Source organism: Diadema setosum, chromosome 3 (genome assembly GCF_964275005.1).
Source record: "Diadema setosum chromosome 3, eeDiaSeto1, whole genome shotgun sequence".
NCBI classification, from domain to species: Eukaryota; Metazoa; Echinodermata; class Echinoidea; order Diadematoida; family Diadematidae; genus Diadema; species Diadema setosum.
The window spans coordinates 43,176,966-43,249,054 of NC_092687.1; the positions used below are offsets into that span (position 1 = coordinate 43,176,966).

The 72,089-nt window shown below is 36.9% G+C and overlaps 2 protein-coding genes across 2 annotated transcripts in view; both read right to left on the reverse strand.

Annotated features, from left to right (window-relative positions):
• The window catches only part of LOC140246891 (store-operated calcium entry-associated regulatory factor-like), a 19,496-nt gene extending 302 nt beyond the window's left edge, over window positions 1–19,194 (reverse strand). The window contains exons 1-9 of the mRNA XM_072326215.1: window positions 19,068–19,194; window positions 17,705–17,799; window positions 16,179–16,271; window positions 15,619–15,729; window positions 14,634–14,740; window positions 13,545–13,634; window positions 12,504–12,770; window positions 11,408–11,565; window positions 314–389 (exon numbers count right to left, since the gene is read on the reverse strand). Coding sequence (XP_072182316.1) covers window positions 314–389; window positions 11,408–11,565; window positions 12,504–12,770; window positions 13,545–13,634; window positions 14,634–14,740; window positions 15,619–15,729; window positions 16,179–16,271; window positions 17,705–17,799; window positions 19,068–19,176 — 1,106 coding nt within the window. The 5' untranslated portion in view covers window positions 19,177–19,194. The remainder of the gene's footprint in view (window positions 1–313; window positions 390–11,407; window positions 11,566–12,503; window positions 12,771–13,544; window positions 13,635–14,633; window positions 14,741–15,618; window positions 15,730–16,178; window positions 16,272–17,704; window positions 17,800–19,067) is intronic.
• Window positions 19,195–32,984: 13,790 nt separating this feature from the next.
• LOC140246892 (organic cation transporter protein-like) lies at window positions 32,985–55,519 on the reverse strand. The gene is made up of 11 exons (XM_072326216.1): window positions 55,370–55,519; window positions 51,121–51,375; window positions 48,758–48,861; window positions 47,260–47,414; window positions 43,692–43,860; window positions 42,534–42,672; window positions 40,679–40,770; window positions 39,442–39,650; window positions 36,284–36,392; window positions 35,377–35,586; window positions 32,985–33,102 (listed from the first exon to the last, which is right to left on the reverse strand). Exons 1-11 carry the CDS (start codon window positions 55,517–55,519, stop codon window positions 32,985–32,987), a joined length of 1,710 nt encoding a protein of 569 aa, XP_072182317.1.
• Between the last annotated feature and the right edge of the window lie 16,570 nt (window positions 55,520–72,089).

Sequence of the window (72,089 nt, forward strand, 5' to 3'; positions counted from 1 at the left end):
TTTCCTGGCGAGCTAGCATTTTAGACATACTTGTGATAAAAATTTTTTTATTTCAAAGAAGTTCCAAACATGGCAGATTCATGCGAAAGTGTCCTCTTGAATCCTGGGTCAGTTTCCCTCTAACCTCCTCTTCCATGTGGCGAAAAAAGTGAGCCAATTTCTTCACAAGGGGTGATTAGAGTGCAGGAGTGTGCAGTGTATACTCAATGCTGCACACATGCACTGGTCCTATGGTCCCGAGAGTAAAAAATCACTGTGGGACAGTAAATTTTTTTTCAGAAATAGCGCAGTAAAAAATGGAAAAACTGGGTACCTGTACTGGTCGGGCCCGTCTGTCGGACCAGTCGGACCTGTACTGGTACTGTCGGACCTGTACTGGTCGGGCCCGTCTGTCGGACCAGTAGAAAAAATGGGTTGGTGTGTGCTATGCTATGAAGGTTTGCTGTCTCGGGCCATCAAGGACAAAATGCCTACATCCTGTGCATTTTTTTATTCTAGTTACAGTGCACTCCCGTTATAACGAACACGGTTATAACGAAATTCTGACTACAACGAAGTAAAAATTCAGGCCGCATCATTATCTGTTCTATGTATTTTTATTGTTTATTTGTTCGGTTATAACAAAATTTCGATATAACAAAAGAAAACTGCCGGTCCCAAGGACTTCATTATAATGGGAGTACACTGTACTACTGTAGTAGGTATGATTACAATGATAAAAAAAGACAGAAAATTTCGTGTGATTGATTTCTCTTGATTTGAATGCTTTGTCTTTACTTATCCATATTACATTTTTGCAATTAATTTTATTGCTGCAACATACTATAAAATCAGCAACATTCACAGCGTAAAACTTGCACGAATGCACCCGATAGCCTTTTTTTTTTTTTTTTTTTTAGCATGAAACTTTGCAAATTGCCACTGATATCAGGTGCATTGTGTAAACTTGAACTTTTATGTGCATTTTACGGTACTCCCTGAATCTTGGCTCCTTGCTAAATTTGTGACAATTTCGTGCAAGTAAGAAATTCTGGTTGTTTATACCAGTAATACACTGTAACTCATTATATTTACAAGTTCTGAAACTGTTAATTACTACTGTGCAGCAGACTTTTGAGCATTTTCATCAGTTTTGTTTTGTTTTTGTTTTTTTGTCACCCACAATACAGCTTACTTGGAATCTTTTGGAAATGTGCACGAATTGGCGAGAGGAAGAGTCCCTATGTTGCTGTTTGTTGTGTTGCCATGGCAATCAGCATTCTCTTTTGGACATGACCTGGAGATTCTATAGCTGAGATTCCCCATGGAAGCTCCTGATGTTACCTGCAGAAAATGTACAGCATGACTGCAACCATGGATGCAGTCATAAATGCAAGCAAGACTTTATGCGAAATCACCTGGTTGGTGACCAATGGAGCAGACTCCGAGTGATAAAAGTAATTGCCTGCGTGAACAGCGCCCCCTCTGGCCTGAGAGGTGTTCAATAGAGCAAGGACCTCGCACATCGTGTATGATATGAAATCTCCTGTACAGCGTAGCAGTTAAGAAAAAAAGTTTATTTAAAACATAGCATTTTATTTAGTGTTTTTTCCCCATTTCCTTGAATTTACCAACATTACATGTACTTTGTATGTCTCCGTACCAAAGGTTGACAGAGACATAATAGTCTTCAAATGAGTACATCTCTCTTTAATTGGAGTAAGCGAGAAAAACTTTCACCTGACTTACAAGTACAGCTGTGATTCATAGGTTACAGTACTTGGGAAACACTAGTGGGCTTAATAAGATTGCTATGTGTGTGAATTCCTGATAAAACTATTCCTAAGGTGGGCAGAGTTAAGTATACAATGAATGTATGCCCAAATCCCTATAGCCACAAAATTTTTTCCCCGAGATACTGTGCATGCTAGATACTTGGCATGTTAGTGTTACTCGCGCAGATTTTATGAGGCAACTGATAATTTGTGAAATTAACAATGAATTAAAGTATTGCCTTCTGTAGCACAAATTCATTCGTATTTTTCTTCAGGGTAGAGCATTGCTCAGTGCACTGGAACCACTCAAATGTTCTTGTTATATTGGGGATCTATTTGGGGGTACAAAAACACAAAAAGAAATATAAAGAATTGGGTCCTGGAAAATTACCTTGTGAAAAGAGTTTTTTGTTATACCTGACCTCTTTGAGGTTACACTGTACTTGTTTCTCATTCTGTTGTGTTTCTCAATCATGAATATAATTACTCACAAAGTTATCCTCAGTCCCAATTCATGAATTTACTATGTTCCTGAAATGTGGTAAACCAGGGTCCCATTTCATAAAAGATGTTTGTAGGATGGCGACTTGTGCTGGAATGGCAACTTCCAATAGCAACAGCCAATCAGGAAGCTGGATTCTTGTCGTTAGTTTGACAATTGCCATTCCAGCAAGAGTTGCTATCATATCAACTTTCTTATGAAATGGGGCCCAGAAGTCTCTTTAGTTCACGGAGATAATCGTATATTATGTATGTCACCAATTTGTGTTTGCCAGCAAATGAATGTGTGTCACAGTATGCTTGGTTGATACTGGCAAGGCTTTGTCGTACAGTAAAGAAAATGTGAATATTCTGTGGGCTTGTTGTTATTGTGGAGCTTTGACTATAGAGAATGACGATCTGGTGAATTCCATGTAATAATGTATTTCAAAAGATATTCCTTGGAGGTGAGAATGTTCATACAGGGGATTCTCCTGCTGTTGCTATCACACGACTATGCCTTCTATGGTATGTACTGACCGTAGTTCAACCTGTTTCAGCAGCCACTCTGAACACTTTCAGAGAGGATGGAAATGTTAGAGAGCCTGTGTGTAGTGGCCACCTGTCACACGTAGCCAGTGGTCAATTAATATCTATCCCATGGTCAACCTTTCACTGGTAAGAATGATCCAGAGACTCTTTCAAATGAAGTCCTGTTTGGTAAAAATATTGGTCTTATGGTTACTTTCCTTTCCTGCCAGTGTTTCTGAATCTCACGCTATGGCCTCGAAGTGAATCAAAACGTAAATGGCAGAATGAACGAAATTTAATCCCTTTATAATGGAGTCATTTATTGAAATGAAATGATTAGTGAGGGTTACACTGTTCGTAAGATAATGGGATGGCAGTTACCTATTAAATATTATGATAAGATCAAGTTGGATTCCAAATCATTTTTCTTTCCCTCGAGTGACTGATCGGTTGACATGTGCAGGTTTGACAGATTTCTGTTAGAGTGTTGGAGTGACCTCAATGTAATGACATTTCAAAATGGGATGTACATGTGCTGCAATCTGTATGTTTATTTAGACCAGGCGTCCACTAGGGCGCGGACAAGACCCGGACAAGACGCGGAATGCAAATTTGGTATTCCGCACTCCTTCGGCAACCTGTCCGCACGTTCCTGAACGTGTCCGCTCACTGTCCTAAACATGTCCGGGCGTTTCCGCACCTTCGGGAGAGAGAAAAATTTCTGCGTCCAAATTTTGATCGAGACCAAAATTTGGACGCGGAAATGAACTTCCTGACACCTTCGGCGACTTGTCCTGACGATGTCCTGAGGATGTCCCGCTTGTCCGGAACCCTTCCCCTCCTTCCGCACACGCTCCGGAAAGAATCCCGCGGTGTGGGGAAGCCTCGCGAATGAAAGCGGAAGACACCAGGAATGTTTTAGGACAGCGCGGAGCCGATGCAGATCTATATATGCAAGTGTCCGGAACCGATGCGGAAATTTTGTGATCCAGACACGAAAGTGTCAACACTTTCCGCGAGCGTCATGCCAATGAAACGCAAAAAGAGCAAGAAGGGAGGCGAGGCCCCCATGCAAATATCCCCATCACAGGCACTCCTTTCGTCTATTGATGAAGAACAGGTATATCTAAGGAGTTCCCGGTCCCAGAAGGCAGAGAAGAAGGTAGTAGAGACTGTGCCAATAGCAACCAGAAAGAAGTGAAATCAGCCCTCCTAACCTCCTAGTAATTTTATGTTGATTTGATCTTTTCAGATATTATTTTTCATCTGAGTGACTTTCATGGTTCCCATTACTTACCATGGTACATTTTCCTCTATGTTGTTTTCTTATTTTATTTGCAAACAAACTAGGCTGTCCCATGTGACAGCTAGCCCAGCTGAAAAATCACAAAAGTAGGTGGAAATACACTCAGAAAAAAAGCATAGAATTTTTGGCCAAATGTTAATGTATTATAAAAACATGAACAAGTTGTTATTCATACGTAAATGCTCTCTAATGATGCAATATATTAGAACAAAAGACAAATTCATCACAATAAAAAGCATGAATTCAATTGAAAAAATATACCAGTGGTCTCATTACAATGTAATATTTTTGAAGCTCAAAAATAACAATGAAAGCTTAAGCTAAGGGAGGAAAATGAAGAATTTTCTGTCAAATCAAAATTCAAGTGAAATGAGAGAAAAAGCAATAAATTATGAACTCGATTTTTTTTTTTTGCTGAGTGTATATATTTAAGTACACCCTAAGCATCACAAATCATTTCAGAAATATTCTTTACCTGAATGATTTTTGTAGTTATTACCTAATGATTTTATGTTCTCTTTTTGTTTTAGTTGCAAATAAACTCTATTGTCCAATTTGACAGCCCAGCTGAACCCCCCCCCCCAAAAAAAAGAGTAAATTAAAGTAAGTTAAAAATATTTCCCCATTTTTACACTTTATTGACAATAGGCTAGTAAGCTCTCAGCATGAAAAAAAAAAAAAAAAAAACCTTCTCGGACTTGAATCATTGCAAAATGTTCAAAAGTGATCAAAATAAGAGAGAGTTAGAGATGCACAAGAGTAAAAATGAGAGAAAGAAAAACAAATTTTATGATTAGGGTCAGTTTGGCACGCTCTGCAGAAGTATCAGACAAAACATGTATCTACTTCACGATGGATGAAGCACAGGTCTAAAAAGAGAGAATAAAGAATATATATATGTATATATATATATATATATATATATATATGGTTCAAAAAGTTTGCGAATATCATTCATGTGACTGTAGGCAGAGAAAAGATTGTTCTCCCATACGAGATAAATATAAAAAAAAAAATGAGTCGTCAGCCGACATGCAGACAATCCTATTATTCTTCGACTTTTGGTGGTCACATTTGTAAAATAACATTGACCAATCATATCAATAATATCAGCAGCTACTGCGGAAGCACAACAAAGAGCATCAATGACGGCTTGCAGTCAAATGAGGAAAAGTCAAAGTCAGCGCCAAATTTATACCTTTCCATTTTCCTGGTATTGTCCGCAGTTTGTCCGCATGCCTAACTTATGTTGTCCGGAAGGTATCCTGATTGTCCGCGTTCATTCCTGGTGTAATCCTAGATGTTTCCGCGCTGCCCAGCTACGATTAGCATATTCCGAGGTATTTCGCGCTCTTCCGGAGTGATTCCTAGGAATGTCCGCAGTCAATCCGCGGACAGTCCGCGGACAGTCCTAGGAATGTCCCAGGACAAGCCGATTCACAAAGTTATTCCGCGTCTGACGCGGACAGGATGCCGAAATGACAAAATTTGCTTCCGCAACCCTTCCTGGGCTTGTCCGCGGCCAAGTGGACGTCCGCCCTTATGAAGCAATCTGATAAGTATTTCATAAGTTTTGCACATTATTATTTTCAACATAGACGACAGTATAGAATGATGAAAATTCTTTTCATTTGTCCAGTCGAAGTACAAGATCAATAATTTTTTTTTTTTAGTTGAATAAAAAAAATGGAAACAGACTCCCCACCCAAAGAAGCCGATTGATATCTGGCAAAATGTAACAACAGAAAGTTGGTTTCCAATTTTTTTATTCAACTAATTATTGATCTAAAAGATCTAAAAGATGGTATATTTCAATACGTTTTTTCATGGAAAATTGGGGAAATGTGTTGAAACAGGCATGCACACAAACAGACACACAGACACACTGCCAGGCCCCCCCCCCCCAGATCTCGGCCGCTGACCGCGCAATCGCGACGAAAATTGGCACACACATTGCCTATGATGTAATCTAAAGTACCATGATGTTAATTTTGTAAAAAATCATCATGCCAAATTATGCTAATTTATCTACGTATAATGCTTGAAATCAGACAATTTGGTATAAATCACTAAATAAAGCTCAAAACAGGCACATTTTTTGTGTAAATATTCTTTTAAATGTCCTTAGTAAATGTACGAGAAAAAAATATTGTGCAATCAGAAAAAATTTCTTAAGTATTTTACTGTTTTTTTAATTTCTTATATATTTCTTTGTATTTTCGACTTTATGCTTTTAATTGTTTTTTTGATGAAATTTGTCCGTGACATCGTTCTGAACAAGAAAATATGTTATGAATTGATTTTTTTCCATAAAACCCCAAAATGATCATGCTTTTATGAAATTTCCCTGTAAACACAGTTTGCATTGAAATTGTACACGAATTCACATTTTTAAGCAATTTTTGGTCCGACATTCACATACATTGTACATATTTATGCGCAACTTCGGAACCGCACGCCCGGGCATTAGTGTCAAAAGATGCGCGAAACTCGAAAGAAAAAAGTCATGAAACGTCGTGGCGATAGCTTTTTGCGATAGCGATACATGGCGCAAAAGGTCGAGGGGGGGGGGGCCTTGGAGGCCCAATGTAGACCTTTAGTGATTCATTTGTCACAGAATGGAGACTTTATTTACGCAAAAATGCCAAATGGCACCAAAAAATTGCAACTGCTTTACATATGTTTATAACATATTTTTCTCAGTGATAAATACATGACATACGTGTAGAAATATTATGAGAGACAGTAGAGAAAACTTCAGAAGAGAAACAGAGCAATGTTTACAGCTAATTATTATCAACTACTGTCCAAGGCACTTCAGTGTTTACAGGATCACATACAATACACTAGACTTTTGTAATGAAGAACACTGATGTAACAAAATTTTGATTTAAAAAAAAAGGAAATTTCACTGGTAGCAAGATGTTACTATTTTTTTTTAATAACAATTCCTCTTGTAAATTCACACCGTGTTGAATGTACATGTATCTGTTAATAATAATTCAAAACAAAAATCTGCCTAATGTTTAACATATACACTAATCCCATCTCCCACCCCCCTTTTCAATTAAATTGTACATACGACCAATTTATAGAGGTGTTATATTCTGCTTGAGTTGATGCACGTTTTCTTAGTCCCACTGCATTTGACTTGTGTAGGGTTGGCAGTCGTTGCAGCAGAACCAACACCTGTCCAAAAATCTGCCAAAATACCTGCCAAGCTTTTCCTTTTGTTAAATTTGAGTAAAAGCCATGATCAAAATTATGGGTATGCATACGTGTACCAGTATTTGACTGGGACTAAAACCCATGACCTCCTAGATATGGGCATCAGATTAAAATTTGGGGCATTAATATTCATATTTGAAACGTGCATGAAAAATACCTCTAAAAAGATTATCTCACCTCTTTTCTTACTGTCCAGGCAAAAGTATTTTACAAGATATAGTACAATTGTATACACAAGTTTAGTGATTTATCTACAATAGAAAAGTCCATCATTTGGGGGAAACAAGAAAAAAATAGACATATACATGTATCTAATATTCTGCATTGCACCATACATATCTTAAGCAGCATGATTTGTCTTGAGAAAAAAGATTAGAGTCAACAGAATTAACGCAGCCGGCAATACTTTTAAGAGTCGAGTATAATACATACAGTGGACAAAGTCTTCGGGACCGGTAGTTTTCTTTTCTAATATCAAAATTTTGTTTTAACCATATTTATAAACACTAAAAATACAACGAGTGGATAATGCTGCGGCCTGAAATTTTTACTTCGTTGCAACCGGAATTTTGTTATAACCGTGTCCGTTATAACGGGAGTGCACTGTATATGACAGAGAGAAATGACAATACTGTATTTGGGGGATAATACATGTAGGTAATACTCCAGGTATTAAAGACTGTAGCGAAGTACACTACTCTTGTATTAAAGCATCAGAGTGTTTAAACATGTGCCTCTTAAAGCCACATGCCTCTGGGAAATATTGTGACCTTGAACCACAAAGACAGGAAATGCATTTTTCTATCTTTGAATCTGAAGCTGATAAAATGATTTCTAAACACAGCAAATGAAACGAAGGAATAGACACTCTGTTGGAGGCTATCAAATTCTGTGCCCCGTTGCATAAAAGTTACTAATGTGGTAACTTTGCCATCCAATGGTAACTTCCATGGAATTCTTGATTTTGATTGGCTGTTGAGAATTGTTACCATTGTAGTTACCATTGGATGGCAAAGTTACCATAATAGTACACCGTAACTTCTATGCAACGTGGCCCTGATCTATGTTATTTGCCGATCTACAAAACCAGAATTGTAACAGGTTTAGTACTTGCTATGGCAGCATTTGTCTTGTACATCTGTACCATACATGTGTACACATGAACATTTTTGCTCATTCTGCAAATACATGTACATGCCAAAACAAAGGTGTACAGAGTTTGTGCATTAGTTGTACAGTGCCAATTGCGGGAATGCAGAAAATAAAGACATTAATTTGTGCATTACCAGATTCATTGCAAATTACTAACTGCATGACACTTGCCACTCTGTGTTATGGGATCCATATTACATGTGAACATTATAGTGCTTTCTCATTCACACCCTTTGCTTGCTACAAAGTGTACAGACCACTAGCAATGCATGCCCACTTGATGTCCGAAATACTTCACATGGACAGCATACTTACCTCATTGTGTATGGCCTACACACAGGGTAAACCTTACAAATTCACAAACGGGTTTCACCAAATACGTGTATTTTTCAATGTGGCATGCATTTGTAGATTACTTACAATGAGAGCATATACACACTACATGCAAGTACAATTAGAGAAACTGTATAAATGGAATCACAAGAAAACAATGAATGCAAATTGTTCTGAAGGTCTGAGTATCAAATGGCATTCTCTGCCTCCTACAGAGACACACTCTTGCTCTGAGTAACTACAGCACACCAAAAGGTCTGATAATTCAAGTATGACATGTAGAAATTTACATCAATGATTCAAATACAACACACATAAACTGAAATAAATCAATAAATACGATTATTCTGGAAACAAGCAAAATGACAAACACATATTATCGTTGGGGTGACAAGACCTTGTATCTTAAATTTTGGTGAAAATGACTTTTTTGGATTTATGGTCAAATAAAGGGTTAAGTGATGTCCTGTCCACATCCCAACTGTCTTACTCCAAAAATGAAGCCACCACGGCATGTCAAAGGAAAGGCTTTCCCATTCACTCTAGTGCTTTGGACGCCATGTTTTTTGGCTCTCCCGAACATTTGACATTTTGTAGATACGAGGTCTTGTTGCCCCAGCGACTATACGTTTCTGTCTTTGCTAATGTTTTCACAGCTGTAAAAATTCAGAGAATCTAATAAAGATCTCTGGATGATGATTTTTGGCCCTGTGTTCATTATAATGGGAGTGCTCTGTATAGTGCCTGAAAAAACAAACAAACAAACAAACAAAACAACAGTTTGGGAGTCTGGATGATACTTCCCAATCAGTAGGTTTCTCTAGTAAAGACAACGCTGCAGCAAAGGTCTACCAAGGCTTTCATCGACGTCGGGTTCCACCAAATCCTGTGTAACAAAAAGAAACAGACTAAAGTTATTAGAATGTAATGTCATCTGAATAGTTTAGAATTGTATTATTCCAGTGACTGGTTACTGATCCTGTATATTGTGCAGAACTTTCAGCAAAAACATCCAATTTCTCTGTGAAGAAGGCAGTTGCAGGATTGTGTAGAATCCACTTGGAACAACTCAAAATGCTCATTCCACGGGATGAATGAATCGGATCAAAACCAACAACATTCTTTTCAATACAGCTATATCTGAAAGACTCTGTAAAGGGATCTGTGGTAAATTAAAGAGTTGAAGGTAACAGCAAAAGCACTGGAGTTTTCCATTACAAAGTCATAACTATTTATTGCATTGATGATAAGGGTAAAGAAGGTTTGAGCAAGGAGGTTCGAGAGATGGAGTTACAACTGACTATAATTATTCAATCAGCTGTCAGTTTTCTATGGATGGACAAAAGAATTCAACAGGTGCATTTGTGCCTTTGATGTTAGATGCTCGAAGCCGCCATCTTTCTGAGCAATCTGAAGATTCATTTTTAACGCTAACATAATATCGGGTACATGCTGCTCGTTTATATATCAAATGCAATGAAATTTCACCTAATGATAAAGCATATAAAACAAAAGTCAATTCCGTTCGAAAATATGTGTAAAAGTGTAAATCTGACCTGTATTTTATGAAAGTGTTTGAAATTTTACCCTCATGGAAAGCCGTTTTTATCACTTTTCTCCTTACTTCCGCCAAATGAAACTAATACGGTATCATCTTCAAGTACAGTTCTTTATAAATTAATATGTCAGATTAGTGTACAGACACGTACAGTCGAGTAATTTTGATATCTATTTTAGTAATATTTGAGTAATTTCTATTCGGGCACCCCTGTGCCTTTACCATTGTCTACCGCCCATCATTTGTAAGTAGGGATAGCGAAAAGTAATTACCATCACAAAGACATATCTTCCTTGGAAAGTGGCTGGTGATTATGCAATGAGACACGAGTCAATTGTCTTCGCATCTGAGCGGCAGATCCAGTTTGACACATACTTCAAATATTTTTGAGTGGCGGCTTCGAGCATGGGATCAAAGCGAATAAGACTGTTGTGACTCCATTTCTCGAACCTTCTTGGTTTGAGGGAGTATCATGTGTGAAATGTCCTAACTATCAGAGTAATGGCAGCCAACGTTTTTGTAAAGAAAGTCTTGCAGGGACAACATACGTGTAACCTCTGATCTCCAATGACCTTTGACCCGAGCATAAGACCCTAGACAGCACCTAAACATGAAAATCAACGGAGCACATCTCTGACCAAGTTTTGGTATAACGGGTGCAAATTTATTTTGCCTCGAGAGAGTCCTGCAGATGAACTTTAACCTACACGTATGACCTGAAATGACCTTTGACCTCGGCATGATGCACAGCATCAAATTATAGAAAATGCCCTGAGTGCAACTTGTACCCAAATCAGGTAAAAGAGGATAAAGCAGATGACCTTTAGTATTTGTGATGGCTCAACTAACGGACATCAGTTGTACACCCATTTTGATCCCTTAGTCACTCTTGCACTTTTAGTGCACTGAAGCAAATTAAAGATCTTATATTATTCCCATCGAGTTTCTCTGTTTATTTAAGCAAAAAATTACCTGTAATCATACAGAGACCTAAACCATCAGAAGACTGAATCTTGTATCTTGAAACAACAAGTCCAAGTCAACCTACAAATGATGTTTACTCACCTGAGGCAGTACGAGTGCCAGTGCTTCCACCACCACCGCTGAAACCCCCTCCAGACCCACCCCAGGAGGAGAATCCCGAGGAATGGCGAGGGGCGGAGAAGAAGCCGCGATGGGGTCTGGTGTACCCCCCGTACCCTCCATAGCCTCCATAGCCACGACTGAAAGAATGTAAAGACATCACCAAGATGAATGAGAAGATATGTGACACACATACTGGGGGCATTGCTATTAGCTGCATACAGGTAGCTATTGCCATTAACCTGTTGAAGACTAGTCCCGAGTATTCTCGGGCTAGGAAAATGGGAAATCAGCTTGTCTTCAAAAGGTTTATAAGCGCACTATTCTATAGATAACTGGCCTGGGAAGGGAACACAATGAGTGATCTATCAAAGTGATTTGAAATAAAAAGATTGTAGCTTGAAAGAATAAGAAATATAAGTGTGAGATTTTATAAAGTCCCAAGATGAAGTGAAGGGACATCATCCAACCTTTCAAAAATAATAATATTTGAAATCCTGAGGTAAGAACCCTCAATGTCCCAACAATGGCAGTTATCACCTGCTTTGGTGTGAATGTGTTTGAGAACAACACCTACCTGTACTTACACAACTTTAAATCTAAATGTTAGCCATAGATATTCACTCAAAGGCCAAAAAGTCCATTGCTAGCTGGCTAGCTATGGGCAAAGACAAAGCAGGTGTCCTATTAAACACCCCACACATGCAGTGTGCACCCAAAGTGCACAACACAAGTACACTACGCACCATTTCCCCCTGTTTCCCATCAAAAAAGTCTAACCCGGCTTTATGGTGTATACAAGAATTGTAAGGATAAAAAAAATACACAGAACATATTCTCCTAATCTGTATACGTACATTTCTCAACTTTTGGCTAAACTGGCTCTCCAGATAAACTGTAGGTTTGATTTTGTCTTAGGTGATACTACAACGACTGGCTGACCATCTATGTAAGAAGAGAGCGAGGTAGAAAGAGAAAGAGGGCAACAAAAAGAGAGGGAGTGACAAAAAGGGGGAGGGGGAGATAAAAATAAAGACAGGTTGTGCGACTCTCAAAAAAACAAGCAAATAGTTCTTACTTCCTGTTTCCAAAGAGGTAACCAAGGAGACCGCCAGCAGCCGCGCCCGTCCAAAATCCACCTCCACCTACTCCCCCTCCACCAGTGCCTGGTGCTCGGTTAGTACCCTGGCTATACCCCGGGCTACCACTGCAGCTGTCCCCTGGGTAGTATTCACTCCTGAAGCCGGGTGGAGGGGGTCCACCACCTCCCCCAGGACCAAACCCAGACCCCCTCGGACCAGGGTAGCCATCGTCGGAACCAGAACCAGTTTGGCTGGCAGTGGGGAAAGGTGGAAGTCAAGGATAAAAAAGTCTGATACTATCACATCACAAACTCTATCATGTTCCCAAGGGACTGCACCTTAACTTGTTGGAGACTAGAGCCAAGTATACTTGGGCAGGCGGCCGTTCCACGGTAAAAGGGTCTATCTTGAGAAATGTTACTTCGGAGAAAAACAGGTTTAAAGTTTTCATTTTTCATAGTGTCTATGCGAAAAGCTGTTATAGCAAAATCAGCCCATCCTCAATGGGTTCATCTTTATTTCATCAGATCCTAATATCCACACACACTTTGCACAAGACCCACCAGATTTTCACATCCATATTAAACAATGGATTACATATGATCTTTATCTTGCATGTGTGGGGGTGGAAGTGGGAGGGATAAGTTTGTCAACCTTTGTGAATGTGAAGAATGTTTACTTGCTTTGAAAGTACAGATGTAAACATTTCTGGTATGATATCCAAACAAAGACAAAATTGAAATTGAGACTTTTACATTCTTCTGTCAAATCTGTCAACACAATACCATAATAACCTCGCAGGCATCAGCACAGGAAAGATATTTTATTGTGACTGGATGATAACTTCAAAACTTGGAATATGTGTTTGAAAAATCATGTTTGAAATTTTACCTCCAAAGCAGTCTCTTTTTATTTATCATAAACAGTCTTACTTATGGGGGGGGGGGGGGGCTTGGAATAAAAACTGTCATTAGTTTTGTGGTTGCTTTCGTTTTAATTTTCTGCTTGATTGGTATTGAAAAGGATATCTGTTGTGTGAGTCTGCGATGCAGGTTCTGTACATGACGTAGATGATCACTCCAACAATGGCAAGAAAGAGCCAGTCAGTTCCCCCAGACTTTTTCTTACTGTCAGGTGGAGAGTAAATGGGAATAACAAAAAAACAAACAAAGATTAATTTAATTTCGGGTTTGCACATACACACACCACACACACATACATTTGTATACACACAGGCACTATCAACGAACCCCACAATGCAATCAGAAGTAATGAAATTAAAAAAACAACACATTTACTTGATTTGAAGTTTGCACACACATGCACACACGTAAACATACACACAACACACACACAAATTGATTTGGAGTTTGCACCCACACACATGTACACCTACATTAATGTATAAACACAATAGCACCAAACCAACAAGCACACAATGTGATCACAGCAACATACACTACTATAAACTTAAGATACACTATAAACTTATGTATAAGCTTAAGATACACTGCAATGCATACTTCTTGCATATAACAGCAAGCTTGACTTCAAGTTGAACCTGTTCATTTTTTTTTTCTGTAACAATTCTCATAAAGTAGAGAGAGAACAGACTTTGCCTTTGGTCTAGATGTGATGTAAAAAACTGAACAATCACTATTTAAAGTAACCTACAACACTGCATGAGTAAAAAAGAAATGAATTAAAGCAAAATATGGACAAATCATCACATTTCTTGCACACTGATTAGATTGAGAATAGAGGCGGGTGAGAGAGAAGAAAAAACAAAGAAAAGGAGGAAAGGAGAAACAATGCACACATTACATGTATATGGCTGCTTTTTGGCCACAACACAAAAACCCTGCCCAGCGAGCAAAAATTATAATGCACTGCCAGGGGTCGCACTTAACTTTTTTTTAACTAGCCAGGCGGACTACTTAGAATCAATTTTGACACTGAAGCAATATTTTGGCTAGCCAGACGGACTAGTAACTTCAGAATTTTTTGATTTTTAGCTAGTCCGACGTGATTTTGGGTGGCCAATGGCCAGCGGACCATCGCCAATTTCGAACCCTGACTGCATTTCAATCATATATGCCTTCAGCATCTTCCAAACATCTTAATACCTCTTGTAGTAATTGTATGAATTGTCTTCACTCCCATAGTAGCTGTGTTGATGACCGTACTTGGTTTGCTGCATACCTTCTTTTGTGTAGTCCAGTGTGTATTCCAGCTGCAAAGCACAAAATGGTAAACCAGTTTAAATAGATATTCATTTCCGATACTCTAAGCTAGAAGAAGTAATAACAGAAAAGTTAAATTAACCGTATACAATGTAACAAAGGCAAGCATAGACAATTTTAACCCGTTGAGGACGGTTTGATTTTGCTACAACACGCATTTCCCATAGACACTTGCCCGAGTATACTCGGGACTCGTCCTCAATGGGTTAAACAACATTTAAACAAAAATGTCATTTAACTCATACTTCCTTTTGCCATGTTGGACAGAATTATTGATGGATACATGAGAGGTACTCCGGGTGAGATGTGAGCAATCTTCGTTTGATCCATTTTATCTTTTCATCTTGATGATACAGTCCGACCTCTCGCATCTGGGCACGTCGGGACCGGCACTCATCTGGATTAGGGATTTGGCATGATATGGGAGGCTCAGTGTTTAATACACACAGCTGCCTACCCAATGGTAATTTTGAGTTAACATGTCACGTCCTTGTCAGCTGGTCTGTATTCAGAATTTTCTGATAGTTTGCTCAATGAACGATTGCCTGCATAGTGCCCTGATTTAATAAAGAGTTTTATTTTATTTTATTTTATTAATGTTCTTGCTGTGATCTGTGGTAGTCAATGTCTAAATGCATCTCATTTGGTTGAAATTTTGATGTGAATGTACATCAATTCTGTTGGGAATAATTCATGTGAGTTTGTGCAGGAAATTTGTCTGAGTTTGAATTCCACCTTTTCCCTCTAATTACAGATGGGGGGTGGGGGGGGGGGGTGGGGGGATCAAGATCATATCCGGATAAGAGAGAGATCCAGATAAAGGGAGGCTGGATGGAAGAGGTCGGACAGTACAAGGTTTGTGACTCACCCCGCATGACCCCCTGAGGACGTAGTCATCGTCCGGTGATGAGTATCCCTCACAGGTCACCTCAATCTGACCAAAGCGGTAAGCATTGTCCATGTCTGTCTTGCATTCCCACTGGACAATGTGGAAAACAAAATGATGCTTAGATCAGTGAAATCACAGAGTATCTGTCAATATGCAGCTCAATGCTCACAATATATCAAATATAAATTACATATATATATATATATATATATATATATATATGTATATATATATATATATGTGTGTATAGTCAAATCAAAACACTGCAGGGGTGAAAAAAAAAATGGATTGATGTTTCGGTCAAAGACCTTTATCGAAGTCAATATTAATACATGTACCTGTGAATTCACTTGTCCTTAAAGCAAATCCACTAGTGTGACTTTGATATTAAGGGTCTTTGACCGAAATGTCAGTCCATTTTTTTTTTTTTTTTTTTTGTGATTGGCACAGAAAATCCCATGCTCACTGTTAGTCCATGGCACTGATAGGATTAACCCAGATTGCAAAAGCTAAGAAAGGCATTTGGTATCAACACATACCTGGACATCGTAACCATCAGAGCCTCTGTTATAGCACTGGACAACCTGGGGTGTAAATTCATGGCAGCCAGCTGTGCCTCCCACACACTTCAGCTAGAGAGAGAGAGAGAGAGAGAGCGGTGAGACACACAGCAAGGTCAAAGACTGATAATAATGATACTACAAACAATAATGATCATAATAATGTTACAAATATAAATGATAACAAGCAACAATGACACTAAATAACATTATAAAATGGGTTCAAGAATGTAGCCAATTGGAAGCGCTGAAATGAGTCACGTGTGCGTGCATTAATTTCTTCAGGTATGCACTATAAGAAGAGTCTCTCTTCCACCTCCCTGGCCTGACGTACGTCACAATGTTTACACTACAGTTGTTACAAGTGCGTCACGCGCTACTATACGCGCTGTCAATCCTGTAAACAACTTCTAGTTCGGGCCACGGGCCGGCTGCCACAACAGCCGGCGGCCTTTCTTGTGCATAACAGTACGTGGCGTACATACGTATACTCTTATACGTACGTACAGTACTTATGTGCGGGATTTCCGAGTGCGACGTGCGTAAATGTTTGGGACGAACATCTTCGGATATTGTGACTTTTGAGCGAGTGCTACATGTAGCTGACTGGTATTGACCCACAAAGGTATGTGAATAATGCTGTTAGTTTTCGACCCATTTTATAAAACAAATGATGCACAGGATTATTTCGTGGCGTTAGTGTAGGTGCGGCGCACTCTCGAGTATTGACAACGGTTGCAAACATGCACGAGGCTGCGCCTCGTGCATGTCGCACCATTGTCAATACTCTCGAGCGCGCCGCACCTTCACTAACACACTCTATCCTGTGCATCATTTGTATATTTAAAAACACACTTCAGCTAGAGAGAGAGGCGAGACACCAGGTACAGTCAAAAAGTGATATTAATAATGACACTACAAATAATAACGATAATGATAATAAAGATGCAAATAATAATGATACGCCGTTAGCGCATCACCTAACAATTATAACACCAATAGCTAATAACACTGATTTGCAATACATGTGCTACTACAAGCACAGTAATACTAAATTGAAAAATTGAATAAAGAACTTTAATAGAAACATTACATACTTAAGAGACGGTTAAGAGGCACAGCAAGGTCAAAGATCATTAATGATGATGATGATGATGATGATAATAATAACTAATAACTAATATCAATAATGATGGTGATAATAATAATAATAATAATAATAAATATAGTAGTAGTATAATTAGTAATAACAATATTAATTATAATTATAATTATAATTATAATTATAATCATAAATAACATTCATGTGGCACAATTTGTTCTGCTAGGCATTTCTAGTTGCATTGTATGACACAGAACTGAAACGAATAAAGATACAAAACAATTTCAAGTCAGTGTTTCTTCCATTAATACAGGGAAACGTTTTGGAAAAGTTAAGGGATATTTTGTGACACTTGTAACATTTATGTCATAGCTTCCCATGGAAAGGTGGTCGCCATGGATACCTGAGGAACGGGGCTAGATCGTCTGGCTGCAGTCATCTTGCCATTATGCAGGGTGAGAACGGAGATATCCTCCAGACGAACACGGTCACTCTTGCCTGTGTGTGACAAAATCAAAGTATTAACATTTCTTGCTAGATTTGTACTTCTAGTAGACACAAAATGTCAGAGAGCTGTATGGGTACCTGTACATGGTAGAGGTAGAGGTCTACATTATATAGATGATGACTGGTGGGGGAGGGAACATACCGAATGTTTCACCCGAAGGGTTTGAAATGCTATTGAGGGAGGTTATAAGTCCCGAGATGAAGTCCCGAGACGAAGTCGAGGGACTTATAGCCTCCCGAAATAGCATTTCAAACCCTGAGGGTGGCACGTTCGGTAAAATTTACATGTTCCCGACAACAAAAGTCATCATCTGTTATATTATATGGGTTAGTCAAATACGTCAATGTCAACCACCAGCACAACACACTCGATCGCTCGCTCGCCGATCGCGCAGAGCCAAATTCACTGTGCGCGCGCTGTCCTATAGGCCTTCTGTCATTTGTTACGTGAAAATGTTTTCCCATATGGGAGAACATTACCAGAATGTTCGCCCATGGGTGAACATAACGAATGTACCTCCATCACGTGACTGTGTTTAGCCAATCACTAACCGGTATTTGACTAATCCATTTAATACAATAATAATATGAACACACACAGTCAGACTATACACTGTGCATTATTGTTCTTTCTGAAACGAGTCACAGCTAAGAATCAAGATCTAGAGCTTCACACTCACTGTTTTTGTAACCACACTTAGCCAGTAGGCCCCAACAGTTACAGTGTAAGAATAATTCTAGGGATGAACAAACAGTACAGTGATCATTAAATTTAATATTATCATGACATTAGCATACTGTACTATGTAGAAGACTAGAATGGGTTAGGCCTAGTACCTGTAGAATAGTGCAATTTCTTTTAAATCTGTCTGTCTGGAGGAGTTTTTGTGTTTTTGTTTGTTTGTTTTTGTTTTTGTTTTACTTTTATGACTCTCCTCCGTACAAGGGGATTCCGTGAAGCCAGACAGAGTCTCCATGAACATAGTGGCAAGTTACAGACCAATCTTTCAGCGTTCAGTCAAACTCTACCACACCTCAATAGTTACCATATAGGCGTCTACTACTCTCCTAGAGTCGACTAAACAGTAAAATTAATATAAAATCAATAAACATTTTATATTGATAATAAACATTCTGTAGTCACCGTTGGGGCGTTGGTAGTCATGGTAGCTATGTAGGAGTTTGCTTGCATGGCCTATTTTTTCTTTTCTTTTTTTTTTTTCATTAGAAGAAAATGTACAATTATGAATCCAACTCACCGAAACCAAATGCTCCAGAGACGAAGGACGTGTCGAGAAAAAGCAGGAGGCAAAACAAGAACATCGAACACTGGACGAAGAATTTCATCGTTGCCCGACACGTTAACATTTGTGTTGGGAAAGGCGATTATACGTGCTTCTCGTGCGAACAGGCAGGGCGCCCAGAGCAGAGCCGAGGCGAGGCACAGCAGGCTGGCCTGGGTTCATGCACTCCCGCTACCGGTATTTTCAAAGTTTTTTACGCGTTTCGCTTGAGGACTAAATTCTCCGTTTTCGAGGACCCAAGAATTAAACTAGTATCGGTACCTTACCTAGAGGTATAATTGTGAACACGGTCTTTAACGGTAAATCAACACACTATAAAAATCTGAATTTCGGACCACAGATTCGACGTAGCAGATCTTGACTGCAAGATATTTTAATACGCTCTTCTTTTTACTCGCCCGTGGCCGTATTATTGTAGATTGCGTAAACCATGTTTGACGTACGCTTTGCATGCATTCATTTGTGTACCTTGGCAAGGCTGACGTGTTATTGTTGAGCGCTGTTAGATTGTGGCAGTAGAAGCCAAATATATACTCTATGACGCCAAAGAGTATCTCGAACTGAATGCATAGCAAAACTTCAAAGCAGCCCAAATGGTAGATTTGCTCGTAGGCTGTACACTAGTTTCTCGCTATTTTCCTCTCCCAAAAGAAGCCAAAAACTGCACCGTCACCTTTTTGCATCCTACAACGTCATGGCTATTTTCAAAAGTATCTTAGTAATTTCTGAGTGATGCAATGTGCATTTTTATTTCAAACAATATTACAAAGGAGATTACATTCATCAAATACTTTTATATTTCATGAGTTATAAGAAATATATAATTGTAACATCGTAATTTAACCAAGAGTTTTGGCCTCTGCGGCAGATTTCTAGGGGGCTATGTTTCAATGGGCTTTCACTTTTCCAAGCGAAAAGGACAATGTGAATTAAAAAAGGCAACAATAAACAAACATTACTAAATTATAAAACTTTTATAATTGGCCTAATGTTCATAATGATAATAATTTTATTAATGGTAACAATAATAATAATGAGTATAATAACTCGAGAGCAATCACTGATAATAATGATAATAATCTAGTCGCGGAATATAGTCGTAGAACAGGGATAGTTGATTTTTCAAATTATGTTCCAGGTCATTTCCTTTTTTTTTTCTTTTGTCTAATTTTAATTACTTTTGGCTATACACTCAATTTCTCGTGACTCATGCTCTCTCGCACGTCATTGCACGTATTGTAAATTATCTTTCAAACCCACACTGTGTGTACGTATGAACACTTGAAGCTACTTGCATGATTAGTCACATATAGTTGGGCCTGTCACCTCACTGTGAATTGACCATAATTGAGATAGTTTTGTATACATTTGATGCAGATGAATAATGCTTAACCTCGTTTGTAGGCCTTATCATAGACCGTAATAATTTTTGTATTCGTTTGATTGGATTTTTTTTAATCATTATTATTCTCGTGAGGAGATGAAAATGAATTGAAATTAATATTGATTTATATCATATATACCTATGCATACACTTTTCTCGTATGAATTCAAATTTTGAACAGATTCAATGCACAAATTATGTGCATGTGAATCGACACGGTCATGTAGTCGATATTGACCGATTCGGGTTCGTTGAGGGCAGCAGACATTTTATGGCACTGGGCGCAGCCATGAGCTCAAATTGCGGTGTCTCAGCCGACCCCCCCTGCTCTCCCCCACCCCACGGGCAACATGTTTATCGCGCACTTGTAACAAAGGTTCGCGCACTAAGCAAGCATTCGCGCACTCAGTACGAGATGCCCATTGGCTAAAACAACCATGCATCAGTTTTTCATTCTGCGCGCGTGAGAGGGGTGGGGAGAGAGGAGGGGGGGTCGGCTGAGACACCGCAGTAATGGCGCTGCCCATGCCAAAAATACACATAGCGCGTCACAGAATCGGTCAATAGGAGCGTGTGTTTGTCTTTCTCAGCTCCCTGAACTTCATGCTTAGTTCCCGTATATATGTGTATATATATATATATATATATATATATATATATATATATATATACATGTTCTGTAATAAAATTATGCTCTTTAAGAATTAGTCTTCAAATAAAGTTCCAATATTTATTCCACATGGATAGGCCTGTATAGTTGCACAGTGTTCTCTTATCATTCTTGTGCGTAGCTGTTGCTGCTCAAGGGTTTGTCCTGTTGCTGTTCTTGTTTTATGGATGGTATATTATTCGTGGTATTATTGTCCAGTTTCTTTCTCCTGATTAATTTTGAAGTTGTAGTGAGTTTTTATTCGATGTTTGTGTAAGTATACTCGACTTTGCGGAAATCACGTAATATTCAGCTCTGGTTTTTATCGGCCTATATAGAAGAATTACTTTGTAAATAAACAGACCATTCGTCTAAAATAACATCAGTGAATTAACCCATTCATAGTCACTATCTTTAATATCATTTATTTCCAAATGTTTACATCTTGTCTTGGTTGCGGCCAATAAAGCTCTTTAATGAAAGCATGGAATTTGAAGTCGGATAAAAGATAGATCAATAGGATTTTGTGAAACCTAGTCTGCTCCCTTGTTTTTTCTCCGTTCATTACAGTTATGAAATATAATAGAGTTACATTTTAATAATTGAGAAGGTTAAATGGAATCAGGGGGTTATTACCCTAAAAATAGTACAGCGTTGTGAATTGTCAATAAAAATGAGACGGTAAAATTAATACCCGCTGACTGATCGGTAGGCACCCTATTCATGCTATTGGTGGGATATGTATTTATATACGTTTTAATAGTAAAGAAATAAAAAAAATTTAGTATTCTGTCTCATTCCTTGCCTCAGTTTAATCACTGATGACAGCCACTTCCAGGCAATCAACTTTGCACAATCGAATAGAGTTCTTCAGTCGCGAACAAAATTGATAAGTATAGCACTTGATACGCCCTACCCTGTTTCAGCGTCGGAAGAGCATAGATATAGCACTGGTACCACAAAATAATATACCAACTCAAACTCAATCACAATGGCATTATTAGTTGGATTTGTGCATATTCCTCCAAGAATTTACACCTTCTTTGCTATTGTTTACGGTGAGCATAACTTTCCTGTTAAACAGATAATATCAATTCAGTGTATCTTTGCGTGTGATCATAATGTGTATGATGCATAAATTAGTTATCAGATTGTTGTGCGTTCTGGGTGTTTCAGAGTGTGTTTATTGTCCTTTTCTAGGGTTTGTCAACTTATGTGGGAAGACTTGGCCTTCTGTAAATATCACTGAAATTTTGTTCAGTTTTCTACTGGATGATTGATGGAAAATGTTAGGGAATGACTATGACACATTTTGATTTATACTTGTTCATACAGTCAGCAGGGGCGGATCCAGGAATTCCGTAAAGGGGGGGGGGGGTGGGCGGAAACAATATTTCTGGTGCTACTTCCGGGTTTCATCTCATTTTTGTATTTTGTATTTTTGTTTTGTTTTCACAACTAATAAAGAGGGGGCACGCGCTCGGTGCGCCCCCCTCTGGATCCGCCACTGGTCAAAATTAGCGATCACCTATAGGCCTACTGCCTCTAAAAATATTCCCTCCGAGAGAAAATCCATACATGCCATATTATCATGTTTAAGATCACGCCTATAGCGATCATGTGCCCATATCTTTTTCACTTCCCTAGCATGGATGACGGCTGTACACATAGACAATTAAAATTAACTGCATACATATAAACACGAAATAAGTACTATTATATCTATATCACTAATGTGCATCATTATCCAAATGTTCAATAATCGAAAAATGAAATAATGTTGACTAATCAAAAAAAAAAAAAAAAAAAGGAAAAAAAAATAATAGTAATAATGATAGAAACAAAACGTGAGGACTAACAACTTTCGAAATTTCGAACCTTCGTTTCCGGAACAACGAATATTTTTTGTTTGGTTCTTGTTTCTTTCTTCCTTTTTTTTTTTTTCATTTTCGAATTTAAGAACCTTATGAAAAACAAACTGCAACGGAATTAGGCTAATACAATGCAAGCCTATACTTCAAAATTCATACTATTTACCTTTATTCACCTCCGGTGTAGTATAGTGCTAACAAAATAAACTAATAATGCTGTTCATGGTTTCGTGTGTTCGAAGAGGAACCCATGCCTTAATCAAAATGTTAACAGGTAATTGATATTAGCTTTCATTCTGATGATTTACTGTACGTGCTTTGTAGTTGCAGTTACCCGGTTGTTCTTGTTTTTGTTCTTTCTGTTCTTTCTTCGTAATCCCACTTTATTTTCTGTCGATACTTCGCAGCTCCTTTGCTTACTTGCATATCGCACGTGAATAAGATAATCTCATTGAAAATTTTGTTCATAACATGACTACTCCTGACTATTCTCATCACCTGATATTTTATTCTAAAGGTGTGGGCGGGCGTGTGCAGAGGATCAGTCTTCACAAGTTGTTTGGCACAATATTCGAAGTATATAAACACGCCATTGAAGTAAATGAAATCTCCTGAGAAGAATATCATATCGGAATTCATTCGAGAGATACTATAATCAGGGGCGAAAACATCGCCACAACAACCCTCTATGTTTTGCTTGTAAAATGAAAGAAATAAAGAAATAAGAATTAGCGAAAGGGGAGCGTGTACCACCGCCCCATCTAATCTTTTTAAAAGGAAATTGCACTGAAGCCCAACCACCCCCTCTCGTTAAACCCGAAGTGGCACGAGAGAGAACAAAAATTGCACTGAGGACAGTTTTTTCTTCGCTCCTTCACCTCCCCCTCACCCTTTACTGCATCTACCCCTGGATTGGTAGCCCATTTATTAATAGATAATTTCGGCCAATGATGATGCGTTCTGCTCATTGCTTTTCATGCACTAGCCGCCAACGTTTCGGCAATGCTGCACGCCGTGGATCAAGGCTGTCCGGATTTGAGCTGCGGGAATACCACCCTCCCCGATGGGCAGACAGTCAGACTAGAACCCAAGCTGATCCAAGCGGAGGATGCTTGGTTACTTCTCAAATATCCAGGACTAGTCCAGGGCGTCAAGGGGCGATACATCAACTGTCAGAGACCAGGTATAAATTGCTACATTATATTCTTTTATCTTCTTTTAAAGTTTGCTCAGTTTGCACAGATTCTTAGGAAGTGAATAAGATAGGCTCTGATAATCACCATTTTATGCACATTTTGTGGGAACTTAAAAACGCAGCGATATTCTTTGAATTGGGGTGCTAAATGTAAGGGTTACTGTATCATTTTCTCTGAGTTCTGTAACTGCCCAAATTTCTTTTTATCCTATTAATGCCATAATCATTATCATTATCATTATCATTATCATTATCACTTAGCGTGTTTATCATCACCATGCTTGAATGGGGAAAACTGCGTGGAAACTCTGTTTGGGTACGAATGCAGCTGTCCAGCCAGTATCTCCGGATCAGTATGCGTTGAGCAACTGAAAATATTGAGTGTTCTAGTGTTTGTTTTTTTTTTTTCTTTCAAGAAACAAATCGAAATAAAACAAAAACAAGGAGAAATACTCTGTGACTGCTGTCCGATCTCATAGGCCAGCTATACTCTTTCGACTTTTTATTTGAATTACAAAATCTCTCACATGTTGAAGATCTAAATAAGAAAGCAATTTTTTTTTTTTTTTTTTAACAAATTATTTTGTCAGGTCGCACAGAAAAGCGTTTGGGCTTATTATGGGTATTATATTCCATTTTCATCTTGTGGCATAATTTATATGCCACAAATTATTCTTGATAATAACTCACGAATTGTAAATTCTGATCATGTATGAATGCGATCACTTGCAAAAGCTAATCATCTGCTTATTTTACTGCAACAGACCTACTGTAGATGTTTGCTGTAGAAGTATTTCATCAAAAACGATTTCAAGAGACCTTTTCCAGCTTGTTGGGATACAGCTGTCTTTGTGTGAACAGATAAATGTCATTTCACGGAGGTGGGAAGAGACCTCCCTGTGTCATCCAGAAAGAATAGTTATAAGCAAGGTAAAACACACAAACTTGATCCTTCGATCATCCTCACTCCCTCCCTCACACACATAATTATCATAAATATGCCAACTTTTATAAGAAATTGTAGAGGCCCATTTCTCTCACAATGACAATATGCAATAGATACATGGAGACAGATTAATTCTAAAAAAAAAAAGATTGCTTGAGACACTGTTGGCATTCACTTTTCGTTTAAGTGTAAAATGAAGATGCTTGGTTCAGCTCATGGTAAATAATACTTATCGCTAGTGCTGAACATTGAGATTATACTTTGGACCAATTAAAGTTGTATTGCTTGTCATTAAAACGTCTCAACGCAATGACGATTGGGAACGACGCAGAAATCTTAATCTTTGTCGCCGCTGATTGTCCCAAATACTTTGATGAGTGACGTGCGCAAAGTGATAGATATGGCAATGGGAGCATACGAAGAGTTTGTTTGCAAAAACCGATAAGTCCATATTTGCCAAATGGAGATATTTGCGATTAAAGTTCAAGAAAAATAGAGAGAATAATAAGAAAATTTTTGCTTCTTTTGACCATAACTTCAAAAATATACCTTTATATGTAGTGATCAATATAACATTTAAAAGGTATTATTTTGTACTTTTTGACAGAGATCGTACTTCAAAATCTTCAAAAATGGACTTATCGGTTTTTGCAAACAAACCCTTCATACGTTTTCGTTGATTTTGTTTTTCTCTAATATGTTTCGATTATGGTGTCTTCTTTTCCAACAGAGCATGCTTAATCGACCGATCTACGAACAATTTCCAGATGAATACACTGAAAAAGTCAGACGATCTTTGTCTAAAGCATAACTGATTTAGACAAGCGGACGACATTCAAGCTCCCTTTCACCCCGGTCACTGCCGGTCAATGCCGATTGAGCAAATTCTGTGTGTCAAAGAGGTTGAATTATTTAGATATATGTATACTTGCAATACACATGCATGTTCACTGTACCTGATCATCAGTTTTATGGGGGGGGGGAAATCTTTATGTGCCGTATATTTTATAATACTTTTTAATTAATTTTCTTCAGATTACTTGAATACGCCAACAGAACACCTCTCAAACCAAGCTTCTGTCAATGGCTTGAAAGTTCCCCTATATTGATGAAAACTTGCAAAGTTTTCTCTGCAATGTATTTTGTCAATTATGTCAGTTATACCTGGTTTGGAAGTATTTTCTTAGGGTTGTATCCAAATAATCTGAAAAAACTAGATACTGTAAAGATCATAATGAAAAGTATGACATATATTGGATATTAATAATTTTGAGCGCATAAGTAATACTGAGGGTATACATGAATCAACACAAGACAACATGCACTTGCGTTGCATAATAGTTCCTTTAAAAGGGAAATCCGGTCCAATATATAAGTTAGTCTGACAAAAAAGAGTAAAATCTTACAAGTTCAACGGTAAAAATTTGACTAAAGTTGGATGAAAAATAAGGAAGTTATGACATTTTGAAATTTTGCTAATTTCTGCAAAACAGTTCTTGTACAGTTTATATGAATATACAAATGAGTGTGCTAACAATATCATACCCTCACAATTTTCCATTGATCGTGTACAGAATATGACGAAAATTCAATGCTTCTGTCATTGAAGTCTGAACCATAATGGTATTCCGCGGGCATAATTGCGTTTGAATGGAAAACTGGAAATTTCAAAATTGTATGTACAAACTATATGGCAAGTTCTGAGGGGATGATAAGCTCACTTTGCCTTTGAATATAACTGTTCAAGAGCTGTTTCCTGAAAAACTGGCGAAACTTTGAAATGTCATAAATGCCTTATTTTTCACCCGATTTCGATCAAAATTTTACAGCTGAACTCGTAATATTTTACTCTTTCTTATCAGACTAGCTTACGTTTGGACTGGTTAAGGGTAGACTGCATGGTAACATCTATACCAATACACTGGGTGGACATTGGGCTTTGTTCACTATTTTCTTTGGGAGCATACATCACAATCGCTTTGCGCTGAAAAACATTAAAAATATTAATCACACCTTTATTTTGAATAATTTTTTAACTTTGGAATATTATAGTATATTAATAGAATTGGATGAGTAATTTAGAGGGCATTATGTTGCAAGAGTACGTCTAAAAACATAGAATTTTTCATAGTGATGTGTGAGATACGAACAAGGGTGAAGAACAATACTTGTTAGAATCGGATTTTAATGTATAAAGATGAAGTGTTTTACACATAACGGTTATGCTTAATGAAGTACTTCTGGTAAGCTGCATAATCGTATTTGTAGATTTCTTAACTCACAAGAATTCATTAGTCAACGTTAGCAAGTTAGTAAGTCTTTGTATAGGTCGACTTATGAACCAGGTTATAAGATTCTTTGCTCCTCTCTTTCAATGGTGCTCCATAATATGAACATTGCCCCTACAGTTTACCCGATTGCAGTTTTTACCACTAACCATTTTGTCACATATTCTAGTCATTTGCACAATTCTTGCCCTTTTCAAGCTGCATTATTCTCCGTTGTATTTACTTTTTCTATTGTCTTGTTGTCATGCCAGTCTTTCCTTTTTATTGGGTTTACACACACACCTTTTAAGCCAAGAGGGACGCGCATACATATTCAAAGTGTAGTCATTCAGTGTATAGGTTCCACCATTTTGTGCACATTACATGATCGTTTTAATGGGTGCACGTCACGAGACCGACACCCACGAGTCATACAGCCCACGGATCATACAACCCATGAGTATACACAGCCTGCAAGTTATGCAGCTCACGAGTCATACAGCCAATGCGTTCGACATTAAGCAAACAAGGCCCACGAGACCGGCACATTAAGCACCGTGTTGTATCTGTCGAACTCGTGGGCTGTTTACCTAATAAGATAGTGCCGAACTCGTGGGCTTTATTTGCCTAAAAGTGTCGAACGCATGCATGGGCTGTATGATTCGTGAGCTGTATGACTCATGGACCTGTTTTCAATGTCGAACTCGTGGGCTGTATGACTCATGGGTGTCGGTCTCGTAGGATGACCCGTTTTAATGATTTATGGTGTTTCAATATGAAATTATTCACTATCGTCTACTGTGTTCATGTAAAAATGTGTTGCAACTGATTGACAAATTTCCCTACATCGACGTGAATAATTCATAATTTGAATAAAAAAAAATGTGTTGTTTACATTACTCAGTTATAAAGAAAAAGAGTGAAGTGCATATCCTATGTTTTGTCAAAGATTGAAAGTAAGATTTGAAGAGAATTAAAGTAGAAATACATCTTGCACTATCCCCAAATTCTTACTATTAAAGACTCTCTCTCTCAAAAAAAAAACACCATTGCATTAAAGTTGTCTTAACTGTGCTCCACTTGTGTATCTTAATTCACTTGTGTGTTAATATTTATTGAGTTCAAAGCTCTAGAGATATCTTTTTATTCACATGAGAACAAACTTCAACTATTTTTGTATGTGCTTGTGTGTGGATTTGAATTTAATATTTAATGTGTCCTTTTCTTACGATGACAACTATTTTGCAGAGGGTACTTTTCTTAATATTTTGATTGCATCAGCCAGGTCCTTTTATTAATATGTCTGGAGTCAAATTAAATGTGTACCCCGGTACAATTTTATATCAAAGTATAGACATAGATCGAGATCGATACTTTATCAACGCGATAGACTGTCTTTTTCTTTAAAAAAACAACAACACAAAACACTCTGTTTTCATAAACTGATATCCATCAACGCTTGAATTTGAAGTAAAGGCTAACGCATAATGAAATTAAAAAAAATCACATTGATGACTTATTTTGTGACTTGAAAGGGAAAAAAAAATAAACACCGAAATAAAGCTACAAGATGCATTAATGACAAACACTAAAAGTGGGCATCTGGGCACTTTCTGCCAGGCCGACATCCACAAACAATACAGCCCACGAGTCTTACAGCCCATGAGTTCGTCACTAAGCAAGCAAGGCCCAAGAGACCTATAGATTTTGCCCCGTCTTATACTGTCAAACTCGTGGACTGTTGGTCTCGTTGGATAACCCCCCTTTCAACAGTTTTTGCCCCTACTATTATGCTGCGTTGAAACAGGAATGCAGAGATGGAATATATCAATCAAGAAAGAAGAGCAGTTTTCCGAGAGGAATGTATACAAAGAGCTCCCTCTATCATCCATACATGTTTTATTAACTCTGCATATTATCAAAGTCAACCCCACATACATTATGTTGAATGAATAGTTTAGTCGATGAAAAGAAAACTTCCAATGTACATTCGAATACGTATGGGTATCTTTCGTCTGTACACACAAAAGTCAAATATAGCCTTAAAATGTCGCTGTACTTTTCTCAGTTCCATGAAGATTGCTTTATGCGGAACTGACTGTATACATTTTTTTTTTTACAACAGTACAAAATGAAGAATCGGGGAATTTGCATATTCCTACACTAAATAAAATCGTGACAGACTGCAGCAATTTCTGTTTTATAGATTAGTTTTTAGTAGATAATTTTGTGCTTCAAATGATTGAAGAGGACCTAGTAAATTTCGTCAAAGAGCACAAGAGTCATTCAGACGTATAGATTTATGATGTTTTGTTTTTTTGTATCACAAAAAAACTGACGTCTCCTAGGTAACAAAGAAGGAAATCCCTCAATTTACGAGATGATCCCGCGTGCTGCCATAAAGCGATGACTGTCTTAATATGGCTATAAATTATATTGCAAACTCATAAACTCGTTTATAGTCACGTAAAGTTCTTGAATAAAATTCAATCACCTGCAAATGAACTCTCTCATTAGACCACTGAAAGCTATAACCCCCTTCAGCTTGGTAACCTTTAATGTCATTCATATTGTACATAACATGTCGCTGACAAACCTGGAAGAGTTAACGTGGCATTTGTCCGCAGACACACACCGTAGGCAGTGAATGCAGAAATAGAGCAGTTTTATCAAATTAAGACAAAGTCCGGTGAGTTCAAAGTAAACTTTTCCATTTTGTTTTAATCTATTTATCCCATCGAATGTGGAATTGGTCAAAAATTCATTGATATCCGATAAACCGACAGTAAGAACATAAAAATATAGCACATACAGTAAATATACGATTGCACAGAATATAATGATATAAACTCTGCTTGAAGTTATTCGTCAAATTTGAAGATTCAATGCAAGAAATTTGAACAAGTGGATATACAGTCTACTAATTGGGCTGACTGCCATTGCTGCAAATAATTCACTACGAGTAACCATACTATACGCTTTGATGCTTTGCAATACACACCAGATTAAAATGTCAAAAAACATTCTATAAACATTTAACAAGAGTAACGTAAAAAAACAGAACGTGTTTATAGCTCCATCAACTTTTTAGGCCTATGTAAGACAATGACAACATTTACAGGACAGAATATACCTCGTTAAAAGTACTGCTTTTCGGTACTTGCCTCTTAAAGCTCATTTTCAGCTTTAAACTGATATTCATGCCTCTTGAGAAAATTAAACTTGAAACGGAAACGGTGCAACCGTGCAACTGATGTAAAACATATAAAAGTTTAACTCTAAACCATGTCCTGGTTGTATTTGTGTAATTAATACACTAAAAGGGGACATATAAGCTTTCACAGCCACTGCTGAAATTTACCACCATGGGTATACGAGAGAAATGTTAGTTATTTTTTAAATGAAGTGCAAGATATAAACGCAAATCAGTGAAATATGGAGATATTTATAACCATTTCCGAGTGTTATGTCGATATGCTAGTCCTGAGTGTTCGGTCCTGTCTACAATACTCTACACTATAGACAAGCGTGTAATTAACTCGATCTGACTAAATCCTTTTTCACGAATGCGCATTTGACTTCACGAGTCTTCTCAAGAATGAGCTGGCACTGATAAGGCTTGGTAGTTTGTTTTGTTTGTTTGTTTGTTTGTTTGTTTGTTTGTGGTCTTGAAATGGTATTCTGGTACTCTACTTGAAATCCTCATCAAGCTGCTGCGGCCTACATTCGTTATTAATTCGTCAGCAATGATTTTCTTTCTCTTCCGCTCGGGGGACCAGGACCTACGTTCTTCTTTTGGTTGAGGTGAGGATCTGTTCAGCTTTTGACTTTTTGCGAGATAGGCCTACTAATAGAAACCACTGTATGAAATGTTAAAGAAAATAAAAGTTCGAGAGGAATGACTGGGATATCCAAAAACAAAGTAAAACAATGCGATCCTAATAAAAGGTGAGTCCCACCTTTTATTAATATAGGATCGCTTTCTTGGGGATATCTCGGCCGTTTTGAAACCAATTTTCATCAAAATGATTTTTAAAATCCTTTTCAAAGGTAAAAGTTCATTCGAAATCGGGTGGAAAATAAGAAAGTTACGATATTTTGAGGTTTCACTAATTTGTTAGGAAACAGTTCTTGAACGGCCAATACGAATATGCAAATGGCAAAGTGAGCGGGGTCATCCCCTCACAACTTTCCTAGTAAGCCCCTACATAAATTTTTGAAATTTCCAGTTTTTCCATTCAAGCGCAATTATGCTCGAGGTTTAAATTGTGGAACGTCTACATGATCAGTATTCTGAAGTTATTCAATCAGGAATGACATCATGTTTCAGACTTCAATGACAGAAACATTGAATTTTCGTCATTTTTTTGTACACAATCAATGGAAAATTGTGAGGTTATGACATGGTTAACTCACTCATTTGCATATTCATATCCACTGTACAAGAACTGTTTTGCAGAAATTAGCAAAACTTCAAAGTGACATCTCATACTTCCTTATTTTTCACCCGATTTCAGTCAAATTTTTACCGTTGAACTCTCGTAGGATTTTATTCTTTTTATCAGATCAACTTATGTTTGGACTGTGCCATTTCTTTAATTTTCTGTTTTAAAGAATATTTTATTCTTCATCAATGGGAAACACAACGTACAAACAAATTCATACAAAACTCTTTATATCAATTTCATAATCATTTTCATTAGTGGAAACAAAATTTATACCAGAACTTAACATCAATTTGATACATTCTGATACATTCTGATAATTTTTTTTTTTCACAATCCATATACATACCTCTTTTTTTCCTTTTTTTTTCACTACTAACCCCACGTTCTCTTTTTAATTCTATTCCTTCAATACGTTACGAATTTATTATCTAAATCACTACCCCCCCCAAAAAAAAGTCTTTTCAACATTCATTCTAACCAACTTTAAATATCAATATCCATCGATTGAAGTTTATTCTTTAAAAAAACAAACAAACAAACAAACAAACAAACAAAAACCACCCAGACGACCCTTACCCACGTCCATTCTCCCCCTTCCTACCCTACCCCATCCCCCTTCAAAATCCCCCATCACAACCAAACCTCAGAGACAATGTTTAGCGAATTGATTATAATTCACCTTCAGCACTGGCTGAGATCGATCTTTGGGCAAAAACCTTAATAAACGCAAGGCGTTAGAAGGCGAATGTAACGTAAAGCATACAGACCTGTTTTCGCAAGTAAACTCGTCACACTCATATTTAATGTTATACATTTACCTTTATGGCAGTGTACGAAATTTACGCACATTCGCCTCCCCCCCCCCCCTCTCTCTCTCTCTCTCTCTCTCTCTCTCTTGTGGTGAGGAAAACACATGAAAACAGTCTCAAAACATCACAAAAACTAACCACAGTCTTTAAAAGAAAGTTTTCTAGTTAATTCGTTGATTTTTTATTTTATTTATGAAGCCTGCTGCAGGCGTTTTGTGGTTGTGAATTGACGGTGCTGACGACGGCTGCAACCTTTGACCTTCATAGTCACGTTGACCGTTAGTTCATGCTATGTTTTTCCCCCTACAACTCCATATCGTTGTTGAAGCCTTCGTTCACTTTACCAGCAGGTTGCTTCTCCTCCACCGAACTTTCTTTCGGTTGCTGGTTGATTGGATTAATCTCGTATTCAGTCTTCTTCCTACATGTAAAGAATAGATGAAGAGTTTGTTCACAAAAACCGATAAATCCATCTTGAAAGATTTTGAAGTACGGTCTCTGTCATAAAGTACAAAATAATACTTTTTAAATGATATATTGGTCACTACATAATATAAAGGTACATTTTTGTAGTTATGGTCAAAAGAAGCAAAAATTGTCTTATTATTCTCTTTATTTTTCTTGACCTTTCATCGCAAATATTTCCATTTGGCAAATACGGACTTATCGGTTTTTGCGAACAAACTCTTCAGATATCAAGGCAACATCCATTATGATAAAAACTATAAAGATGATGAAATAGATTACATTTTCTCGATCCTGAATTTTTCCTTCGTTATACATGAATTGGAATTTTGTTATAAAAGCGTTCTTATAACGGGAGTGCAATGTACTTTATTGAGTCGGTGTGCTCTTCAGCAAGCGGGGAGGGGGGTTGGAATAACAAGATTTTAGGTGGTGGTCGCTCACGTGGAGGGATGGGAGTTTTCAAATGACCAGGAAAGGATCATTTTTCACCATTATTATCACAAACAGTTTGGGAGTTGCAATATGATGACATCATCACAACGTCTAATAAATCATACCAGCCACACTGTTCCGTCAAAACGCACACAATTTTGATACTTATTTAAAGAGCACCGCTTTCTTAAAGTTCTGATTGATTTCTTCATTTTTTTTTTCAAAAATCGATTTTGCATTACAAATGAATCTTTTAAGATACACTGAAAATATCACGTATGGTATACCTATACAGTGCAATACGCTAATGATACAATTGAAACCTGCTGTATCAAGTTTCAAGCAAAAACAACAACAACAACAACAACTCGTAACTTGTCACCAGAGTTCAAGTTGGCTCATTAGGTTTAATGTAATCTTAATATCTATTTTGCATAATGTATATATATATATATAATATACTGTATATATATATATATATATATATATATATATATATTATACATATGTGCAACATAACAATGTAAAAGTTTATGAGTGAAGAAAATATCTAACGTAGCATAAGCCCTATAACAATGGACTTATTCCGGCAACGCATATTACGATTAGTCTTTTCTATACCTGAATACATACATGCAACAATCTAACAACTTTAATACATTATTAGTGGAAAAGTGAGCAAAGAAAATGGGATTCCATCGGGATTCGAACCCGAGACCTCCGGATTGCTAGACCGGTGCTCTACCGACTGAGCTATAGAAAGCCCTAGTACAGTGTTCGTCCCAGAAACCCTTAATTCTCAATGCTCGGGTGGTCAGAAGCTATGTCAGTGTGTTTGTGTGTGACACACACGCACACACTTGAACCTGGCATAAACCCGAAGGATAATTCAACTTGGGGATAAATGCGAGGGATCACCGAAGTGATGCAGCTTTTTGAGTGTGTAACAAATAAAGACAGAATAAACTGACCAGAAAGAATATAAATTATTAGTGGAAAAGTGAGCAAAGAAAATGGGATTCCATCGGGATTCGAACCCGAGACCTCCGGATTGCTAGACCGGTGCTCTACCGACTGAGCTATAGAAAGCCCTAGTACAGTGTTCGTCCCAGAAACCCTTAATTCTCAATGCTCGGGTGGTCAGAAGCTATATCAGTGTGTTTGTGTGTGACACACACGCACACACTTGAACCTGGCATAAACCCGAAGGATAATTCAACTTGGGGATAAATGCGAGGGATCACCGAAGTGATGCAGCTTTTTGAGTGTGTAACAAATAAAGACAGAATAAACTGACCAGAAAGAATATAAATTATTAGTGGAAAAGTGAGCAAAGAAAATGGGATTCCATCGGGATTCGAACCCGAGACCTCCGGATTGCTAGACCGGTGCTCTACCGACTGAGCTATAGAAAGCCCTAGTACAGTGTTCGTCCCAGAAACCCTTAATTCTCAATGCTCGGGTGGTCAGAAGCTATATCAGTGTGTTTGTGTGTGACACACACGCACACACTTGAACCTGGCATAAACCCGAAGGATAATTCAACTTGGGGATAAATGCGAGGGATCACCGAAGTGATGCAGCTTTTTGAGTGTGTAACAAATAAAGACAGAATAAACTGACCAGAAAGAATATAAATTATTTAATACATGGGACAGTGAGGGAGAGATAAAAGACCCTAAAAGGAAGAAAAGAAGAAGGAGATGGGGCCGGGGGGATGCTGTAATCCGCATATTTGAAAGAGGAATGTAAGGGGAATCATAGTCTCAAGTTTTCTGTTCTTTTTTTTACTCACGTTCCGAAGAGCTCTCCTTCCATCATGGTCTCCGGTAGTTTGGCCCCCTTAGTTTCCGGGAGGAAGAGGGCGAGTAGGCCGGCGGCTATGGACGATACACCGAAGATGAGGACCGGAAGCGGTTCCCAAGCCTGGTTGAGGAGGAGGATGAGGGGAGAGAGAATGCCCGCCACTCGGGCACTCATGGAGCAGAGGCCAATTCCTACACTCCTATCGTTTCAAGTGAACAAACATATAGACATACATGACAGAAGTGAATATAATTTATGACAGAAGTTAATGATTTTCATTCTGAAATAAGATGACTAAATAAGATGAAAATATAAATCAACATATTTGTAGATGATCATAAAAGATAATTAAGCACTCTCTGAGCAAGTTACATTAAATAAATGAAAAAGCAAGTAAATGAAATGAATCAATGGATCAAACATCAAATTAAAATGTCTGTATTATAATAATGCAGCTCAATATGTTTTACAAAGTTTTTCGTTATGCATGTAGTATAACCTGCACTTTTGTCTTGCTCCTTTGTCAATTGGTTATGTTTTGTTTGAAATTATCACACCCATGTAATTCAATTTGATTTGATTTGATTTGATTTGATTTGATTTGATTTGATTTGATTTGATTTGAGCTTTTTGATTGTCGGGATAATTCATTTTTTGAAAGGTAGGGATTAACTCGTATGTCATTGTATGTTGGTGGTCTGGCCTCATCCCTAGAGATTCTAAAACACGTTGAAAATATAAGTGCATCGTGCACATGCGCGTATCACCTCTGATATGTTCATTCTGGTATTTCTACCGGACATGCTCTTCTCCCCTGTATCTCCTTTCAATTTGTCCCTCCACCTCAAAACGCCTCTCACTCCCCATTAATAGTGGATGTTCCTATCCTCACTTACCTTACAGGTGTTGGGAAAAGTTCGGCGGAATACACGTAGATGATACAGAATGAGGCGGATATTCCAAACTTCCCAATCATAGCCACAGTGGTTCGCCATACGCCAAGAGCTGTCAGAACAAGATGGGGGAAAATAGATTTATTTTTGTGTGTGTGTGTCCTCAATAACTACAGTTATTTTCTTTTTCTCCTTTCTTTTGGTCTTCATTTCAAAGAGGGCAAATACAGCCTACCCGCCTAGTCTGTCATATCAATAATGGATAATCGTGATCAGAATGCGATTGCGGAGCGTTTGTAATTATTCGCTATTGGGAACTATGATGATTATAGCGTATGCATTGCAATTTTTACACACGGGTGAAAGATTGTTTATCGTGTCTATTGAATAATTCAAACGCATTACATTGTATTATGTTATTCATTAATCATAATCATTCTTGCTGTGTATTGCAATCTTTGGTCAAGCATTTATGGTAAGCACCCCGCCCATGAGATACAGAATAAGGACATTATTAGTAAAAGAGCGGATTAAACTGACATTATTCATTCAATTGTATCTCCATTGCTTGCTGTCTTCGGACTTGCAGTTGCTGATGATGAGAAAAAAAAAATCTGCATGTCATGTGACTAACGGAATGTATAAGATATTTGTCGTGAATTGAACCTGCATTGAAATCTTACTTATAATAAAAATGTTTAATCGTAAAACAAGGTAACTTCATTCTTGTCAACTGGAGACATTTGCAAAAGCACGAGCAACACATTATGGAAGGTGATATAGGTATGACAAGAATATTCCTTATTAAATGAGGTATAACGTCCGGAATGATTTTACTTTCCTCTATCAATGATTATGGACTTACTTTAAAATGTTTCAAAGCTGAGTTTAACCAGTCTTGCGACCAAACTCGTCATATTATTATACCTGCCTTGAGTGTATGGGCGATGCCGTGGATGTTGCAGCTTGTGGATAAACCACAGATAATCATTCCCCTATGGTAACAGGTTTCCCCTTGCCCATTGGTTTGTTTAACAGTAAATAATTTGTGGAAAGGCGCCAAAGTCAGTATAAATTTTCCGACATTGATCGCCCAATCAAACAGTTCTATTATCAATGGAATCTAGAAAATCGGGTCAAGAGACTTTCATGTCGCATAGACGATGGTGATTATAATTGTGATGATGGAAGAAGAAGAAAAATGTTGTGGGTGGATCTCTGAAATTTTGCGTTATATTAAACTGTACCGATGATTGTTTCCCGAACATCACGTTAACCCGTTTTATATTGAATTCTGAAATGCCCATAGACTTTATACGAAGGTCACCAGCTTCCCAAATTGAACGGATTAATTGTCCCTTGGACGAGTGTGGGTAATTGAATACCTCCAAAGTAAAGGCCCGGTCACACCGCCCGAATTTTGTCGGAGCGTTCCTTGAACGGTAGGGAGAGGGGGCCGAATTTCGACAACGCTCGTCACCGCGCACAAAATGAGGGAAAAATCGAAAACACGGACGTTGCCTTAGCGGTGCACCGCTGAAGCCGGCGTTGCTTTAGCGTTGCTTTAACGGTAGCGAGCGGTAGCGAGCGTTGGTTTAGCGGTGACGCGAGCGTTGATAGAGCGGCGTTCTGCGCATGCGGGCGTTGGCTCGGCGGGGGTTTAAAGTTGGTTTAGCGGCATACCGCTTTTGACTACGGAGCTGAACGGATCGCTTTGATAGAAGTTCTGATAGATTTTTGATAGAAGTCGATAGTTGAATTTCATCATGCCACGTGGACAAAAGAAGAGGAAGGCTGTCCAGAGAAGGAAAGGCAGCAGCCTCCAAGAAGATTCTGCTGCTGGACTAGTGCACCCATCATAGCAAGTCTCTCAGCATCCCCGGTAGTACAGTTTTACTGTAACTTTGAGCAAATTCGATATAAATGAGGTCTGCACTCAAGGGCAGCTCGATTCCAAATGGGCTCCTGGTCCATTTCTCCCCGTATTTATAGCCAAATTCTGGTCCCGCTCCGACACCTCCATACCAACGCCAAACCAAAGTTCATCACCGCAATGGATCGCTGCTTCAACGCCCGACACCGTTCCAGCAATCCCGTGTCCGCTCGTAAAACGCTTACAACCGCTCCACCAAAGTTTGTGCAACGTTTAATCACCGCCCGGGCAAAGCTGGCGAAGCAGCGGTGGTCCAGCGTTCAAGTCTGTCTTTTGTTCCTGTCTTTTGTTCCTCGTAGACTTGTATTGTCACCGTCTTCTCTCTTCTCGGCACTGTCTCGCGTCGTATATGTGTGTGGGTAACTGAATGTATGTACGAGTGTGTTGTCCTTCTCATATTTTCCCGGTACACCAGTTCAATGAACATCGTCTGGGCGTTAGCGTTGATACTCTCTTCTTATTTCCTATCGTATTATTGTCGAAGCCAGCGTATCTCAAAATAGCTATATTTTTACAAACGACTTAAGTAATCTACATTCAATTATCTAGCGATCCACGTCCTACAAGCTTAGCTTTTTAGTGGATCGCTATTTTCAAAAAAAAGAAAAAAAAATTCTGCGTTGGCCTAGCGGGCTCAAGCGTCCACGAACTTGCGTCTAGCGGTGCCAAACTTTGACTGGGCGTTGTTGGAGCGATGGTGAACTTTGCCGGAGCGGAAAATTGTCCGCTCCTCACCACTCGCAATATTTTGTGCAGCTCAAAACTTTCGGAGCGGTAGGAGGGACCATCAGCGGTGGCCGAGCGTATACGGCGTTGCCTTAGCGGAGGCCAACTTCTGTTAAACGGTGGTGAACGGTTACGAGCGGTGATGAATTCTTTTCACCGCTCCAGGAACGCTCCAGCAAAGTTCTGGCGGTGTGACCGGGCCTTAATCAACGTTTCTAGCAGTATGCATGAAATATGATACGATCTCCGTCAGAATGGGGAGTAAGTCTAAAATCCAGATTGGGTATATGTCTACTTCAGAAACAGACTCCTTCAACTCCTTCCAGAAAGATCCTATGTGATTAACCTGAAACCAGAAGAGCTAGAGTGCATTGATGTCAATTTATAATAACAAAGATATTTTTCTTGTCCTATACAAGTGATATAATAATGACAATGACGACAAATACAAAATAAAACAAAACAAAACAAAACAAAAAGATACCGAAGGAAGGGTGCTTACGAGTGAAGATGGTGCACAAGCAGGCCACACCCCCTGCCAACATAGACCCGGACAAGGTCCACTTCCGTCCGATGATGTCAATGGCGAAGATACTGCAGATGTAGGCGGGAATCTCGACCGCGCCGGAAATGAAAAAGGCCACGTAATCGTTGACTCCGAGGTCGGAGGTACTCAATGAGAGACCATAGTAAACCAAGGTGTTCACCGTCCTGTTGCACATTTTATGTAGAAGTTAAACAAGTTAAACATGTATTGATTCCTGAGTTTGTGAACATACCTAATATTTTTATCTTTATCTTTTTCAGCAATATTGCTAAAATTGTCGCTAATGATCAAATTAATCAAAATGAGAAAAAAAAATGAAACACTGTGAATGCCATTGTCGTCATTTGTCAATATAGTTCCCAGAAAAGTGGCTAATATCAATGACTTTGTTCACATGAAATGCATGGCAATCCATAACCGATTGCTCTCAAATTAATTTCAGTTATCTTTTTAAGGTAATAGCATTATGATCATTATCATCACTATTTTTATTCCCCACACGAAGTTGCTCTATGTAAGCAAAGTTGGCAAGAAAGCGTTGTTTAAAGTTCCATGGCGCTCCTATTCAGTAATTTGTGAATGAGAAAAGCGGCGGTTGTACTCACCCTGTTTTATTTATTCTTTTTAGTTATCTTTTATGCTACGATCTAATAGTGATAGCGAGGTTAATGGCAATAAAGTATGGGATACTGATTACGTCTTTAAGACGGTCAGACCAACCATAATGATATTGAGGATTATAATGCGAGGTATGATTCTAACAGTATACGACATACAACCTTGGAAAACAACAGTTACTATATAGGGATACAGTTATCATCATCATTGTCATCGCAAACTGATTTTTTACCAAAATAATGACAAACATTCAGATTATATTCATTGTCCATCATCCTGTGTATCATATTGCTCACCACTTGTAAACATTGCTTCTTTAGAAAACACGTAATTATTCTTACAAACACTGCTCCGTATACGAGCGAATAAAAACGAATTATTAAACAAAATTGTTTAAATCCACGGAATCATGAGGAAATTCTGAATATATATATATATATATATATATATATATATATATATATATGTATATATATGTATATATATATATATATATATATATATATATATATATATATATATATGTGTGTGTGTGTGTGTGTGTGAAATTGTTATGAAGTTTCAAAGCGCTTACCAGTTGAACATGCAGTTTAAAGTTCTTATTCGAAGGTTAGGTGTTTTGAAAAGTTCCAACATGGTAAGAGGTTTCGCAGTGGTGGCCGCTTCCTAGAGGAAAAGAATATAATATTGAAAGTGTCTTTCTTTCATGACTTATACAATGTACACAACTTTGTTCTGGCTATCAGTGAGCTAGTAGAAGCTTTATGCGTAGTTAGATGTTGCAGTCGTATTGTACAAAAGAAGGCGTGAAGCTAATTGTTTTAATATATAACTAACAATATTCACTCATTCGTTATCGTATGCATCTTACTTCGTATAGCTTTCCAAGTGTCTCATCAATACAAGAACATATCCGCAGAATGATAATAAACGGCCGGGGCCATGTCTTTTTTTTTTTTTAGTTTGTTTGTGTGTGTGAGTGTGTGTGTGTGTGTGTGTGTGTGTGTGTGTGTGTGTGTGTAGGGGGTAGTTTATATTTCTGGTGCCACTTCCGGGTTTTCATAAGTAAACAAGCAAAAAAAAAAAGACCTTCAGCTCAATTTTCTGGTGCCACTTCCATGACTTCCGGGGTAAAAAAAAAAAAAGAAAAAGAAAAAAGAGAAAGAGAAGTGGGGAGAGGCCCCAAGTATAGGCTAGACCTTGTGCATTCCTGATTTACAATATGGTTTCTGATTGGTCGAAATGGCACTACGAAGATTGTTTCATTTCGTTACAATTCACGATCACTTTGTGAATCTTGCATTCTGCTTAGACAAAATCATTGTTATGAAATACACTTCGGACATGAAACATTCTGAGTCTCGGGGTAGATTTGCTGCTGACGTGTTGGCATGTATAGCCCTTATAAAATGGGCAACTATGAATGTTTACCTTGTATTCTACGTTGGAGGAAGATACTTTGTAGATGAAGAGCACAGTGATTAAGTATGCACAAATCAGGCAAGCAGGTAATAAGAGCAATCTACAACATGAACCAAAAACAAAAAGCACCTTAATCGTATAGAGAGTGTTGCCAAATGTAACATATGAGTTATGCGTCGGCGATCTGAAAGATTTTGATTATTCTGCAAGACAAGGCTCACAACCTGTTTGCTTGTGTAATTTGTTGTGATTTTTTAAATCTTTAATATTAGCAGCATCTTATACAACTCTGATCATCAAAGATGCATTACTATAATACCTGTAAAGCCCATTACCAGCCTACAATTTATATCCGGTTTAAGTAGAATTTTCGTTATTATTATTATTATTATTATTGTTATTATTATTATTATTATCATTACTATTAGAGTTATTATTATAATCATCATCATCATTATTATTATTAGAAAAAAAAATATTATCATCATCATTTTTACCATTATTATTATTATTATTATTACTATTATCATTATCTGTTTAGACTCCCGACTCCCGATCGGAGGACCCGAGTTCCAATCCCGCCCAACGTCCTTGGACAAGATGCTTTTACCCTCTTGTCCCTCTCGACGCAGGTGTATAAACGGGTACCTGGCAACGCTAGGGTAATGATAATGACAGGGCCCTCTGGTAGAGCAGTGGCAACACTGAAGAGGATACCCTGGGTAAATAACACCTTATTATTATTATTATTTTATTATTATTATTATTATTATTATCATTATTATTATTATTATTATTATTATTATTATTATTATTGTTATTATTATTATTATCATTATTATTATTATCATCATCATCATTATTATTATTATTATCATCATCATCTTTATCTATATCTTTATCTTTATTTCGTATCATTTCCATTATTTTGTAACCAAATTGAGAAATACCGTGTGATCACATGACGAAGGCATGTCCAAGGAGAGTACACACCATTGAACTTTTACCTGCTCCTTGATTTCTTCGTCGGAAAAGATCGGGTCTGGAAGTTCCACCTTGTTGACTTTGCCCGCTTTGACAATGACAGCAGTCGCTTCCTCCGTACGACCACGGCTGATCAACCACCGCACCGACTCGGGGACGAAACTACGGTGAAAAAGAAAAAGAAAAACCAAAAACACGGCAAGAAGTATACTCTTGAAAAGAGAGAGAGAGTCGCTGATACTCAGTATCTCGTAATATCGCATTCGTGACAGAGGCATTCGCTGCAACACGTCTCACCACTATATTTTATCTAAATTATTATCTACGCAACTAGTATGCTGTATAGTCTGGTAAAACTACTACTTGCTAAATTAATACTACTCTCATGAATGGTGGGAGGGGGAGGCCGGGGGCTCGGACCCCCTTTTTTTTCACTATACAAAGAAATACGTTTGATGGTGTCACCATTTTGGGTCCCACATCTTTTTTTTGAAACCCGGAAGTACCCACCCACACACTTTTGAAAATGTCGCGCCGGCGGTGACTCCTACTATGAATACTACACTATACATCTTATTAGCTTCATTATTCCTCTAACAATGAGGTGTTATCACTATGCAGCTATGAAATCCTATAGTACCGCCATTTTTTCTTTCCTTCGGCGGTGAAACTATTGATAACGTAATTATCACAACAGCAACGCACGGACTACAATATATTGGATTTTATTGCCACAATTTTATCATGAATACGAGACTCCACGTGCATCATCAATTCGATTGCTAGTCCTACACAATCTACCGAAGAGGACAAAATAAATAACATTACCCCCTCCGTGACCACTGCGACACACAACTTTGCCAATGTATAATTGAATAAAATCTATACTTGTATGCCAAAGTATGATTATTTTTGCTGTCGGCGTGAGTTCGGAAATTGATTTACTTCGTAATACTTATACTTTGCGTGTGGAGCACTACTTGTATAAATTTGAGAAGCTCCAGGGTAGAATCCCCCCCCCCCCAAACAAGGTGTATACGAGTACTTAAATAAGAAATCTTGTGATATTGAAGGACATGGTAGAGAAGAGTGGCGTTGAAAAAAGGGGGAGGGGTTTACTGGAAATGGGAGGGGAGAGGCGTGGTGTATTGGCTTATATAGCGTTGGAATCGTCCACTCACGGAAAGGTAAGAAGTAGGAGGAAGGAGGGAACACTGATGATTATCTGTAAAAGCCACCAATCGCGGACGAAGAAAGCAATCAGCGCCAGCAGCATGTAGCCAATAGAGAAGAACATACCGGTCACTATGCCTGCGACTGGTCGTTTACTCGGCCCCACCAGTTCCGCTCCTGTATGACGTCACAGACAGAGAGGGTCAAAGAGCACACGTCGTGAGGAGACTGGACTACACAATGGTAGTGAGAAAAAAACAGCTTACAATTTGTCGCGTATGCGATGAATTTTTAAGGATGCGTTGTTATAAGATGCAAAGAAGAAGTCAACATCGTCACTGTGACCTTTGACCCAGCCATCACGAGGAAGTAAAATGAGGATGTGTAATGACAGATTCCAGTCCATGGCCACTGCTTCTTCTTTTTTCCCGACATGTTTGTTGATTTACAGATCAGCAGTTGCGATCTTAACAACTTTAATTTGTAGAGGGATACAATTTGAAGAAACTCACACTTGAAACGTCGAGCCTTTGAATAATATTTTGCTTTCATTTGATATGCCTTGTCCGCCTTGGACTACTTAATTTCGGAACTTAGGTATTTGTCCCATGTTCATCGTGTCACTGCCGGCAACCAGGGACAGCCTGGTGGTAGTGTCGCTGTAGATGGCAGGTTCAAGTCCCACTGGTTCCTGTTTTTTAGTGTTTTTTTTTTTCCGACAGGTTTGTTAATTCAAAGATCTGCAGTTGCGATCTTAACAAACTTACTTTGTCGAGGGAGACAAATTGAAGAAACTCACATCTAGCTCCAACTCGATTTCGAATTCAGTTGATAGGACGCAAATACCTATAAATGGATACTGTATGTGTATCAATGTAGAAAATCTTATGCATTATTTCCGGCGGATCCGGCGATGATGACAATTATGGGAATTATAGTAATTTTGATATTGATGATAGTATATCATCTTTTTGACTCTAGGATGATAAATAAAATGATGATATTTATTATAAAGATAATAAGATCCTTTATCACGTTCATATAGGGCTAATCATAATAGGCTTTTTAATTGCTCCCATGAAATATCCAGCCAAGCATATTGATCCTAATCCTATTCCTCACATCAAACTAAACCATAAACCCTTTCACAACCACTGTACCCTATGTCCTTGGTAAAATGAGACCGGAACAATTGTCGCAGGGGAAAATGTCGCATCGCCGAGACATTCAGGGGGTAAGAAATACAAAGATGATTAAATGAATGAATAAATGAATAAATAAATGAATAAATAAATAAATAAATAAAACAAATAAATAAATAAATAAAACAAACAAACAAACAAACAAATAAATACTTACATGCGTAAATACATAAAGAAAGGAAGAGAGAAATTAATAAAGAAAGAAAGAAAGAAAGTACGGAATAAAGAAAGAAATACATTCACATAGGGCGAGATCCCAGCATTGATTGCTTATTCCCTATCAACGATGTTTCTTGAATTTTACCTGAAATTATTTCGGCTCTAAATTTCTTGTACAGTATTCTTGTACAGTATGTCCCAAAAAAAAAATACAACGGGACCCTCCGCAATGATATCTTTAAAGATGGTGAATCAATCTAAATACAAATTCAGGGTATGAAATTATAACTCATTGCCAACATCTTACAGAAAACCCCATTCGATTTGTCTCCGTGGTCAAAGACAAATGAGGAATTTTGTAGAGGATGTCGAGAATCTCTCTCTCCCCCCCCCCCAAGTTCTGTCTATTATTCACACACAAGAGCATTACAAATTGCTAAAATTGGAAGAATGAGACTTATGACATGCTTTACAACAATCTACATTTCTCTGTGACCGCTTAACCAAATTGAATGGGGTTTTCTGCAAAATAGAGCTAAGATTTTATATTTTAAGACCCTGAAGTAGCACGATCATTATTGTAGGTCGATCATATAGTAGGTCGATCATATTGGGTGTTATCAATTCGAAAATCTGATTGCAATTTTTTGGGGACATACTGTAGTATGTCCCGAAAAAAAAAATACAATCATTTTATTATTTTCGCATTGATAACACCCAATTTGATTAAAATTTTTGAATGCTACTCCAGCGTCTTAAAATATACAATTTTAGCTCTATTTTGCAGAAATCCCCATTCGATCTGCTTAAGCGGTGACAGAGAAATGTGGATTGTTGTAAAGCATGTCATGAGTCTGATTCTTCCAAGTTTAGCACTTCGATGATCTTGTGTGTGAATAATAGACAGAACTTGGAGGCAAGAGATTCCCGACATCCTCTACAAAATTCCGTATTTTTCTTTGACCACTGAAGGAAATCGATTGGGGTTTTCTGTAAGATGTGGACAATGAGTTATAATTTCTTACCCTTAATTTATATTTAGATTGACGCAATATTTTTAAAGATATCATTGCGGAGGGCCCCGTTGTATTTTTTTTTTGGGGGGGGGGGAGGGTGACATACGGTACTCTGATAATTTTATTTGTGATCCCCTTAAAAGTCATTGCGTGTGTATGATGGCAACACTTCCTGCTGTATCTTGCGTGTCTCTTCCATACGTATTGTCTCATATTATGTAATGGTTACTATACCTAAATCCCACAATGTCTTATCTTGCCCATGCTCGCAGTTTTTATGGGGGTGGGGCGATTTAATCGCTCTAAATGGACTAAGCTTGATAAAGACACTGTCCCATGTCAAGACCAAGTGTCCGATCAATTCTGTGTTGACACTTCTTTGTATAGGACTCAGCAATGTTCACACCTATAAAGGGTTTTCAATGTTTACTTCGCAAATTCACAGCACTGATAAAAAAAAAAAAACCCTTTTAGATATCCAATTCTTCTTCTTTTTTTGTGGGGGGGGGGGGCTACCAACGTACACGTTGAGTCCTTCATGTATCGTAAATGACTGAAATTTTAAATTTCGTTTTATTTCTAATACATCTTATTTCGTTTTATTTTCACTGGATAGCCTTTTCAGTTACAGAACTTATTTACGAAGGGGCCCTGCATAAGAACAACACCAATTATACCGTAAGTCCCCCCCCCCAAAAAAAAAAAATGCAAGTAAGTCCATCATTAGATGAAGCAAAATTATATTTTGTAGACATTTATATAGTTATGTAACACAAAATCAATTTCGAATTTTACCACGAGGCCTCGATCCATGTCAGTCAGGTGTTCATGATCGGGGTCACCTGCTTTTCTTTTATTGCAATTATATAAATTCCAATTTCCTTACCTGAATTCCCTCCCCCCCCCCCTTTATCTATTTTCACCTACATTTTGGCTATCGTATGACATAATAGAAATGGCAGTAGTTTGGAATGTGATATTTTATTCAGATAAACAACTTTAATGAATTAGGTCGATATCATATTACAATAACACATCCATGATTTGGTCACTTCTATGACCAGACAGATATCATAATTCCATTCAATCGACAAAGTTTGTCAACTTTTAGCACCGGTCCATTTAACACAATAACATAAAAGTGGTAGCCTGCATCAATAGTGACAAAGTCTGGCGAAGCGAAAAGCCAAATTACATACCGACTACGAAAGCTATGAGAAATACACCAGTGTTGGCGGCGCCCATGAAGACTCGGAGAGTGGTAAAAGTTGCGTAATTGGGAGAAAAAGCTATAGCGATTCCCAAACATCCCTGCAGTGCCATCGAGATGTAAATCACAAGACGCCGTCCAATTCTATCAATCCAAGGGGAAAATTATGTAAAGAAATCGAGATTATTGCATTAAATACATACAAATGCACACACACCACATCCACACAAACCCACACAAACCCACACAAACCCATAGAAGGAAATTCACATCATGCACATATCTGTTAAGTAAAAGTAATAAAATTACAAGAAATATAATTGAAAAATATGATTTTTATTTGGAGTGAATAGGTTTTCATAGGGTATTAGTCAGATAAAATAAAGATCGTAACAAGAACAAGACACATCCAACTAAAATACACTCTCAGATCATCCGTATATCGTAATAACTTCATTTTAGACTCTGTGACATCACTGTACATGAAATGCAATCATGGCGTACTTTACTATGCTAGCCATAAAACCGTGTCCTTGAAATCACTTGGTGCTCTTTGCATCGCCTAATAGCAATAAAAACAAATTAATCATATATAAACAACGAAAAAGCTGAACTATTGTCAGTACCATTTTGTTGGAACTTTTATTCATTTTTTTAATTAGATAAAAACATAATCTTATATTTTAGTCATCACCAAGTTTGTTTCTAACTTGCTCACTCATTCACTTACTTTCTTACTTAGTCTCATGATTGACATAAGTAGGCCTCCAACCCTATCAAGGGGCAGCTCGTATTGAAAGAACCATCGAAAGTCAAGGTTTTCTTGATTTGAATTCTTTGATTTTCCTCGTTTGAACTTCTTTATCTATTTTTTTTTTTCGGGGGGGGGGGGGGGGGGTTAAAAGTGTCACAGAATACTATGGCGCGCCATTAACCCAATAGTACGAGGGCTGCATGCAAATCAAGCTACGCCCTAAATACCCTTCTGTATTGCCGATTCGTTTTGCTATACTTTGTAAAGGCAATACAGAAAAAGAAAATACTGTGTTAACAAGTTATTATAATTATGCATAGCACCATTAATGTATGATTACATGTACAATGGTTATACACTTAACGATAAATCAAATCAAATCAAATAATATCGGTCGATAATCTAACCGTTTTTTTTTCTTTTTGGAGAGAGAGAGAGAGAGAGAGAGAGAGACTCTGTTAATGGAGCAAAAAACTAAGTATATCGATAAACTCTCTTAATCAGGTAATAAACTCTTTTTATCATGAAAAATGCAGTTTTCCAAGTGATAAACCGAGTTTATCCCCGAAAAACGTAGTTCATCGACCGATAAGCTGGGTTTTGGGGAGATTAACTAGGTTTTTTTTTTGTTTTTTTGTTTGTTTTTTTTTTTTGAATTAGAGGGCTAATGGCGCGCCATAGAGTGCAACCCCTTTGGTATTGAACCCCCATCCCTCCTGTACTGCCTACTCACACGTCTGAAATGGTGCCAAATAACACGGAACCGACAAGCACTCCCACGAAGAAAAGAGACTGGGCCAAGTTGGGCAACGAGGACTGGTCACATACCAGATCGTACTGCAGAAAACGAAAATCTTTGTGAAGGGCTCCGCACACCGAGTACGGTCACGGCAACGGTCCGGGTTTTTTTAGTTTGTTTTGTTTTGTTTTTGTTTGTTTTTGGCAATGGCGCGCCAAAAGGAACCATGTCTTGATCTTTTACAATATCACTTACCCACGAATAATTTTGTTACAAAATAAATCTTGTGATTTCGTTCCTCTTCATATTGAGAAAAAAGTAAAATTTTTGGTGATTTTGTACCGAAATTATTTATTGGTTCCTTTTGGTGCGCCATAGCAAAATACCGGACCGCTGCCATTACCGTGGACGGTGTCCGGAGACCTTGATGCATTCTATTTCTCAGTGCATTATCATAGCTAAACAGCATACGCTATAAATCCATTATTACGACATTATTAGGACAGTTTCGGAGTTAGCAAGTGTGTAGTCCGGAACTGTGCACAAATAGAGCGAATGCCATATTATTTTGTGGTGAACAAAGTTAGAATTTGACTTTGCTACCCTATGCAAGAATCCTTGCTTGTTATGCATAACTGTCCACTGATCATAACAAATTTATACAATTACAAGTAACGAATTTTGAAAGGATAAAAATCAATCAATCAAGTGGAAAACATGTCTTAAAACGAAACAACATGGACGGAGACTTCATTGAAGAAAAAGGCTGAAATTTTCTCCACATGTAAGTATGAGCTAACTATGATTGCATTCAGACTGGGGATGTCTTTTTTATTCGCTTCACCGATTACTGGTCGTGCACAGCGGCGAAATCATAATGGCGATGAAAATTATGATAATAAATTTTATATCGTCGTCATTTCAATTATTTCAAACTCCTCTCAGAATGTCTTTACACTGACCAGAAAGATGCACTAACTTGGATTCCTCCTTATGATATTGCTTTAGTTGCTGTTGGTGGTGTTTAAAACTTTAGAAACATATTCAAACCATTAATCCCATGATATTTCAAATTGTGCAAATTGGGTATAAAAACAAAGGCTTGTATTGCCTCCGCATGCAGTAAATATCATTAAACGATGCGGGCTTTAACCATGAGTGTTTTGAAAGTTGGTAATCGTGTCTCACACTTTCACTTTGTGTGAATATGTTTAGTTTGCTTTGTTTCAATGCATTGTGAAATGTAAAGTATCGATTATAACAGAAAGTGATATTCCACCAACCTGGCAGCAAGTACTCAATCATTTGTACTACAAACATTTCATTGAAATATTTATGGATCTTTCCAAAGCATTTGATACAAGAGATTATGATATTGTGATTTATGAGTTACAAAAATAGGGCCCGGTATTCTGCTATCTTATAATTCTCTTCCCAACTTCGCATCGAAATTAGTTCCTCGTAAGTAAAGTTAACCTAAGCTTAGTCAATCAGCACTTAGTCAAGACCTCCAATAGTTCGTATTCTGATAACAAGGATTAGTCTCAGACTAAGTCGAGACTAAATATCGGCGGTTCAGAACTTTCATGGATTATCGATTTCTGTCTAGAAGGAAGCATTATGTGCTATTTGAATCTTCCCAATCAAGGAAATCTAATATTGTTTGTGGTTTTCCTCATGGATCAATCCTGGGTCCTCTGCTGTTTTTTTTTTTTTTTTTTTTAATCAAACAAATATCTGATACGATATTTATGTCTATGTATGATGGTTTACTTTGTGTCGTAATATTACCTTGGAGCTTCTTCCTAGTCAAGTGCTGCATATAAATATATCCCCTGTATTTTTCAATTCTATTTCACTTTTTCCTCTCAAACCTTTATTCAAAGTGTTCTCTTTCTTACAGCGTACCTTCATTTAACACTGCTTTATCATTTTCCACTTTGTTTTTCTCCCTATACGATTGTATTTAACGGTATTGATGCAAAGGAACAGTAGAATTCATGACATTTTGTTTAAGTCTGTTACCTATTGTATTGAAAGCGGATAGAATATATAGATCGAACGTAACTTAACTTAACTTAACTTAACTTAACTTAATTTAACTTAACTTAACTTAACTTAATTTAACTTAACTTAACTTAACTTAACTTAACTTAACTTAACTTAACTTAACTTAACTTAACATCTATCCAGAAGACTTCTTGTTAAGAAGAGAATGATGGTGAATCCGAAGACCTAAAAATCATGACTTACTTGTGGAGATAAATATGCGTAAAGAAAATTTTATGAAAGGTAAGGGAACCCTGAGAGAGATGAGGGTTAGATTTTTCAGAGTTTGATATGTATCAAGATCTCACCTCTTGCACGATGGTCGAGTGGTACTGGCTGCGGTCGTATACCCACCCATCGTTGCATTCCGTAACGTTTGTGTTGTTGTAGGTTGTGGGATCGAGACTCGGGCTGAATGGTAAGCCGTCAACTATGGTGTACTTGTAACACTGCGAGTCTTCTTCGTTCCCGTCCATTGGGGCGCTGGCGTTCCGCTTGGCCTCGAGGCACTGGTCGTCCGCTAATCCCCACTGCACACAATCCTCGTTCTCCCAACTTCCGACCTATACCCCAAATAATGGCCAAGGAAAAGTTGATCATCATAGTAATATCTTCTCGACTCGATGAAGGACTTCCGCTATCAGGATATTAAAAGTTTTATGCTTCAACAGGGCCTTAGAAATTAACCTTGCTTTATCACTGTGAATGCTGTTACTTTTATTTCCATCGAAAGGCGAAATCCTTCATCCTGAAATTCTCAAACTATGATTGTTCGAGAAATTCTCACGTGACTAAAAAGTAATCTCGCCAGCCTCCCAACGTTACACTGTAGATCATTAATGTTAAGCTTTTTAATTTCACCCAAATCCTGAAGATCTTGGCCAGTGTGGATGCAGAAATCATCATCTAGTTATCAATAAATTTGTTTCTTATAATTTTCCTGGATGCCGTAATCAATTGGAGCAATTTAGACTCTTTTTACTGTTTATTACATATCTGTCGTTATTTGGTACGTTAAATAAACAGTTACTGTTCTTTACCCTAAATCTTGATTTTAATATGTCTAAATCAAATTTTATAGATAATTCTTGGTGAAGCTCAAGGGGGGGGGGCATGTGAGATTTGGAAATTATAACCCACTAACTTTACTTATGTGTTCCTTTTTAAATCACCTGTTTATTGATACTTACATGACTTGTGAAACCGTGAAATCGTGTTTGACTTTCCTATACTTAATGTAGCATTACAGGGGCAGATGCAGGAATTCAGTATGGGGGGGGGGTGACTAATATTTCTGGCGCCTCTTCCGGGTTAAATTTCATTTTTTTTTTTTTGTATTTCTTCTTTTTTTTTAAACGAAAAATAAAGGGGGTGTGCGCCGGTTGCGCCCCCCTCTGGATCCGCCGCTGCGATTATGCTAATCCCATCTCTATCATTCTATTTGTTCAAGCCGTTGAATACTAGCTGATTTAACACCCATAACACCAATATTCCATGGACACCTGTCCGTGTATATGGGACTATACACGGGACTAGTCTTCAACGGGTTAAGTGTTCTCTTTGATAGAGCAACCTTATATGCACGTGACCTATAAACGACCATATAAGTTTCGTCATTGTCTAGACGAAGGAGACGGTGTCCGGCTATGCTTCATTGTCGGCAACATAATGCGCTGTTTACGTATCAGACGCAAGGACAGAGTAATACACTTAATAGTTTATACACACAATTAAACTAAACAACAGAGATTTGAATAGCACTATCCTTTATCGAATAGTATACGCCGAGCTCCCTCCCTTCCCTTAAAGCCACATGTTTCCCAAGATCCGTGTGATACATGTTATGAATTGCATAGTTGAACTTTATGTGACTGCCTCGCTCAAAACTCACAAAAAGTCGCAACCAAGGATTTCCTGTAATCGACCAAACAATGACATTTGAGTTGACCAACTAAAGTTTTCAAAGTTAACTTTGTCCAACCTGCGGAAAGAGAACAAAAATTCTTTAAACTACCTTTACTTCTGTCAAAATTTGGCAGTTTGGCAGGTCAAAGAAAAAAAAAATCAAAATCGAGATGCTACCTTGGTCTCTTTTTTTTTCTGGAGCTTTTTCCTTTTCTTTTATGAATAATTCGAACTTCTACACATCATGCTTGATTAACGGAATAGATTAATCCTCCTTTCCCCCTTTTTCTAAAAAACTACAGTTCCTAATGCCCTTTTTGGAAATATTTCTTGATTAGGTGAGGATGGTTAAACTTCAACAAGATAGATGTATATATGTATGTATATATATATATATATATATATATATATTCTATATATTTTTCTAAGCAAAGAGCTTATTTTTCCAAACTATGCAGACATTGGTCTACTTTTTGTGGGTTTTGAGCTAGTAGGTCGTACAAACACACACACACACACACACACACACACACAGAGTTGCTTTATACGTTATACTGGCCTGCTATGTCTAGTCGTCTTTATGAGCTTTGATTGTGTTGCTGGCATTAACCTAGGCTTTTTACGACGTGAAATGTCTCATCTCTTTCATCCTGCTATCTTCTGTTTTCTCTTTTTTTCACTTTTTTTCCATTCTCTATCATTTTGTTCCCTTCTTCCTCATCCTCCTGCAATATCTGTATTTACTAGGTCTTCACCCCATCTTTACCCTGAGGTACCAACATGTTACAAGCACAGTCGTTTTAGTGTGAGGCTCCATATTTTGCTCGAAATATAATAGGTGTGTCTGTATTATGGTTATTCTTGTACTGATCATAAACATGAACGTTCTGCTATTCTATGCTGCATGTTTGCCATTCAAATGAATGCTCAATATCACACATTTTTTTTTTTAATATTCTGTTGAAAGAACAAAATGAAAATAAAGTTTGAATAGAAGTGAATAGATTATAATGAATCCCATACCTATATTGATAATATCGTGCATATAACTACTTGGTGATAATTTATATATTTATATATATATAATTTTTTTTTTTACACTATCATGCAATTTCATAATGCCATCGTGGAGCGCCATTAGTTTTATATGCATCGAGAGCTGAAAGTAATAGCACTATTTCCAGAGGGGCGGTACGGAAGAATATAGAATGACTGTTTTCTTAGATTACATAATAACAACATTCTTGCAGCATGAATCATGTATTAAGTTACATACACACAAACACACACACACACATAAACACATTTTATATATATATATATATATATATATATATATATATATATATATATCATTTTTGGACTTGATATGGCAACTCTATAATTTAGGGTTTGGGGGCATTACAAAATCATTGATTTGATGCATCGTATTTTTTGACGATTAGCGTCAAGTCGTTGAAAGAGCAATTTAGGTTCGAGATACAAGGATAATAATGATAATGATAGTAATAATAATGACAATAATGATAATAACATAATAATAATAATAATGATAACAATAAGAATAATGAAAATATATGATGTATTCCCACTATGTATGTATAAGATATGTTACCCATAAAATCATCCTTGAGAGAATGAAAGAAACAAGGGAAAAAATGAACTGATGGGGGCGTGTTCGGAAGGTGTTTGGAAAAACAACATTGAGTTAAAGTGCGCCAAGATACGTTAACATGCGTAATCGCGCAATGGTGACGCTACAGAGGTTAAAGAGGCATTATTGTGGAATGTATGTATAACTTTACATTAAGCAAAAAGTCAATTGGCTACGCCAAAGATAGATGTAAACATAATACAATAATATTGATAGTTATGTTGTGTAAGTCGAGTTTCTCGCAAGTAGAAGGACATTGACGGTCTCCTTCGCTTCGATTTGATATTAAGAAAAAATTGATGTAGTGAGTGATACAAACACGAGATTATAGCTGGTGTAGCAATCGGGTACAATCAATCAGGGGCGGATTCAGGATTTCCGTATAAAGGGGAAGAGGCGCCTTTACAAAATTAAAGGGGGTGTACGACCCCCCCCCCCATTTTTCTCTTTATTTCTTTTGTTTTAGCAAGATATAAAGATGGGGCGCGCGCCCTGTGCTCCCCCTCTTGATCTGCCACTGTCAACATTACCTACTTCGTAGAGAACAAATTCAATCGTGCCTACAAAAAGCAATAAAAGATAACCGTGATTTCATGGAAAAAGAATACATAAAGTTATGAATAAGTTTAGTCGTTCCGTTCATAAGACATGACATTGCTTAATCGACTAGAGCCCTGTTTTATGAAGAGATAATATTGAATTTAAAGTTGATTTCCATCATAAGTCTATAGTAGCCTTTGTGTTAAGGAAATTAAAATCATTATCTTTTGATAAAACGAAGCCCTGGTATCTTTTTTATGCTGCCAATGCCGTATGATTCGACGGTCACTTATTTTATTGTTAATGCTAAAATAGTTTATGTCTTTTCATTTCGGCCAAATTTCTAGTGATACCCTTCTCTTTTTTTTCTCCGTAATAAAATTTTGACGAGAACAGCCGATTGCGTCCGAGAGACCAACGAGTTGGTCAACGTAGACTTCGAAGTCGGGGTCACCTACCTTGCACCAATGATCGGAACCGCCAGCGAGGAAGACCTGTGCCATCTGTTGCATACCTGAGGGGATGTTCACCAAACACATGACCGCGTATACCCATCTCTGGTACCTGCCGAACTCTCCGAGGTGCGCCAAGATATCATCAAATCCCATGATGATTGTCTTTAACTGTCTCTCAAGCTATCCGTGAATCTAGTAGCTAATATTAAAAGCTCTCAGGAACTCGTCTTTCTGGTTAATGTATGAATAAACGCTGACTAGCGTTTTGTTTTCTTCACTCAGCCATAGACATGATAGATCCAAAGGTATGTTTGCCCATGCGCAATGTTACATCACGAAACTTTCGTAACGGTAATTCGCGTTCATACTTGCAAACATGTCTATGATCCTGAGAAACCAATGACTACCTTATTCCAAACTACTATTTCTTCCAGCTACATTGCGCTAATCGGGAAGGTGTAAACCATCTCTGACCTTTGTCCTCCAATGAGAAGACACGTTGTGAAGTGGTGTATGGTGCACACGCTGATGAGCGAATGGTATGACGTGTAGTCTTATTTGTACATTATCTAAGATGTTGCATTACTTATACCACCAATGGAGGGTTACGCGGAGTTTGTTTGAGGAGACGCGATGAGAGATTCACCTCCGTATTGGAAAATGGGTCGCGGGATTTGAAAACACATTCCTGGGAGACATTTCATGAAGCATTTTGTCAGATTTTTATTTTTTTTTTCTGGCAAACTGTTATGCATCTGATTGTCTTCATGAAATGCTCCCCGTTGGATTGGAAATCCACCCTCAAGTTTGGTGAGTTTCGGTTTATTATAAGCTGTCAACTCAGATAAATCTGGGTTCGTTTGCTACATGTCTTATAAAACTCAAACTGTCAATTCAATTCATTTATTTTCATCATTTTTTTTTCCCAACAAAACATAACGCAGCAAATCAGGAATTATTATCGGCGAGGATATCCCCCATTATGTTTTCCCTCTGTACACTTTTTTCTTCCATCTAGAACATTATAAAAGAGATTTAAAACAAAATTGAAAGGAGCAAAATCAAGACATTCATAATATCATAGTTCATAATATCATAGTTCAGGACACCACATTGTATTGCCGGATCTAATTTCATCTATACGAATAGAGCATGACATGATATCGCGGAATGTGATATACTTTAAAGTGAGAGTATATAGTATTGGTTGAGGTGAAAATTTCAGCTTTTAACCTTTTGCAAGATACTTAGAAACCACTTTATGAGATGTTAATGTTAGAGAGCATTCAATTCTAAGAGGAATTCAGTTTACCTGATGAAAATCAGTTTTGAAATGGCTAAGATATCCAAAACAAAGTGGGTGTCGGTCTCGTGGGATGACCCCAAAAGGTTGACCCTCTCACTGGAAATTATGATTGTATGAATTTCTTTTATACCAAATCTTGACCGGGGCGTGTAAACGGTGATATATTACTTCATTTACTGTACTCCCACTTCGTCTTAAAAACACCCAACCCTGGACAACCCACAACATGGCCTAATTCCGTTTCATGTACAACCAGTTTGTCTAATGACCGTGTATTCCAGTTGACACTTTGCCCTATTACCAGCTGGTCCACTTCCAGAAGGGCTATGTCAAATTTATTTGCTAAACCATATTTGGTTCACAGCTCCAGTTTGTGTTATTTTGTTCGTTTGTTTCTTGGTTGTCGACGCATTGGTACAAACAAGTTAGACCACACACTTTACTGAAAGGGTCATTGCAAATTAGTGCCTTCTCTGATGATTGCATGTCTGCACAAGGCGCATCACATTTGCCATGAGAATGGGCCGATGAAAAAAGAGAGTAAGAAATAAATCGAAACATCCATAAACATATAGATATATATATAGAGAGAGAGCAATTCCTATATGTGGAAGAAGATTTTGGCAATATTTTAAAGCGGTGTATCCTATTTAACAGTAATCATTCGCATAGCTATAATTATTTTATTCTTCCTACTTTTTCTCCTATATAACCTCAGAAAATCGATTCATATACACACAGTGTATCTTTTGATAGAAAAAAAATAACAGGGAGATGAAAAACAAAGCAAATGTGACCCTGCACCTCAAAACAAACAAAAAGTCGCCAGACATGAATTTTTAGTTAGACCATATTCTGAAAGAGCAGACTTTAAGCTTTACAATGATGTATAACGCAAATCAAATGGACTCTCCTAACCTATCTAAATATTGGAAAGAAAGCACAAATTCAGGAAAAGCGTGAACTGAGAAAAGAGGCTCTGAAGTACAGTGTCTATTCAAGCGCTTTATTTACCAAACCGTGCTGGCTGTGCGATGAATGGGACAAAAACAGGAAGTAAACCACCAGAGTAACAACAATGAAGGGATTATCAGATTAAACTGAAATTAAGCATGCCTCATTAACACATTTTGTCCATAATTAATGCCAACTTTCAAAGCAGTAGTACTATCCTGTCAAAAGTTATTAGAATTGAAAGTGAAGAGTGGGGACAAGGTTTTTCAGAAATGAAAAGGGGATTCTAAAGACACACCTAATCACACTATTCTACCAAAAATGTTCAAGATAACCTGCCAAAAAAAAACACACTTTCATGCCCGTTTTATGATACCAAATTTTAGCATAATGTAAAAGAAGACCCGCTCTTTCAGAAAATATGAAAAAGTCAAGTTCGGCTAGGCTGACCCATTTCACTTACCTTCAGTCCTCACGCAAAATCAGTGTGTGCGACTTTATGTTCGTTTTGAGGTGCACGGTCACAAATAATAAAACTATATAAAAAGGCAGTCCCAGTGACTTGATTCCCTAGTTGTAGTTTCCCAAATTACTTTGACGTCCCATTTTCTCAGTTTCCTGCACTATTCAGTCCTATGTGCTATCAGCAAAGTCTCTAATTTGGTTCAATTGACAATAATACGTGATTGTGTAATAATTTTTTTGTTCTTTCGGGTCAAAAGTCAATGTGTCCTCTTTCGGCATTACGATATCTGTGCAAACACTCACAACTTCATCAGACTTCTGCCAACACCTATGACACTGAATGTCAATGTTTATCTGCCGTAAATTCCCATTAAATTACAGATAAAGCACTCTATGTAAACTTCAAAATTGATGTGCATACAAGAACATTACATGACACGTACTTTATAATAGCACAATCTCCTTCTTAGATTATAGCAGCAATTACTTTTTTCCTTGTCAATCAATGAACATCAAAATTTATGTGTTATGAAACAGTGACTACGTAATGCCATACATACACCTCACTAACCAAGATAGATTATACATGTAATCCTAAATTACTTTAAACATGGGGCAAGAATAATGTTATGTTCATATTGATGGTGAACTTTAGCATCGTTATTATGAAGGCAATAAGATTTTTGCCTCTGAGTGCACTGCGTAGCTATAACATGATTGCAAATTTGTACCTTATCTAACTCCAGTGACATTGCAAAGCAACTCTTTTTAGATTCCTTTTCAGAATCAGCTCAGAGTATACTTATATTTTCTATGCTTCTCATTCTATATAATCTATGCATACATATAAATATATATGATTATATGTATGCATATATAGAATGTGAAGCATAGAAAATAATTATACGCATCAATATTTAGATATGAGAAATTAAGATACACAGGTTTTCCCATCTATTTTGCACGTGTTTTGTTATTCATTTAAAAAGCTTTTTTTTAGTGCGTTTTCAATTTCAATTGAATTGTGGATCGTCAGAATTGATATTCGTTTCAATTTCAACATTGCTATTTAATTTGTCACCCGTATTCCTCAACTGCAATTCAAGTTCTTCTGACATGCCGCAACGTCAATTTCACTTAAAATCTTCTCCAAGACATTCGGTTTAAAATGTCGTATCTATTGCTGATTGAGTCGTTTTCTCATCATTAACGTCGCTGTTTGCATGAAAGATAAAATCCTTTTAACATGTTTAAGGCATTCAATCATTTACTCACACCAATCTCCTTAGCCGACACACAGAAAAAAAATGATAAGATTATTACTAACATGTAAGACTCATTTCAGAGCAGATTTGCGAATATTCTACATTTTGTATTATGTTATCACAATATCATTTGCCTGTAGCAGTTACAGGCCGTGCAAGACGGCAATTTGAGGATCAATAATGAAAACGTTGGATGTGATTGTGGCGGGGAAATTGGTGTGTGTGCAGGGCCGTTGCCACGTTTCTGATAGTGAGGGGGCCCAGTTTATACTTCTGTTGCCACTTCCTGATTTACTCAGATGACAAGCGAAAAAGAAGCTACTTTCGGGTGAAAAAAAAAGAAAAAAAAAAGAAGTGGTGGGCCAAAGTGGCAAGACCCTATGTATTTCTATTAAATGCAAAAAAAAAAAAAAAAAAAAAGTACGGGGGATCCCCCCCCCGTTACCCCGCCCCTGGGTGTGTGTGTGTGTGTGTGTGTGTGTGTGCGTGTGTGTGTGCGTGTGTGTGTGTGTGTAAATCCTGATTAACCCACCTTTACTCGCCCACTTGTATCGCTGCCTACATCAACGTAAAGACATCTGTCCGGCCGGTGATAAGGAGATCGTTCGCGGTTCGAATCCAGTCCGAGTGTGCATTATGACTTTTATCATGGTTACTACTAAGGCAATGGACTTATCTACGTCGATGCAGGGCCATTTGTCTCTTAATTCCAACGAGCTTGCCATGAATACTAATTCAACTATTTCTTTTCTAAAGAAACAGACCGATAATGATACCGCGTGCTAATCGAAATCATATTCATTCCTTTTATTTTCCCATGCTGTTACACATTTCTAATAAGTTCTATTAATGGATCTACCTTAAACAAGTATGGTTATACAATGCTAGTCCTGTTTATTCTTTTGTATTCTGTTTTCGTCTATTATGAGATAATTAGGTATCATAAAAATACCTCTGCTGCAAAGAACACAGTATCCCACAGTGTGTCCACAATGTCTTAACATTGTCGTCTATTATTTTGACAACGATCGAATCTAAAAGAGTGTAAAGATTATTGTGGTTTTGCTTTTCACAGGAAGTACACATGATATTGTTCCAAACTTTAAATTGGTAATTCACATTTTGTTTCACATTGCGTTTCACACTGTAGGAACCTAAAACTGAGCTGAAAGTCGATGTTTGTTTGAGGGGCCCATTAGAGAACACAAGCAAAGTTTATATTGGTTCCCTTACAGCATAGGAGGTTCTAAGTGCATTGGATTGTACGTTTACGCTCTGTGTGTCTCATTTATTTCCTTTGCATATAATGAAGGCTATCTAAATGAAATTTTTGCGCATCCTACACTGTAAAAACATCGGTGTTAGATTTAACACCACGGGTGTTAAATCTAACACCGATCAAACTTCAATAAAGGACCACACCCACAGGTGTTGAAAATGCACTGTGATGGTGTTGAAAAGTGTTCACCTGACACTTCGTGGTGTCAATTTGACACTGTACCTGGTGTTATTTTGACACTGTACTGGTGTTAATTAAAAAATGACACCACATGGTGTTGATTTGATATTTGTTGGTGTTAATATCAATGGTTTAACACCCGTCCAGCTTCAATAAGAGACCACACCAGCTGGTGTTACTTTGGTGTAAATTTATTTTCACATTTTTTTCAAAAATCTAGTATTTTAATGTAAAATTCTTGATCGTCTTGTTTAAATTAAAAATCAACAAGAAGTGCAGTTACTAAGAAACTCTTCAAAAAACAGTTTAAAATTTGGAAATGACACCCGGAGGTATTAATTTAACACCATATATGAGCACCGAAAAATTTAACACCAGCTCGGTGTTCACTGTTTAACACCGGACTTTTTGCAGTGTATTCATTGGCACGGATAGGGTGAAGGGAGAGGTAGTGAGACTAGAATCTCTTCGGCATGTCATTAAGTTCAAATTTTATTACCCGAACATTCAAAAAATGTCGTGAAATCAATTACTCAAAATATATGATATCATTGAGGGCTTTGAAGTATGTTTCAAATTTATAGAATAAACATGTAGCCACGCAAATTTGAAAGCTCTGTCTACACTAAATAAACCTTTACCAGTAATTGTTGTTGTTTTTCATTGCATCTCTCGTTAATGTCGTTGAGGGAAGGTAATATCTCAGAAGCCTGATGATGTCTATAGGCCTACCTTGCAAACAAAAACTTTGCAAGGGGTTGTTAAAGGCGGCCACCCTGTGAGGCCGAACTATCATTACATATTGCATTTTGCGTGCTAACGTTTGAAGCGTGCGGTACCATTAAACTTCACGGCGCGTTTTATTGTGTAGTATAAAACCAAGACCAAGATCTACGGAACGGCAGGTAAGATATTGAACGTTCTTTCTTGATTATAGTTTGTTCAATTTGTTTTCAAGTAAGAGATAAATGAGTCTTTTGCATATGTTGTGCATCAATTACAGAATCATTAGTAATACTTCTTGTGATAGATTATAAAAGGCTGCAGTGTATTTCACATGAATGTTGCATTCTTTGTATTCCGAACATTTCCTAAATCCCGGCTCATTTCCCTTTTTGCAGTTGTGAACATGTTCTTCTAACCCAACATAATAGAAAATGCATTGCTTTTTGTATTTTCTCTATGTATTCCAAATATTACACATGTGCACAATAATCTACGAGGAACTGAGAATGTTTATGGTTTAGATTTTGTAGTAGGCTATATAAGCCCAGCCACGGATATAGAAGTGTGGTTATCAATGCTTATGTCCTTATATAAACTGGGTGAAATCATTTGTGACCGTGCATCTGAAACATTGCAAAGGTTGTTGTTCGAATAGGTCTGGAATGAGGATATAGTTTTCTGGCTAACAAATGAAAGTAGGCTTGTAAAAGATTTGAAAATTTGAAACGCAGTGCAAGGAATTATTTCAGAAATGTTATTTAAACACTTGCTGTGATACTGTATGTCTCATTTTTCTGCTCCAGCTGCGGATAAAACTGTGCATTAAATTTCTAGAGAAATGTGTGAGAATTATTGTCATTTAACACTAATTTAGAAACGATGATGTTTGTGTCAATAGATTATTATCATGCGTCAAACGTGTTCAGAAATACGACGTCTTCATGGACTCTTGCAATCCAGTCATGGCGGTTCTCATAATCATTTACCGTTTAAAGATAGTAGTTGCAAAGAAAAAAATGACAATAAAACGTAACAGAGTAAGCGCAGTAATTGAAAAGGTGCAATGCCCTCGCAAGCTTTGTGTAATCCTGATGACGCTTGTTTTAGACCAAAATTATGCATTTTCATATAAAATTGACACATATCAATGAAAAATACTGGCAATGCACTTATGTATTTAAAGGGTGTGTACAGTTCTGGTCGAGGTGAGGATTTAGCTTTTAACGTTTTGCGAGATATTCAGAAACCACTCTATAAGATGTCAAAGAGCATGCAATTATAAGGGGTATCAAAAGTTTATTTGATGAAAATCGGTTTTGAAATGGCTGAGATATCCAAAAACAAGGTGAAACAAAGAGATCCTAATAAAAACGTGGCCTGTCGCCTTTTATTATTATCACTTTTTTGGATATCTCAGCCTTCTTTAAATTACATGTTCTTTCATATTTCATAAGAGGTTTCTCATTATCTCACTTAAGAATGTTCAAAACATGAATCCCCACCTAAACCAGTACTGTACAGGCCCTTTAAGGGTAGATGGATTACACCAAAAACTGGCGTGTACCAGGAACTCCACCGTTTTATATCGACGCGCATTTGTTGCAGCGTGGGTGCTAATTGACGTTTTCCATTGCTCCGCAACGCCGTCATAAATGATATCGAAGACACCAATTAGCACGTACAACTAAACAAGATGAATAAAGAAGATATTCGAGAATACCCTACGAATTGGTACTGTTTTAACAGCGCACCTCCAAAAGAAATGGTGCACGGGGATATAATAATTATGAAGAGACATATTGTAGAGACGGATAGGTGTGGGAAAAAAATGAAACCTCGTTATCGCATGCAAGAATATTATATATATAATTAATTAATGAAATATATATATTTCATTAAAAGCAAACGTTTCAAAAGATATTGTGCAAAGTTTCATAATTGTTTTCATCGTATTTCAGCACTGGAAATGTACAATGAGTCCAATAATTGATAATAGATAGATATATCTGATGGGTGCCTCCCATAGAATTTAAGTCGATGGAATGCCACTGGATTACCTATTCAGTTTAACCTACTGTTTTCAGAATGCACTACAAATTGTGAGCAAAATTTACAGAGGAAATCCTTTCTTACTGATTTTATTTTGCATTTTCATGCCTGTATGAAAAAGAAAATTTTTTAAATTTTCATTTTCATTCTGAAGTAAGGATGTCATTAAGCCACACAACATATCATAAACATTGAAGTTGAATGTAGAATTTAAGACTGACATGAATTCTTCGTGAATCATCCCTCTGTTTTTATAGTGAAAATCTACAAACATTTTCTACGTCTTATAGAAAATGTATAGATTCTGGCGCAATTGTAACTGGTTGGAAAATAAAATCAAATATCGTTATTGTTTCTTTCACACCCGTGTAAGAATTTTTTTAAAGTCTACATTTTGCTACGCTTTTCTTTATTGTGTGTAAAATAATATGTAAGAAATTAAAAAATATTTTCACGGATTACCAAAACATAGCTCCGACTATCATTGCATTCCCAGGGCTATAAGATAATTTCCTGATCGCTTTAAATGTAACATCGCAAAACATTCGATCTATAGACAGTGATAGATGCTCTCTCTTTTGTTTGCACTTGGACGCATGTAATGCAATGTTAATTCTTCTCCCCCTTTTTACCCATAATCCAGACTACTTCAATGGCTAAGATGCAGGTTTTCAAATCATTTCCTCCCCAAATGGTCTTATATAATATATTCGCTTTTCAGAAATGTAAGTATGATTTAAGCTGATAAGAAAAATACAATGGATACTTAAAATGCATGAATTAACTTCACTAATGTCAAGCTTTTTGAAAGTGTGGTTCCTTTTTGTTGAGACAGTCTAAAAATTATTTGTGAGTCAAGACAAGTATGACTGTAAAATGAATGGAGCCTAAAAAGAAATGAAAGTATTGATAATATGGCAATTTGTTCGTTATCAGCCATCGTCATTATAATTCTTCTTACAACTGGATGTCAATAAATCTTTACCCTTTGAACTCATGTTTTTCGTCGATATTTATATGATATATAATAATTGCCATTGAATATATTGTTTGACTTTGCTGTACGTTTCCACAATTTGACTGTGATTTATACATGATAAAAAGGAACAAACATAAGTGTACTCAAAAGGCAGTTTAGTGTTTTAAGAAATGATCATTTGTTGCAATAATCTGAATCAAATATGACAATTCCGATTACTAGCTGACTGATATCAAGCTTTTAACGCTTTATTTCATATTATTATTTCTTTTATAGATTTCTTCGCTGAAACAGCCGTACCTGAAAGAGACACATGTCAGAATGTGGCACCAGCGTCTGAAAATCTTTGTCCAAAGATTTTCTCCGAGAAAACGGGGGGCTTTGTCCGATCGACACCAAAATACGTCCCACGTAACCATCCTCATTATGACGTCATTGTTCCCGAAGCAGCGAGTGGAAGGACCAACTTATACTGTGCCCATCCGGGTAAAGATGTTTCTTTTTTAACTTGCGCGTAATTGGTATAATGAATTGTGCTGACATTCAAGGGTTACCAAATCATAAAAATGGACCATCCTATTAACTTTTTTACGATGATGATATGGGCCCTGTTAAAGAGCAGGTTACTATTTAATATCATATAGTAGACCTATTTCTCACCCTAATATATATGAATATATATATATATATATATATATATATATGAATTGATTTGAGTTTACTAACAACATATTTGTACATATGTATATAACATGATAACATGAAATTACATTAGGATAAGATACAATAACAAACATGAAAATCTTTTATTAGAATACAATGATGTTATACAAGGTACTTACAGCTGTGCATGCGTATATTTTACATACTTTATCTTACATTAGTGGAGCGGCATAGCTTGAAAAATTAGAGGAATTGTGCATTTTATGATAAAAGCACCAAATTTCGCGCACATGTTGACAATGACATTTGAAATAAATTCAGATATTGGGCCATCGTAAATAGCGCCCTCAACGGCCATGGCAGCCATTTTTAAAAATGGCCGCCATAAATGCCATTTTTCGTAAAAATTTACAAATTTCAGAAGAAAAAATCGATAAGATTTTGCAAATGAGTGGGAAATAACATTTAAAATAGATTTAAATATTGGGCCACAGCAAATTGCGCCCTCAACGGCCATGGCAGCAATTTTCAAAGTCGCCGCCATAAATGCCATTTTTCGCAAAAAAATTAACAATTTCAGAAGGGAAAACCAGTAAGATTTTGCAAACGAGTGGAAAACAACATTCAAAATAAGTTCAGATATTTGGCCATCGTAAATAGCGCCCTCAACGGCCATAGCAGCCATTTTTTCAAAATGGCCGCCATAAATGCAATTTTTTGTAAAAATTTACAAATTTCAGAAGGGAAAATCAATAAGATTTTGCAAATGTGTCAGAAATAGCATTCAAAATAAATTCAGATATTGGGCCATCGCAAATTGCGCCCTCAACGGCCATGACAGGGATTTTTAAAATGGCCGCCATAAATGCCAGTTTTCTTAAAATTTTAAAAATTTCAAAAGGGAAAATCAATAAGATTTTGCAAACGAGTTGGAAATAACATTCAAAATAAATTTAGATATTGGGCCATAGCAAATTGCGCCCTCAACGGCCATGGCAGCCATTTTTTTTTTCAAAATGGCCACCATAAATGCCAGTTTTCGTAAAATTTTATCATTTCAGAAGGGAAAATCGATAAGATTTTGCAAACGAGTGGAATAAAACATTTAAAATGAATTTAGATATTGGGCAAATTGTGCCCCCTAATGGTCATGGCAGCCATTTTTTTCAAAATGGTCGCCATAAATGCAATTTTTTTCTCTGAATTTACTAATTCCACAAGAAAAATCAATAAGATCTTGCACTCAATTTCAAAATTTCGTTTGAAATATATCTTGCGCCTATGTATTACATTATTGTAAATAGCGCCCTCAATGGCAATTGCAGCCATTTTTCAAAATGGCTACCATGGATTCCATTATTTCTTATTTCCTGATTTCACAAAAGGAAAAGTCAATAAGATTTTGCACACAATTTGAAAATCATGTTTGAAATAAATATTTGTATTAGATTATTATAATAAGTATTTGTATTAGATTATTATAATACTGCCCTCAACGGCCATTGCCGCCATATTCCAAAATGGCTGCCATTGTCATAATCATTTTGTTTTAAAAAATGGTAATTTCAGAAAAAAGTCAACAAATGTGTACATAAATTGAAAATCATATTTAAAATCAAACAATATAATATCTAGGTTGCATTAACTGTAGAAATTGTTCCTTCGCAAATTTTCAAGAAGAAAAAAATGCTAATAACGGTAATTGCAGCCATTTTCCAAAATGGTTGTCATAGATGCCATTTTTCTTTTATGAAGATGTCCTAATGCCGGAAGAAGACAATAAACATTTTTTGCGCAAGTTGACAATTACACCAATGATGAATGCATATTTTAGGTGGCAAACATGAAAAATTTCCAAAAAAGAGTAATATGAATATCCAGGGATAATGGTGCCATGTATCAACTTTGACAGTTACACTATATCATTGAATATATGGGACTATGTGACGTGTATCTATTCTAAAATGTAACTTCCTAAACATTCTTAAGACATTCTTAATGGCCTTTCATTTTACGAAAAAAGTTAATTTACTTTATGCTATGCTTCCATAAAAACACATACATTTGATATCCATACTGTTAGCCGTCACACGCGAAATACTGCAATTAGATCTAAACTGAAAACATGAATTTAGAACTAACCCATGAATGAAACCTTTTTTTTTAATTTAAATTTCTTTGAACACCAGATTGCATTAGATATAACTGCTCTTTAGCAGTGTGTGGAAGCCATTTTGACAAAGAGCTGCCATAGCCGTTGGGGACGATGTTTAAATGGTGGCTCAATATCTTCATTTCAAATTCAAATTCAAATTCAAACTTGAATTTATTTGAATGTCTTTTGTCAATTTGCACAAGAAATTGTATTGTCTTCAGGCATTATCATATTTTCAAGAAATAAATGGCTGCCATGGTCGTTGATGGTGCCATTTGTAATGGCCTCATATATTATTTTCTTTTGAATATAATTTTCAACATATGTACAAATTTCATTGATTTTCTCTCTGAAATTAGCAAATCTTTCCAAAAAAAAAACGAAAATAAAAAAGAAGCAGACATCCATGGCGGTCAGCATGGCCCGTGAGGGCGCCTTCTAAGAAGACCTTATACTTAAATTTACTTTTGAGCAGAATTTTTAACTTGTTTGCAAAGTCTTATTGACTTTTCCTTCTGACATCAGCAAATTTTTTGAAAAAAAAAAGGTGGGGGGGGGGGGGGCATCCATGGCAGCTGTTTGAAACTTGGCTGCTATGGCTGTTGAGGGTGCACTTTTGGATGGCCTATTATCAAATTCAGTTTGAATGTAATTTTCCACCTTTGTGGAAATTCTGATTGACGTCTGCAACACTTTACGAAAAAAAGACATTCATGGTGGCCATTTTGAAAAATGGCTGGAATGGCCATTGAGGGGGCAATTTGCAATGGCCCAATAAGTTTACTTTTTAATGTAATTTCCTACCTGTTTGCAAAATCTCGTTGGCTTTCCTTTCTGATTTTAGTAAATCTTTTCGAAAATATAGCATTTATGGCGGCCATTTTGAAAAATGGCTGCCATGACCGTTGAGGGCGCAATTTCCGATGGCCCAATATCGAGATTTATTTTAAATGTCATTTCCCATTTATAACCAAAATTTCATTGACTTTTCCTTTTGAAATTAGCATTTTTCTTAATGAAAAAGTGGCACTTATGGTGCCCATTTAAAAAAAAATGGCTGCCATAGCCATTGAGGGCGCAATTTTCAATTGCCCAATATCTGGATTTATTTTGGATGTAATTTCACGCTTGTTTGCACAAAAAAGAAAAAAAAATTGGCTTTCCCTTCTGAAATTTGCATTTTTTAACAAAAAATGGCATTTATGGCGGCCATTTTGAAAAAAATGGCTACCATGGCCGTTGAGGGCGCAATGGCCCAATATCTAGATGTATTTTGAATGTAATTAACATTTATGGGCAAAATCTTATTAACTTTTCCCTTCTGAAATTTGCAAAATCATCGAAGAAGTGGCACATTAAACAGCCATTTTAAAAAATGGCTGTCATGGACGTTGAGGGCGCAGTTAACAATGGCAAAATATTTAAATTCATTTTGAATGTAATTTCCCACTTGTTTGCAAAATCTTACTGGCTTTCCCTTCTGAAGTTAGCAAATGTTTTGAAAAAATGACATTTATGGCGGCCATTTTTAAAAATGGCTGCCATGGGCGTTGAGGGCGCTGTTTCCGATGGCTCGATATCTAGATTTATTTTGAATGTAATTTCCCATTTGTAACCAAACTCTTGTTTACTTTTCTCTCCTAAAATTAGCAAATTTTACGAAAACATGGCATTTATGGCAGCCAATTTGAAAAATGGCTGCCATGGACGTTGAGGGCGCTATTTCGATGGCCCAATATCTAAATTTAATCTGAACGTGATTGTCAACCTGTGTACCAAATTTGGTGCTTTTATTATTAATTATTAATTATTTATTTATTAATTGATTTAGTTTCATTATGATATATTTATCCCTGAAAAGGCAAAAAGAATGAATAAGTATGTAATATAGAGATACAGCGTCTGTTTGCATAGACAAAAGTTCTGAACAAAAAACAAAAAACAAACAACAAAGACAAAAAAACCCCAGAAGATAATGTTGTTTAAGGGGGAACCAAAAGTGAGTACAAGGGAGTGCTAGTCGAGAATGGTTCTCCCATTATAGCTACATTTAAAATGCTCATTGCAAGGTCTACCCTTCTAAAGTAACTATACTATAAAAGTACATTAAACTAAACATTTAGATTTTTTTTTTCCATCACTACACTTTATTGAACAAGTGATTTTTTAGATTTCTTCGAAATGAAGATCTTGTTCTTTCCTCTTGAATATTTTGGGGCAAACTATTCCAGAACTTTGATCAGACAAAAGATATAGAAAATGTACCATGTGTCGTTTTAACTTTCGGGAGTCTAAGCATGGAATGACCTTTGCCTCTAGTCCTGTATGCATGATTCATTGGCTCATAATATTGCGTTAAAGAATGTTGTAAATGTCCCTTGGGTAGATCATAATAACATTGTACAAAGGTTGATACTGCAAGCTTATGCAGGTCAAAAACATCTAAGACTCCTAGACTGATAAATAATGGCCCAGAACTTGTTCTTTAAGGAGGAAAATGTAGTTGCTCTCACGGCCATTTTCTGTGATAAAATATACAATTTAAGTGGCTTCTATAGCAACTTCCCCAGACTTTAATTCCATAAAGTATGTGATTGTATAAAGAATTTGTATAAAAGCATGAGAAAATGCCTTAGAACATTATGTCTGAACTTAAAATGTAAGCCAATTTTGCGCCTAATGCATTTATTGATACATTGAATCTGATCATTCCACATCAAGGTCTTATCAATTTGAATTCCTACAATAAATGTTATTGTACTCTTTCTATAAACGTTTCAGAGACTATATATATATATATATATATATATATATATATATATATAACATTTATATATATATATATATTACATATATATATATATATATATATGAGAAGAGTTTGTTTGCAAAAACCGATAAGTCCATATTTGCCGAATGGAGATATTTGCGATTAAAGGTCAAGAAAAACAAAGAGAATAATAAGAAAATTTTTGCTTCTCTTGACCATAACTTCAAAAATATACCTTTATATGTAGTGACCAATATATCATTTAAAAGGTATTATTTTGTACTTTATGACAGAGACCGTACTTCAAAATCCTCAAAAATGGACTTATCGGTTTTTGCGAACAAACCCTTCATATATATATATATATATATATATATATATATATATATATATATATATATGTAACTGGTAATGCATTTTTGCCAAATAAAGCATGGGTTTATTCTACTCAAATCTTCGGCATTCTACGCCTTCTTCTGGAGTCTTGACAAGAATACAGAAGAATGTTGTCATTTCCAGTTGAATGAATGTATTACCAGTTTGTTTCTTCATTTCTTCGTGGAGCCAATACATGAAATCCCAACATATTTGTATATGAAAAGTTGGTTCGCAAAAACCGATACGTCCATATTTGCCAAATGGATATATTTGCGATTAAAGGTCAAGAAAAATAAAGAGAACAATAAGAAAATTTTTGCTTCTTTTGACCATAACTTCAAAAATGTACCTTTTGTAGTGACCAATATATAATTCAAAGGTATTATTTTGTACTTTATTATCGGTTTTTGCGAACAAACTCTTCATATAAATATATCTATAAACTAATAAGTCTCCTGAGCACTACTGAAGTTTGTAAATTACTGTGATGATGATTTCAGTTAACTCTTGTGTGTTAAGATAGATAGAAGAAAAAAATGCGGATGCATAAATGCATTGTTTTGGATAACACAAACGTAAGCTTTAGTTGCGGACTCAACGATACTAAGTAGGCAAAAAATTTTTACTTCTCGCCTTCACGGCTATGCTAATTGTGTATAGTGTTTGCACACTTCACGTAGTAATGAGTCAACAGATACATAGGGCAAGCATTAAAATGATTTCGATGCATGTAATATTGCATTGTTTATGACACAAACAGACTGCGTGCCGAATCCCTGTCTGAATGGAGGGACTTGTTCTGAAACTCTTGAGAAATTCACTTGCGAGTGTCCGAGAACGTTTATCGGAGAGGTTTGTGAAGTGGGTATGTATATAAATGAGGATATCACACGTGAGGTAAACATTTTGAGGTTAATAGAATCATGAAGCTAATGCTCAAAAATTAAGGTAGAGTTACATGCATGTCAAGTGACAGTTTACAACAGTAAGATCTAAGTCATGAAAATTTAATGATCTTTAATTTGTTAGAATTCTTCTATCCTGACCCATTCAAAATTAATCAAAATAGAGAAAAAAATATGAAGGTACAGCTTCAAAGAAACTGAAGAAGAGAAGATTTAGAGACAGAATTATCTAGAAAACATGCTCTAATTCCTAGTGAAGTCCGAATTTATCAACCACACATACACACACACTCAACATTATATATATAAAGAAAGATATATGATATGAAACAAAAATAATGGATTTCTAGCCAATAAGGTTTAGGTTTATTTGACTCAAATTTCGGCGTCCAACGACTTTTTTCAGGAGTCCTGACAAAGTCTCAAGATGGCATGGGATTATTTTAAGTCAAATGAAGCTATACTTTATTGGTCAAAAATGTATTTCCATTTTGTGTTAACATTTCTTTGGGGAGCCACTATACGTGAAATCTCAACAAGTTTAAATCTATACACTACACTTTATGGTCCAGAAAGAAAAAAAAAATTGCTGATACAATGTATGACGATGTTGGTTTCGTGTTTTGTTTGGTTGGTTTTTTTAGCCGCC

Excerpts from the sequence above, each read along its gene's own strand:
- LOC140246892 (XM_072326216.1), bottom strand. The coding sequence starts at position 55,519 with ATGGGATTTGATGATATCTTGGCGCACCTCGGAGAGTTCGGCAGGTAC. Across the intron at positions 51,376-55,369 it reads GTTCCGATCATTGGTGCAAG|GTCGGAAGTTGGGAGAACGA; the intron begins GTAGGTGACCCC and ends TTTGGGGTATAG. Across the intron at positions 43,861-47,259 it reads TCTCATAGCTTTCGTAGTCG|GAGCGGAACTGGTGGGGCCG; the intron begins GTATGTAATTTG and ends GACGTCATACAG.